This window comes from Hyalella azteca, unplaced genomic scaffold (genome assembly GCF_000764305.2).
Source record: "Hyalella azteca isolate HAZT.00-mixed unplaced genomic scaffold, Hazt_2.0.2 contig5048, whole genome shotgun sequence".
NCBI lineage: Eukaryota > Metazoa > Arthropoda > Malacostraca > Amphipoda > Hyalellidae > Hyalella > Hyalella azteca.
Genome location: NW_025935252.1, coordinates 1 through 50,919, shown reverse-complemented (window position 1 = coordinate 50,919; position 50,919 = coordinate 1). Strand labels below are relative to the sequence as shown.

General features: G+C 39.6%; 2 protein-coding genes and 1 long non-coding RNA gene across 3 annotated transcripts; 2 read left to right on the top strand and 1 right to left on the bottom strand.

Annotated features, from left to right (window-relative positions):
• Positions 1-6,869: 6,869 nt before the first annotated feature.
• LOC125177805 (dentin sialophosphoprotein-like) lies at positions 6,870-18,916 on the bottom strand. Its single transcript, XM_047880240.1, has 7 exons — positions 18,866-18,916; positions 13,329-13,406; positions 11,094-12,485; positions 9,780-9,809; positions 9,457-9,559; positions 7,072-8,376; positions 6,870-6,884 (listed from the first exon to the last, which is right to left on the bottom strand). Exons 3-7 carry the CDS (start codon positions 12,455-12,457, stop codon positions 6,870-6,872), a joined length of 2,817 nt encoding a protein of 938 aa, XP_047736196.1. The 5' UTR covers positions 12,458-12,485; positions 13,329-13,406; positions 18,866-18,916.
• A 15,230-nt stretch (positions 18,917-34,146) lies between these two features.
• On the top strand, positions 34,147-40,223 carry LOC125177804. Its single transcript, XR_007156668.1, has 3 exons — positions 34,147-34,423; positions 37,443-39,115; positions 40,191-40,223. It is a non-coding gene; the product is annotated as an uncharacterized LOC125177804 (long non-coding RNA).
• A 4,672-nt stretch (positions 40,224-44,895) lies between these two features.
• On the top strand, positions 44,896-50,538 carry LOC125177803 (the record flags this gene model as incomplete). Its single annotated transcript, XM_047880238.1, is given in 4 exon segments — positions 44,896-44,923; positions 45,802-45,981; positions 49,902-50,125; positions 50,435-50,538. Coding segments are annotated over 4 exon segments (536 nt in total), but the record flags the coding sequence as incomplete, so codon positions are not given.
• Between the last annotated feature and the right edge of the window lie 381 nt (positions 50,539-50,919).

Here is a 50,919-nt window from a genome sequence, read left to right as displayed (position 1 = left end):
TTATGGAGAATATAAGGAATATAAGTAAGGTTGAGAATATAAGGCGTTGAATAAAACATTCAATGTGATAATTATCACATTGAATGTTTTATTCAACGCCTTATTATAATTAATCGAAACAAACACGTTAACAAAAGCACCGAGAAGCCAAGCCCACTATACGAATAAAAAACTTCCACAATACCAGTAACCATAAAAGCCAGGATTGATTGATTGAACATTGATTTTTAAAGGTAATAAAATACACCAAATGAACTCGACTTAAGGTTTCCATGATAAAAAACACTTCCACAATACCAGTAAACATAGAAGCCAGGATTGATTGATCGAACATGAATTTTTGAAGGGAATAAATACACCAAATGAGCTCGACTTGAAAGGTTCCCGTAAAATTTAGTTCCCTGTCGATATCTCCCTGTTCGTATCATATGAATCGCTATCAGTTTTATGCGAGTCCGTCTTCAACAACTCGCCCCTTATTTTCCAAGCAAGGAGACGAGATCCACCCGGCAACAGTGCAGCTGAAGTGCGACTTACACACGCCTAGCAATTAAGTACATTTACGGTTAATCTTTAGGGTTGATAAGGTAATAATATATACGTCGTACCTTACGGAGTTAGAATCATTACTCATCACTGCACTTGCAAACACTTCATATCACCAGAGAATCAAACACTTCATATTATTTGACAATTGAAAACAGATCAAAATTTCATTTGTCAACAGCATTGTTTGAAAAAACGCGAAACGTAAGAGCTCGCAGGTTCGCTCAAATTGCCACGCCATACAAAGGCAATGAAACGCACGTTGCATTATGGGAGCCACCGCGACTACAGAGCCATATTAGTACAGCAGCAGATAGCAGGTAAATAAGAGGAGTGGCTGAATATGTCTGCTGATGCATGGAGATACACGTACATGATGGATAGACGGTGCGGTACAGAGGTGATGAGTCAGTAATGAGAGTACACAAGAAACTGAAATAATACACTTATAGTCTCTATAGAGCGAGACTATTTATTGAAGAGGCTCAAGTCTATCAGCCAGGTAGTAATTAGCAACATTTACCTTGCTCTTCGTGGAATATTGTTATTATTTTATAACAGCAAAATACTGAAATTCAGTAATCCCTCACATATTGCAAGTGTTACGTTTTAGATATGGCCGCGATAGGTGAAATCCGCGATGGGAATTTATCTACAGATAGTACTTATTCAAGTATTTATGATATAATTGGTAAGTAAGTCTTTATTATTCAAAGTGTTTATAGATTAATCAAATTATAAGTTATAATAAGTCGATGGGTTAAAGTAGGCCAAAATGTTCCCACTGCAGTCATCACCAACACTCAGAGTAATGAGAGAGACTTCGTCCAAATATAGACGGACTTTTTACTTCGCGTGTTTCGTAAGTTAAAATTTTTGATATATTTTTTATCTGCCAAACGACCATCTCAGAACCCCCCAAACCAGAGAAGATACACGAATAATTTTCCTTATTAATATTCCTTTGAAATCAGCGATAAAGCCGCCGTAGTTGAAGCGCGGTATAGCAAGGGATGACTATATAAATTAATAGCTGTGCAATGAAAATGTTATTTCGGATAAGAGTCTTTCCTATAGATTGATGTGAATGAGTATAGTGGTGAAATTAATTTAATAGGGATTAAATGATGAATGAAAGTGAATTTTATGTAAATAGGGTTTAACCATCTCCGTTGTCTTCTGCAGATTGACCAACGATAGAGATTGCTCGTATAGATGGAAAAGCTGTACTAGTCGAAAAAATAATTGTAGCGAAAAATCTGTCAAATCGTCAACGAAAACCCGTCAACCCGTAACATTGCACGAGGCTGTTTGAGGAATGATAAAATAAACAGAAAATTACAAATCGAGTAAATATACATAAAAACTCACTATATTATTCAACGCACAAGTATGAAGGAGTAAAAAAAAGTTCAGAAATCACTGGAACTTTATAGTTTTTCTTCCAACTCTCAAACTGAATGTTCACTATCGGAATTTCACTTTCACTATCGGATTAGGCTCTAAATTATAAATTGAAAGCCGTTATCAATTACAGACCATCTCACTATTAAATGAAAAAACAATAATTAAAGGTCACGTAATCATTTATCCAAACTCTCATCTCTACCTTGTCGGGGGATATGGATCTCTCGATCATACGCATCCTCTACATAAACTATTATCACGATATCAAAACATATCAAAACCAATACAACGACAACAAAATAACAGATGTCGGATTACCTAGATAACTTGAGTCATCGCAGGTAAGCAGGACAGAAAACGTATATCGACAAAAATATGTGCTTGAAAACATTGAAACTCGTAGAACACGTGTTAACCCTGATAACAAGAATTGTATGAAGAATAATTTACCGCTCATACGACGAACGTATAATTTCACCAGAAAGTCACCATATATCACGCAGACGCGACAAGTGTTAAGGATTACCACATCATTTTTGCATGCTAAGAACAAATCGTGACTCAAAATGCAAACAAGCTGCATCCTTGACACGGGCCTTGCAGGGGCTGTGCAAACAGCCGCTCGCACTCCACCAGGAAAATCACGTGTAAACATAGATTAATAGACGTTTATTCCACGAAACTACGTTCAATTGACGTTTATTTCACGAAACAACGTTCAATTGACGTTTTTCACGAAAAACGTTATGTTGACGTTTTTCACGAAATAGCGTTCAATTGATGATTATTTCATTAAATAGCGTTCAATTGACGATTATTTCACGAAACAACGTTCAATTAACGTTTATTTAACAAAACAGTGTTTAATTCAACGTCAGATGTTTGGTAAGGGCTTGCGTACTGCAGTCAGTATACGGCGCAATGTCGCCATATGCTCGATAAAGCTATTCCGAGGTCCTAAGATTGTTCGTCAAAACGAATATCATCAAGTTTTCAGTGAAAATAAAAACGGAAATTTAAATTCCACGTCTTGTATGCCTTAATTAAGTACCAAGAGGAGAAGAGAGGTTCCTACTTTTGACTAGGGTACTTCCTATAAAATCCAAAATGCTTTTGGCTGACGCGTTTGCGGAATCGTTAGGATTTCCGCGTTGCTTGACGAGATCTCGACGAGATTTTACACTCTAACTAACGAAAGATAAAACACACAATGCATCGGAGTTCAACGCAACATATTTGCTCCTCCATACACCAATTAACACACGTTTGAACAATCAGAGGTTATCCCAACCAAGCGTAGTGCGCTCGATCATATTATACGCACGCGTGTCATCAGCTCGATCATATAAGCAAGCGTGTCATCAGCTCGATCATATAAGCAAGCGTGTCATCAGCTCGATCATATATACGCACGCGTGTCATCAGCTCGATCATATAAGCAAGCGTGTCATCAGCTCGATCATATATACGCACACGTGTCATCAGCTCGATAATGCGCACGTTTGTCATCAGCAAAAATGCACCGCGCACTTCAAGTCAACATGTCAATAGATCGGAGATAATTCATGGAAATTTTTTATAAACACAGCATACTCTATGGACAAGACCTCCATTAGAACGAGGTTAATTCTCTTCCTACATGCACGATAGCATCGATAAATTCGTCCATACTCCTGGAATATGACGAGCCATGAGAAGACAATGTGCTTTCTTGAAATGAACTACCAGCATCTGAACAAGTCAATTACTGGAACCAGAATATTAGGAATGCTTTATATTTGTTCAAACAAGACTGAGCGCTATTTATTAATAAAAATATTAAGCGACGTCACTGTTTGAACAAATAATTTTATTAAGCATGTATGAATAAATCTAAATTTTAAATTGTACGAAATATTGACAACTAAATGCTTCGTATACCAATATGGCGATCACGAGTCTCGGGAGCGACAGCGCTGGCCCTGACACAGAGCGATGACTCATCGCCGGGGCAACAGAAGTACATACTTGAACAGCACGTAACTGTACATACGTGCACTGCACGTAACTGTACATACGTGCAGTGAACGTAACTGCGGGGTTATGTACTGCGTGCTGTATGCTCATACTTGCACTGCACGTTAATTAAATGATTAAATAATATTTATTATTATTTTATAATATAATTATATAAACGAAGAATTAAAATGGAGACGATTTTAATTCATCGTATGCGCGACGATTAAAACCAACGATCATGTCTGGTCTGCGATTCAAATTCGTTGCAGCGGAATTTCACAAAATTTACTGCTGGATAAAAAGGGAATTATTATGAAGTTCTGGAATTGACAATTAAATTTTGCTCTAATTTCTGCAATAGCGTTAATTATACAAGTACAACAGCATAACTGACGAATTGTATTGAATAAACATGATTTTGAACATCAAGAGCAGATAGTGGTCAGTCGACGACCCATACATAAAATAGACCAATGAGTTTAAAAATTTTCTAAGTGGAAGTGGCAGAGCGAAATATCAATCGCCCCTACCGTTGAGAAGGCGCGCCCGCATGTACTGAAAAAAATAAAATTCAGTACTCACTGCAGTGAGTGACAGAGAGCGCATTTTCTCGTCGACTTACGTGCCACGCACACGGGGCACGCAAGCACGTGGGGGGAGAGATACGTGCCACGCACACGGGGCACGCAAGCACGTGGGGGGAGAGATACGTGCAACGCACACGGGGCACGCAAGCACGTGGGGGGAGAGATACGTGACACCGCAATTATTTAATAATAATAATAATATTATTTCGTGAGGCCGAATAATAAAGGCCGAATATATACTTGATTTACAGTGAATAGTAGAACGGCAAGCAATAACAGCTGAATAAATAGTCAAAATTTACTTTGATTACGGTGATAAAAGGACGATATCAAAGAGAAATGTGTAGGTCAAGGAGCAATAACACCCTGCTTTTATAATATAATTATTGTATGATAAATACTATCACTGCATAATAAAAGACAAGTTTGTTTGCAATGCATAAGAGAAGCACGGTTCGCCATGGCGCCGCCTCATCTGTCGCTGCACCACAACACCAAAATCAATGCGGCGCGCGCAGCCGCACCAGCAGCGGACGCGCGGCACAACCTCCCACCACCGCAGCCACGCTCACACTGACGCATGCAGACAACAACACAACATGGCTCAGCTGTCGTGGATTCGTGGTGCCAGCGACTATTTTCTTGAAAAACCTTGATTACACATCAGAAAAAATTACAGTTGGATGAAAAAAACCTAGTTTTATCCTAACATGTAATTTCTTGACAATAATTATTGATTGATTTTGCAATCAAAAAACCTAGATCTAGGTTTATAAACCTAGCGCTGACAGCACTGGGTTCCGCTGTCGTGGTGCTTGCTGCACGTACATTGCAGATATTGCACACAAGTTTTTTGTATTGTGTGCCATGAATCATGGAAAACAGAAATAAAGCGCCCAAGAATTATGACTTTAAGCGCCAAAAGTTTTGTACTATTATTGAGAAATCTACAACTATAAATATGACACTTCAATTCAAGTAAAGTAAGCATGGTTAACGGTCTCCGTGGAGTTGGTATAACTCGCTCGTTCAACCTAAAAGGACGACAGCACTGACGAAAAAAAAAAAAAATACGAAAAAAACTGACGAAAAAAAAAATCGACAGATAATACTGTCCCCAATTCTCATTGTAAGCAAAATACACTAAAACGAAAAATTTGTCCAACAGTTCAAAATTCACACCGCATGTAATATACTCAATATCTAAAAAATTTAACCGAAGTCAATTCTATAATTTGAATTTATCTCCAATTCGGCGTATTGTAGATGTTTTCTCGGCAATTTTTCAAGTGAGACAAAGGTCATTATATAATTCATGTGTCTCCGTTAGACTAATTCCATTGGTCTGGCAAGAATTGCACTAAGTTCAACAACTTAACAGCGTCAGAAGTCTGACGATGGACGAAAAGAAAGTCCATCTGACGATGGACTTTCTTCAATAAGAAAGTCAGACAGTGGACGAATTTTCCCTCCAGTGTCAGCGCAGCGACAAATTAGCAGCAGATACTTAAGTGCTAGTTAATAACTTAGCTAGCACCCGCAAAAAATTCCACCGTAAAATTTAAATAAGATGTGTAAAAAAATGTTTCGGAAGAAATGATGCGATAATTTCAAAAACTTACTGTGATGAAATGGAATTATTACTACGAAATACCCTACCAAACGAAAATTTCTATTTACGGCCCTTCATGATTTAAGATTTTAAGTCAAATAGTGACTAATACGAAATAATAATAATAGAGAAAAATGATGATAACAACAATAATATTATCAATAATAATAATTATACGTAAGAATAATTAGGTTATATACGTAATAATAAAGTCATGTTACTTATTCTGAGCAATAACAAGTATTAAAGCAACCTGGCCTTACCGGGATCGTATGGCCGACTTACCGGCGGCCAGATAAGCAGGCTCTCGATGCCAACCAAAGCCAATATCTGCGATAGCGACTATCTTGGTATCTTGGTGCCATATCGCGTCTACTGGCTGCCATATCGCGTCTACTGGCTGCCATACCGCGTCTACTGGCTGCCATATCGCGTCTATTGGCTGCCATATCGCGTCTATCTACTCGCTGCCATGTCTCACTACTCACTGCCATGTCTCACTACTCACTGCCATGTCTCACTACTCGCTGCCATGTCTCACTACTCACTGCCATGCCTCACTACTCGCTGCCATGTCTCACTACTCGCTACCATGTCTCACTACTCGCTGCCATGTCTCACTACTCGCTGCCATGTCTCACTACTCGCTGCCATGTCTCACTACTCGCTGCCATGTCTCACGACCCCACAGTTGATGTAAGGAACTCAGAACGCAAGAGTCAACCTTTAGCCGCCTGTTGAAATTCCGCCAATAATGAGCTCTAATGACACAGCAATAGGTTCGGAAATTCTGTAGCGAATGAATTACACAAAAAGCTATGTTATTAACCGAGTAGGCTAAGTGCAATAAGAAACAAAAATTTACTGCATTAACCGAGTAGGCTAAGTGCAATAAGAAACAAAAATCTACTGTACACTCACCTGTGGGGATGTTGCACCAGCACCAGCTGAGGTACCGGTACTAGTGCCAGTGATAATTGTCTCAACTATTTTATCAGCTGGAACGGCACCAGTACTTATCGCGTCAGTATTGATTTTCAAATTAAAAGCCACTTCGGCAGTAGCGGGAGTAACGGCGGAGCTGGTATTGCCGGTGTTACGGAAACCATCAGAAATTTTGTTACGAAAGCTTTCAACTTTGGCGCTTAAAGAAGCAGCTTCATAATTCAACGGAGCGTCAGTGGAGACTGAGGAATCGGTGTGAATAGAAACGCCTTCAAAATCGCCAGATAAATCCGATACACAATTCAGTAAATCACAACCGTCGCCCATAATGTTCACTTCACCATCATTTGCATTCACAAGACCAACATTGGGATTACAACACACATTTGCGACACTCGGCATCAGGTCCAGTTGATCGTTGAGGCTTTTGGATTTCAAGTAGAGCTTTGATGGAGACTTTCGAGCAAGCGGCAGGCGGATGAAGGAATCAGCGCTAGGGCGTCTATCAAGCATATTAAGGGCTTCGTTGGTTGAAGTCTTGCCTTCACATGTGAAGGATTTGGAGACGGCAAAAGGCGAGGCAGACTTCGTAATCTTCTTGCGTTTTTTCACCAAATGACCAGGAGGCAACAAGCCAGAATTTTGTTCAGATCCGACAAAGTTATGGTATGTTACACCCCCTAATAAGCCTCGCGTTACGCTGGTCTCCTGAATTTCATCGAAATCAGCATTGACTTCATTTGCTCCTCGAACGTATCCAATATTAGATCGCGGTTCATGACCTCTATACCCTCGGCCAAAATCAGAGGTCCTTTCGGTTGCTTCTAAGCCGTTGATGAACCTTGGAGGTTTTCCTTGCGATTCCAAACCACCTCCGAAATTTGACGACGCTTGCAGTCGATGAGCTGCAGAATCCGTTAAGTTTGCATCATAGCCCGGAGCTGGGCAGCGCTCCAACTCAGACGTGATGTCGTAACTAAGAGGATGGAAGATCCGAGAACTTGCACTGCTACCTGGAGAGCGAATGGTAGTACTAGAGTTCTGATTCGACCGCCTGAACAAAGGAGAGGAACTCAATTGGTTTTCGTACTGTGGATCTTTGCGAGCGTATCTTGACGCTAGTGATTGGGAACTCCGAGAGTTGAGAAGTTGCGCCTGCGTTGCGTCATTTTGCTGTTTCTGCCACAAGAGCTCGTTGTGGATTTGTAGGTTGCGTATGTGATGGTTACGCTGTACCGCTGCTCCACTTGTAGGCATTTGAAACTTTTTGGCGTTCTTTTGCTGTGTTTGCAAGTTGTCATTGAAGACGTTATGAAGACGCTTGTCCCGACAAGGTATTGCGTTACTTACACTAACATTACAAGCAGTACTTGTGGTATGAGTATTTAAATTGTTGGGGTATGACACTGGACTATTGATAAGATCTATACACGTGTTACTTAAAGTAGAAGTAATACCATTGGCGGCAAAGGAAGTGGTACTATTGACGATATTTCTAACGACATTTTCGTAGGTAGGAAAGGTTCTTTGGTTGTGGTTTGATGAGATCAGAGAGTTGCGGGCACTGGGATCAGTGCTCCTAATACTGTTGCATAAATTATTCATGAAGATTGAGGTGCTGTGGCCGCCGCTTGAGAAACTGTCTTCATTCAGGGAATCTCGGGCATTGAAACGGCCTGGAATGTTGGAACATTTGGGATTTGGAGGCAAGCGCCCTCCAGAAATGGAATAAAATTCGTCAGCGCGGTAAAGCGCATTGCTGCAGTTCTGTACGTCATAAATATGGCCGTTTATCAAGCAATTTTCACGTGAAGAATCTTCGTTATCGACAGTGTTGTTAGCAGTGCTTGTTTCGCAAAACTCTGGTCCAAAGTTAATATCAGAGAAGTTATCTCGAATTTTTGTGTTATTGACACCAGAATAAACTTGATTGTAGTTGTTGTTGCTTACTTTAGCAGTGTACGGTGCTAAGTTTGTCCCGTCTGTGGCAGAGACAGACGTTAAGGGAAGACTAGCGAGGGTAGACGTGAACCCTCGAGTTGAATTACCATTTGGTGTTAAAGGGCTGCGCAGGATAGTGTTGGTGCGAGTGTAGATAAAAGAATTCTGAGAAGAGAGATCACAATTGGACGAGAAACAGTTTATATTTTTCGCTACACCGGCGTCGGGACCGCGAACATAATCCACGCTTTGAGCGAAAGAAGTATTATTTGTTGGAATAAATTCATTTGAAGTTACATTCGAATAAGCATTTTCCTGTGCTGCAACTCTAGCCTGATGATGCAGGTTGTTTTGTGTGGAACTTAGCATTGAATGATATTGCGGTTCAGAATAACAGGAGTTTGCCAAAGATGAGCAGACGTTCCGGTGAGGAGACTGGGTTGATTTTTGGGGCGTGCGTGCGATGAGGGGCGTGAGGTTAAACCTCCTGCTGGGGGAAGAACCTACGTCGTCGTCATCGCGCCTGATAAACAAAAATATAATTAGATTTACAAATAAAATATTAGATTTACAAAAAAAAATATTATTTGATTTACAAAAAAAAAATATTATTAGATTTACAAAAAAAATATCATTTGGCACTCGGAACACAAGGGCATTTTTTTTAAAGAAAACTAAATGTATTACTCGTTTCAGATGAGACATTCTTTATGATAGTAAATAGATTGTGAAGATTGTTCAACTGGGAAGAACCTACGTTGCCGTCATCGCGCCTGATAAACAAAAATACTATTAGATTTACAAAAAATATTATTAGATTTAAAAATTAATATTATTAGATTTACAAATAAAATCATTTGGGACTCGGAACACAATGACACTTTTTTCAAGAAAAACTAAACGTACGGTATCACAAGTTTTCGATGAGGCGTTCTTTATGATAGTAAATAGATTATGAAGATGGTTCAACGAGCAGATACAACTGTAAATAATTGATTTAAAAAAAAAACTTTCTCAATTGAAAAAAACTAATGAAGGACCAAAAAAATTCAATTATATATATTAAAGCTAGACAAGGAATCAATTCATTTCAGCAAACTTTCCTTCCGAACACAAATAAACAGCAAGATGAAACTAAGTAGTGTTGAGACCAACAACTAGACGCGCACAAATCCAAAACAATCATCATACATGTAAGTAAATTTTTGGCAATCTATGGCTCTCAACTTAAATCCCAGCAATAAAACAGTTAGATGCTTTAATACGTTGCAAAATTCCTAAATAGCAGGCCTAATCCTGCGTTAGATAACTTATCAAAATTATTTAACCCCAATATTACCGAGTAAATAGGTGAGTGGAAATTGGAGTTCTCTAACTCGATTTCATTTTCAAAACTCAACAGAAGATACAAATTAACTTGTATTTCTAAACATAAACTCACCCCCTACAAATTTACTTGTATTTAAACAAATTTACTTGTACATATGAGCTCACTTCACGAATATCAATTTCTACTTCTAACACATGAACTCACACCGTAGAAATTAACTTCTATTTCTAAACATAAACTCAGCTCATAAAAATCAACTTATATTTCTGACAAATTAACTCACCCGGGACAAATTTAATATTATTTCTTATATATGAACTCAACCCGGACAAATTTAATAGAATTTATAGTCTCATAAACTCGCCTCATACAAATTAACTATTATTTCTAAACATAAACTCAGCTCATACAAATCAACTTCAATTTCTAACAAATGAACTCACCACACATAAATTTACATCAATTTCTAACACATAAACTCACCCCGGACAAATTTAACAGTATTTCTAACACATAAACTCACCCCGGACAAATTTAACAGTATTTCTAACACATAAACTCACCCCGGACAAATTTAATAGAATTTCTAACACATAAACTCACCCCGGACAAATTTAATAGAATTTCTAACACATTAACTCACCCCGGACAAATTTAACAGTATTTCTAACAAATAAACTCACCCCGGACAAATTTAATAGTACCGTATTTCTAAACATAAACTCACTGGGATAATTCGAGATCCTCCGGACTGCTGCCAACAAGTAACTCGGGCGACTGAGGGTCGCAGAGTTGCTGGGGATGAAATATGAGGGAAGGTAAGGGAGGGGGTGAGTCTCTTGCCCCTACGACGCTCTTCGCCTGGTCAGAACTCTTCGTACTACACGACCGCGTGAAATTATTAGAGTCGCAAACAACGTTACCAAAGTCTGGTCCCTGCCCATAAGGCTCTGAATGAACACTTCCGAAGCGGCGGGTTCTAGGCACGTTCTTAACAGAAGATCTCCTGGAGTTGTTTAAATCAGAAGCATCATGATTTTGGGCCCCATTGCACGAGGGAGAATTGGGCTGTGCAGGTGCACAACGTTCCTTGGCCACGACAGTCAAGTTGTTCTTAGCACAAGGACTCGCAGAAGCTCGACGGGGGGCGCGCGGACGAGACGACTGCCGTATAAGAGGCGACAATTTGGAAGATAAGTTAGAATTGTTTGATGCCGCTGAATGGTTATTACACTTTGACGCACATGAATTATGAGAGTTCTGTGAATCATTCAAGTTGGTTTGCGTAGAATGAGAGGTTGAAGGAGAATTTAAGGAGGTTGGATAAGCAGGGAGGTGATTATATGTGGAAGCTGCGCCACGGGAGTTCCTCGAATTTGAATCAATTGATGAAAAAGCACCAGCGACGTTTGGTAGAGTTTGAATTTTACTTTCCATTCCATCGCCTCCACTTCGTTTCCCTAAAGGGATTTTGGTTTGCCTAGCTCGTCCTCCCCCAACACATAACTTGTTCGGGGAAGCAGAAGTAGCAAACTGGTCGTTGCTATCACCAGCTGGAACTCTAGGATTGCTTGCAACTGCTGGAGGACATGCAGTACAAACTTCCTCTGATGGTGAGCCGTTACTGGTCTCTGTGTAGTTGCTAGTCTCTGCGCCGTTGCTGGTTTCTGCGCCGTTGCTGGTCTCTGCGACATTGCTGGTCTCTGCATCGTTGCTCTTGACAGGAGAAATGTCGGTACTGTCCATCTGGCGGCAAGGAAGTGGAGGTACTGCAGAGCTGCCGGACAAATGAGCGCGAGATTGGGAGTCCGTGGGGGAGAAACTAGTGGAAGATGACATTACAGAAGCACCGGCAGAGGTAGTGACAGGTGCAATGGTGGAACAGTGAGCTGCAGCAGAAGCACCCGAAAAAGATGCGTCAAAATAGACAGAGGCACCAGTGGAGGGCTTGACGGGAGTGACAGAGGCACCAGAGGAGGGCTTGACAGGAGTGACAGAAGAGGGATTGACAGGATTGACAGAAGCTGTAGAAGGGGTTGTGACAGCGGAACCATGGCTAGAAGGACTTTTCGCTTCAGCAGAAGGCTTCATGATGACATCAGTAGGTCGAGAGCACCACCTGCACAATTAAATAAATATTGAGAATTCGTTTAACAAAGTAGAAATTACTTTGCGGTATACAACACAAATTCTCCAATAAATTAAGAAACGAATTAAGCAGCCATCAAACGTGTAAGTTTAGCGTCAATACAAAGAAGTCTCTACTCACCGCTAAGACTGAACCAAAAGGTCTTCTAATTTGAGTCATATCTTTTTTACAAGCAAGCAAGTAATTGGGCTAAAAGTTTTTTGGAAAACTTCATTTTGATCTCGAACATTGCATGCTACTAGAGGCTTTTGAATGAATGACAAAACGTTTTGATTTGAAACCCATTTGACATTTTCCTATACCGTATACATCTGCCAACACCGTATACATCTGCCTATACATCTGCCTATACCTCCGCCTATACCGTATACATCTGCCAATACATTCATATTTCCTGAATTGCAAGCTACCACCGACCAGTTGATCCGTCTTTTAACTATTACAATCATTTTGTATCGGTCGTCAGCAGACGGGAGAGGATGACTCACTCATTTCTCTGAGTGACGACGCATGGGTACAAGAGTCTCACCTGACGTCAGTGCAGCAGCTCATGACTCACTCATTTCTCTGAGTGACAACGCATGCGCACAAGAGTCTCACCTGACGTCAGTGCAGCAGCTCGTGACTCACTCATTTCTCTCAGTGACGACGCATGCGTACAAGAGTCTCACCTGACGTCAGTGCGGCAGCTCGTGACTCACTCATTTCTCTCAGTGACGACGCATGCGTACAAGAGTCTCACCTGACGTCAGTGCTGCAGCTCGTGACTCACTCATTTCTCTCAGTGACGACGCATGCGCACAAGAGTCTCACCTGACGTCAGTGCAGCAGCTCGTCGTCAGGAGGACGGAGGGCGGAGCTACAGCTTCCTAGCCGCTGCCACATCCTCGTCTGCAAACAAAACTTGCATAAGATGATAGTCTACGAGTGAATAATTCAGTCTGCGCGTGAATAATTCAGCCATGCTTGGACAAGGTACTCAAAAACCAAAATAGATTGGTAATTAAAATAGGAAATATTGCAAAGCAAAACATCAACTCACGACCAAAGAATGATGAAAATGAAACCTTCATCGCCCCCAAAGTAGTTTAGTCATTTGTCTATTGGCGGCAACTCTAGTTGCCAGATCTTGGAAAGTCATAGCAATGACTTCAAGACAATAAATTTAAGCTAGTCAGTCAACCCAATTCCAAATCGTTAGCCCACAGCCAGCCTAACCCCACACAGTCAGCCCGTAGTCAGCCTAACCCCACACAGTCAGCCCGTAGTGACGGAGCCACTTAAGCGTCGTGGCGGCGCAGCTTTAAGACCCGTCGCTGCCCAGTTTACAGACAAAGTTGAGCAAACTCTCCACTCTGCCAGGACGCTTACCGACACTACCTTTAGCTTACACAACTATGATAATTATATGCCAATAATTATCGTTTTACAGGCGATTACCACTTCATATTACGCATTTTGCGTTGATTTAATCGATTAAATGAACAAGATGATTAAATGGATCAATTAACAAGATGATTTAATGGATCAAACGAACATGGCCGACTAACTGGATCCCAAAACAAACCAGTATGTGGGCTACCGACATACTGAGCACCGCCACGCAGAGCGGGTATATAAGAACTTGACAATGATTATTACAGTGGGACAATCTTTGCTTATTCCGGCATTAATGATGACGCATATGACGAAGGCAAATAAAAATGGACTTCGATCTTCAATGACGCCAAAATCATTTATCTGATTTAGGGTAATCGCAAAATTTGATGCATTAGATATTATGCTTACATTTATAAACCCATTAAAACAATTAATGGTAGCACAAAATGAAATACGCAGAGTGTGCAGAACATCACCTGAATGCGTAAATATTCTACCGACAACTTCAACAGTTTGTAATGCAACTTTTAGTCTAAACTTGAAAAATCCAGTTTATAGCAAAATGTACGCATATCTTTTCTACGCAAACTTTAAATTAAATTTAAAAAGCTCACCGATAAACATTTGCAACTACGAAACCAGGCAAGATTCATTGTTTATATCACGAACTAAAGCCTTAAATGGCCTCCGATAAGCCTCCCAACTCTTCAAACGGCGCAGTTTATATACGCTAAGACCCTCATTATAATTTAGTTGGACAATCGATGGGCAGCGGCGGCTAACGTGGCTACGGCACGAAACACGTACGGCAATCATCCGATAACGAAACTGTGAGCGTTTTCTCTTATTTTCGTACTGGTGTTGTTATCGGCGTCTTGATTGATGTCGTTTTTCTAATACTATTCGCCCTGGTTAGTAACGATGCACTCGGTTCGTCCAAAGACTCGAAACAAAACTTCAGCGCTGCTTGCAATGCTTCTATCCTACATAGTGAAAACAACATGGAAACTACGTGAAAGGATTTTAAGTCTTATAGCTGAACATCTTATGTCGACTGTTGGACGTAAATAACTGTTCAAGATAACTAAATATAATTAGATAATAGACCCGGAACTGACTTGGGCCCACTGCCGATAGATGGTATTTTATTTACCGCTTTTCGAATTCGGTTGCCGCGAATAATACATCAAAATAATTTGTATCCAATCTTCAATAAAAATTACGGATTTTTCGTGTGTTAATATTTTGACACTATCTAAAGTACGGTACTACGTATCCGTTGCCAATCCTCACTACCAAATATTCAATATTAATATTTCCTTAGTAGCCAATTCATCACTTCCCTAACACTTTCAAACTAAACCGACGATCATTATTCATGAGTTCGAAAAACTAATTCGTTATAGTTAACTCAGGGTAAATCAAGCACAAAAATGCTAGCTGTGATGAGATTTGATAGTTTNAGATGGCGATTCGGACAGAATAACGATTTGCTAAAGTTAAACTTGATATAATGATGGCTATTCGGACAGAATAACGATTTGCTAAAGTTAAACTCGATATAAAGATGGCGATTCGGACAGAATAACGATTTGCTAAAGTTAAACTTGATATAATGATGGCGAGTAGGACAGAATAATGATGCCTATTCACTTTTCAAGAAGCCATGCGTGCACGAGAAGCTCCAGTACAACACCTCAGCACGCGGGCGTCGCACCTGAACGCTAATCAATAGGCCTGAGGCGTGCACCACAACTTAGGTCTACAGGCCTACGCGTCCTGTATGACCCCGACACTGAGGTCATTTGGTTCCTCCAGCGCCTCAAGAAGTGCTTTACCGAGGGTTTCTTAGCACCTCAAGAAGTGCTTTACTGTCGGCTTCGTATAAGCACCTCCTGAAGAACTTTACAGAGAACGTTCATACTTCTGTAGCTTATGGAGGACATGCAACGCGCCCCTTTGAGAGAATCAATAGCTTTGAACAAAATTCCACGCTTTTACAGAGGACTTCGAACACCGCTAGATGTATTTACCGCATAGGATTTACTTCACTCCTTGACCAATATATTGTACGTAGGATTGTTCAACTCGGGGTATTTTGTGCCCACTTTCCAAACATGGGAAGTAAGATGCTTGTATACCACGTGTGTCGGAGCACCAAAAATGAACGCACTATCATCATATAGAGACCATGACACGTGAATTGAATCCGATTCACAGGCGCAAGCGATCAAAAATGGTGATTGAATGAACATAGTAACACTACAGTTCCTCACAATAAGAATACGAGGAATAATTATAGATCCGGATATTTATATTAATTATTTAAATTAACCGGGCTGTTTAGTCCTCCTGGAGGTGATAATTATGGTTGGATCGCACACCCACCCCCAGAGCGAAGGAATGAAGTAATTAATTAATAAGTTCGCCCACCGTTTACCTTTAATTTTGTTCGGATAAATTTTTCCACGCGGCTAAGATGTTCTTACCGTTGTTGAAAATTGTTTCGTTACTTAATCAGGAACGACTTCGCCTCCCGGGACAATGATGGTACTTTTACCCATATTTTAGATGAGAAATGCGCATCTTAAGACCGATATTAGTACTAGCTGATAGAATAAGTTTGTTTATACACGCGCGATTAAGGACCAGAGAATTAATTGATTTTAATTTTCTAGTTTTTTCAACAAAAGGTCGTTATGCATGAAGTCATATATTATACCAAACAGGAATACACATATTGTTGACCAAAACATGAAGAATTGAGATATAGCGTGGAAATTTTATAGACGTTTAGAATTTAAGGATCATTAGAACCCAATTCTAACAGGAGAGTGGATGACGAACTATTTGCCGCAAACTAGCCGTCGATATTCCAGCGAAGATCTCCAAAAAGTAAATAGGGAAAGAATCCAACAAAGAGCAACTGGCAGTAGCTGGCAACTGCTTACATCAGCTGATCGATCTGCTGAGTCCAGCCGCAGCACAGGGAAACTGAATACCTGAACGCGAAGGAAAGGTCGTGCGAACTGCTAAGTGGAGGTCGGGGAGCTAGCAGACTATTTTGATTAGATAAGAAATGAACAGACAACAGTTAATATGGAACATAAACTGGCAGGTGGACTTTAGTGCATAATCACGCTGGTGCTCATCCATTAGCTGAGTTAGTTCACAGCAAAAAGCTACCTACTTCAACCCAAAACTACGTTAGATAAATGATGATGGAAACATACACTTTAATGCGCACAAAACACATAGCAGCTAACTCATCCAAGCGCGCAGGAACGCGGAAAAGAATTTTGAGAAATTATATTCAAAGTGAGCAGAAAATTCTTATCGCAACTTGCCGCCAAAAAATATTCCAACAACATGACCCTTATCTTCGCATCTCATAGCATGTACACTCCAGAGAAACGTTTCACGAAAGAATGCATTATCTGTCGCCCAGCTCTCACCCACAAAGCTAGAATAATCTTGCAAATCGCAGACTCAACAACAATATGCAGAAATAGGGGGTCATACTATCAAATAGCTCAAGTTTATATACGTAGCGGCCGATTTCTCGTCTGTGATTGGTGAGGTAAAGCTTATTGCCGTTAGTTAGTTAATTGAATGAAAAGTTACGATTTCATAACTATTCGTGATAGAATCGTTCGGCTTTTGCGGTCACGTTTAATTAAGAAGGGCGAACAGCTGGTGCATGAGTGCAGAAAGAATCCCGAGCACGACATAACTGGCCTAATACGAATCGTCGGTCATGGAGCATCAACTCGCTTACGAGCCGTCAAGTTTTTGTGCGCAGGTATAACGTTCTATGAACTCGCGGGCAATGATCCAGAACAACTTTGATATCAAGTTAGCCATCTCACAAATAATTACACATAGGTCATAAGAGTTGAATTTAATCAGTAGCAAATCCCACAGTGCTAGAGGGAGTTTTTTTGAGCCATATTTCCGGGTCTTCTGAGACGGCTGTACAACGCTCCGGGAAATTTCAGCAACGAAAAATGAAACAAAACAAAAAAATCTGAAGAACCGAAACGAGCTATCGACTCAATTCTTACATTTTTCTTCCGTTGGATTATAGTTATCAGCTCTGATTATGAATGCAACACAGAAGCGTTGACCGAATAGCTGGAAAATACCAGAAAAGCAATACACATTCCTCACGATATTCAGTTCAGGTCTCTCGTAAGACTAAATACAAATTGAAGGCACGAATCCGTCCGTTCATAACCATTATATTATACTATCGTGATTATAACTGATATTGAGTTCACATGCACCCCTGCGACTAGACTCAGTTCGCATCCCAGACCAAACTCAGTCTAAATACCTCAATAGAATGTCCACATCCCTCATCCTTCTCAGTACATAACAAATAACAATATCAAGTCCACATGTCTTAGAAGACTCAGTCCACCCCCAGTCCCCCCCAAACAACGTCTCCTGACGCATTTTATCCCCGCATTTTATCCCCCCCTCCCCGCATTTCATCGTATGAGAACCATCAGCAGCCCTTGCAAGACATCGTTCATGGAGGGCAAATGTCGGGACGCAATTTAAGGTCAGCTGCTCGGTTGCGTTAATCCTGCGAGCAACAGCCACCGCTACAGCCAACTGCTACAGTTCTGCGGTCATCATGTATAAATTTCTCTGCCGTATGCTCCTTCTCAGTTCAAAAAACTCTTTTTCATTTTGCTCTCTATAATATATTTTAAAGTTCACACGTTTTCTTCACACTGCTTCTGGAAGACTTCTTCCCACATTATACTTTTTCCGCCTTTCCTGATCATCATCTCAAAAACCTTCCTTTTCGTTTCCTCAAATATCTATTTATTCATTACTCATGCACACAGTCACTATTAATTGTCATAATATCGTCAATATTCTAGACTTTATATACTCACTCATCACATTCTCACTTTTCCTTGAACTTACGATTTACTTACGATGATTAGGGTACTCACCAGGCGATGGTAGATGAGGTTCGTAATGTCATTTGTATCTTCAAATTCTATAATCCACTATAAATATTTATTAATATCTGTAGGGGAGAAAAATGAGATGTCAGTAACAATAAATAAAAAAAATAAAAATAGATTAGGATTAGCACCAGCCTTAAAGAAAAAATTATAAGAAAGTTGCTAAATAATACAAGGGTGAGCACGACTAAAAATTTATCATCTAATCAGATCCATAAAAAATGCAGCTAATAAGTACTGGAATATTTGGTGTGCAGAACACAAGTGTTCCGGTGAGGGTACTTTGCTGAGGCAGGCATGAACATCTAGCGCCTATGATACGAAAATTCAGGACAACTAAACGCAAACCACAAAAGCACTACCACAATATGCACATTATAAATTACAAAACTGTAAACACATACACATATACTCCACAACCTAATACAAAAGACCAGCGATTCTATTTATTCATTACTCATGCACACAGTCACTATTAATTGTCATAATATCGTCAATATTCTAGACTTTATATACTCACTCATCACATTCTCACTCTTGTTTCTCTAGTCGCAAGCTTTTGCCGTGATCAACTGTAGTATGTAAGAGTAAGCTAAATTAGGTTGGAATATGTTATTGTATGTTAGATTGGGTTAGGTTATGTTAGGTAAAGTTAGGTTAAAGGACGATAGGTAAAGATTGGTCATGTAAGGTTATGTCGGATTATGTTGTGTTGTGTTATGATATGTAACGTCATTATACATTATGTTATAATAAGTCAAGTTATGTAATGTATTGTTGTGCGAGTTTGGTGATAAACGAAAGTATTATAAATGAGTTTTGAGAATAAACGGCCGGTGTTTGTTAGACGTGTTATTTTGTTTGTTGAGATTTTGGATGGAAGTAAGTACATAGATAGGAGTGACGGGTGTTGAGAGATATGTGCGCGGGCACGTATTTAGTATATATGTGTATATTGTTATGATATAAATTTGATTGTTGTGTGTGTTTGTTAATAGTATTTAATGTATTGTATGTATGGTTTTATGTATGTAGTGGTTTTATGTTGTTGATTATAAATTATTGGGGCTGTGTGTCGGCTATCTGGTTTCTCTTGTCGCAAGCTTTTGCCGTTATCAACTGTTCATCGACATAATAAAACGTTTATTTATCGTACGAAGTCCGACAAAATCAATGTGGGTATACGCTGAGAATCCCTCAACACTTATTATTCAGGATTATTCAGGATCAAAACAATACTAATTATTCAGGATTATTCAGGATCAAGACAAGGACCGCATTACCAGTGGCCAGAAATAGCTGACGTTCAGTCGGTAGCTATGCGGCACGGATTATCAAGAAGAAAATATAGAAGCATAAGGCAGCAGGCATTAATAAACAAGGTTAGTAAAGCTGAGGCATGCAGGAATCCACCCTGACGCTGGCCACTCAGCGTCATCAAATATATCGATGACTAAGCATTAATTTTACAAAAAATGCACGGTCACAGGGATGGAAATTAACTGAAGAGAAGTAGGGAATGGATACATAAATCTTATCGTATGTTGCAGCACGTTGCCTCAGTGAAAAGCATGAGTCCAGTCGTATTATTTGAACAAAAATAATCACAATCAACTTGCCGTGGAAAGATCTCAGTCTCAAAATTACCGTAAAATCGAGTTGAATTTTATCGATAATTGTATTTTCCCCAAAAAATAGGGGAAAATATATTAAATTTGGTCATAAAACAATCTTTAACACGATTTTAGAGGTAATTTCGTGAGCTTTTTTCCTTGAACTTACGATTTACTTACGATGATTAGGGTACTCACCAGGCGATGGTAGATGAGGTTCGTAATGTCATTTGTATCTTCAAATTCTATAATCCACTATAAATATTTATTAATATCTGCAGGGAAGAAGAATGAGATGTCAGTAACAATAAATAAAAAAACTAACAATAGATTAGGATNCAATTGTCGTCTTCGCAATTGTCTCCACGATTGTCGTCTCCGCGATTGTCGTCTCCGCGATTGTTGTCTCCATGATTGTCCTCTCCGCGATTGTCGTCTCCGCGATTGTCGTCTCAGCGATTGTCGTCTCCGCGATTGTCGTCTCCGCTTTTTTTGTCTCCGCGATTGTCTTCTCAGCGATTGCCACTGCGATTGTACAACGTCGCAAAGAAAACAAGTTGGGACAACAATGAATCCCGCGATGCTCTCCGGTAAAGTTCATCACACGAGTCCATTGAGAAAACAAACATTTTAGCCACATATCTCTGCATAAATTCACTTACACTGAACACAAAACACGACAACGACATCCTCAATGAAAGAACAATCAGGTCCTTTAGATATTAGCACGAGCCACTGGTAGGATTATAACCAATTCCTTTCAAGGGTGTAACGCAACAAAAGGAGGCAGGGAAATTTCACAACCAAATCGAGCTTCATGATTGGGGTAAACATCATTTACCAAAAGAACCGATACCTGAAGCATAAGTTAACTGTATTATAAACAAATATTAGAGCGATAGCATTGAAGACGGTGTAGTTAAGGAACCCTGTCTAGCGACTTGCATGGAGCTCTTCAAAGCTCCGTCAATAAAGAGGCGTGCTGCGCAAGCACTGATAGAGGACGCGACACCTGCGCACCTGCCCCAACGACCGTCAATGACACACTGAGAGGGAAACATCGCAGCAGCGGCATAAATCTACGGGCCGCTGACACCTATAATGGCCAGCATGAGACGAGGGCACCACGCAGTCCACGAAAAAGAAGAAGAGCTGCTATAAAAGGATCGAGGCCAGAAGCAATGAGAAACTAAATAAGAAAAGAAGCGCCGGGAAGAATGAATAAGATCAATTAAGAAGACAGTAAGTTGGTGCTTTAGGGACACAAACATCATTCAATGTAAATGAATGGATTTCAACGCAAATAATTTCGAAATACTTCATTCAATAAAAATTCTCATTCAGATTACGATCGAACCCTGATTACGATCGAATCAGATTACGATCGATGAATGCAACCTAATGCATCACCAGGTATAATCACAAACCAATGATCAAAATAATAGAGTATTTCATACGCAATAACAGCACATTCAAAAAAGGATATATTGTAATTACTAGAAAAGACAAATTACAGAACACATATAATTATGAGAATAGCTCTTCAAGTCGTTGAAAAAACATTAGCAGGGAACATTCCTCTTGTATCTGAAATTACGGACGATTGGTGTTAACATGCTTTAATTTAATGCATGAGATATGGGAAGACTAGGAACAGATTCCCAGGCGTCTCATAGTGCATTTGTTTTGAGCAGGCATCTACAAATTATCAGCAGCCATTTTCCTCATTATTCTGGGGACCTCAGTGTATACAGCAATACATTAAATAACTTCATTATTACATGCAATTTCATTAAAAATAACAGTGCAGCTTCTTATACGGTATAGTAAAATAATGACACATCATAACAGCTCATCAACCGAACTTGGGGCAACATGAGGCCATGTCTCGTTAAAGGCCCATAAAGTTTTTATTATCATGGATACAAGCTCAGCGAGACTAGACCCGCACATAACGATACACCAACTTCGTTTATCTGCCCATAGCTTTCAAAAAATCATAAAAATGAAATTGTAATTTTTAATGAATAATACCTATATGCATATTGTGGAGTCAACTGCTCATGCTACACCTAACAATATTTAAGAGTCGCCCCAGCTTCTGGTAATCCAAATCAGAAGCTGCCTTGTCTGTAAATTTTCACTGGGTCTGAGAATATGTGTATTACAACTTATGTAATACGCATGTGAACAGTTATGGGTAGCATCAGCAAAAGCACAGTCCATACAATAATACTAAAATACACAAAATAATATTAAAATAGATATCAGCAATAATCTACAAGTGAATTTTCATTAAAATGCCGGGTTATTATGATGAAGAGATTATATTGATGAAGAGATTACCTATCATATTTTATGAAGAGATTACCTATCATATTGATGAAGAGATTACCTATCATATTCATGAAGAAATTACCTATGGTACCATATTTATGAAGAGACTACCTATCATATTTATGAAGAGATTACCTTTCATAACAATGAAGAGATTACTCAAGATTACCTATCAAGATAACTATGGCTTCCTCAGCAATGCTAAACATGAATTTTAAGTTTGAATCTATTCATAAAATATTCATCTGTATGAGTCAGAGTTACTATTGAAAGTTGTGCTTACTCATATTAATAAATTATTGTACTAGCAGTAACCTCAAACTGTTCCTGTGGTGGATGTACTATTTCTTGTCTTGGAAACTATTTCTTTTGGAAATGGAAATAGTTTTTCCCAAAACTATTTTTTGTACTTGAGCTTTCTTTGACAAATGGTCTGGAAAAATGGCCGGATTGTGGAAGACTGTATTGAAATAAGTTCCAAATGTCGACTTCCACAAGTTGCTTGTCAATATTTTTGAAATTAGTTCCTTCTCCAAGCATAAGTACATTATTCCTACCCAGATGAGGCTCACTCTTATTTATCAATATAAACCTTTGTACTATATAGAGTATAGAAGTTAGGAATTGTTTACATCCCACACTCAGGATGATGTATGTTTTCGGTGAATTTTCCTGCGCATTTTCACTTTTTTTAAGCCATTGCTGTGCACAGTTGGCGCAATGTAATGACGTATTCACAGATCTACTCCTCCAACTGTAAACTGTTGGCAACTTTAATGTCAAAAGATACTAGACTGGCATTTTATACATGAACTAGATTTAATAACTTCCAAATACTTTAATTTTGAATAAATATAGGTACCTCATACACTAACAATAGGGCAGAACTCTCCATTTGTGGATCACATATTTTTTATATATTGATCCAAACTGATATACTTTGCCCTCATCCAATATATAAATATGTACTTTTTCATCAATTCATTCATTACTAAAAATTTAAAAGCAAAGAATAGTCCACAAAAATTCATATCTTTATAGAAAACATTTCAGAGTCCAGCTCCATCATCAGTTTGTAGAATCTAGAATTTACATAGAAAGTCACAAGTTAGGTACAGTAATACAATTGAAAGCACAGAACACAATTAAAACCTAAATTTACAAGTAATAGGGCACAAAAAACCTATCTATTAACAATTTCATGGGGATAGGAGCTAAGAGCTGAATTTAAAATGGGCCTAAGTTTTCAAATGTATAATGATTCTAAAATATGCAAATCTAAAGTACAGGAGGTGGAAGCTACCACCCTGAAGTCACTGTCAGAAACAGGCACATCACACTGCTCGGCGTAAGTGCGCACAGCCAAATGAGGGGGGCGTGACAGTAATTGTCCAGTCCTACAACTCCTGCCCCTATGCTCAGCGACCCTGGAATAAAGAATGCGTGACGTCATCCCGACGTACGCAGATGCACATCATGCACAACAAAAATGATAAACCAGGGACAATCACATATGAACAGGGAGCATATCTTTATATCTAGAGAAAGAACTGATTTGAAACTGTTTGCCAGAACAATATGAAGTTCGATGTTTGGATTAAAAACCTAGATTATACTTAAAAAAAAACCTAGAATTGAATGAAAAAAACCTAGATTTCTCCTAAAATGTAATTAATTGTATTAATTCCTTGTTGTTCATATATGAATGAGCAGTATGAATATATAGAGATGAAAATTAGTTACAATTTAACATATTTCTAATATTTTTGAACAATGAACAGGCATTTAACATATTACAATTATCATTCCTCCTCATAAATTAAATGACAGCTTTATCAGCATGTCTTACATCCAGTGATCTACTTTCATATCTCCTGTAAATAGCTCCATCGCTCAAGTCTCATAGCAGTTCTCCCTTTCTTGGCAATAATTATTGACCGATTTCTGCTTTCAGTGCACCATTCTGGAAAAAATTAGATTAAGATCAGTTTGTTAATGAAAAACCTAGAAACCTAGCGAAAAGCAAAAAAACTAGATCTAGTTTTTTTTTCCTGCTTAGGAGCGTCACACTGTCCCTGCTGGAGTGCTGGGGCTAAATGCCCAAGGATTTCCTTAAAAACCACCATGGTTGGAATTAGTCTCTCAAGTCACAATATGCCGTATTTATTCACACACAGTGTCATAATTCAGTGATTGTGTAGATTTGAATTCTAAAGGCTTTAAAATAAATATGGCAACAGTTTGTGATGTTTCATCATTGCTGGCACTGTGGCACATAGTGTTGTGTTTAGAGAGTGACATAAACCAATCAGAACTTGAGTTGCGCATACAGTGATCTATTTATAGCTATTTATTTCTAGCTACATCCTTACGATGTCCCAGGTTGCAGAAGGTGGAAGCAGCGTCGCCAATATATGGTTTTTTAAGCCCAAAGCGTCGCCGACCATTTTCAAGATGCGTCACCGGGTAATTTTAAATGAAAAGCCATTTATGCTGAGTAATGAAAAACTATTTGCAAGCCACAAACTTATTTACAAGGTTGCATGCACGTGTTACCCCAATCCCCAACTAACTAATTTTACCATAAAAACAGTCCGATTGTACAGCAAGTGTCAACTGTTTAAGAATAAAGGCTAAAACTAAAAAAGTTGCATAAAACATTTTACTGAATAGAAGTCCTAGAAAAACTGTTTTGTATATCTAGGACTTCTATTCAGTAAAATGTTTTATGCAACTTTTTTAGTTTTAGCCTTTATTCTTAAACTTAGAACTCCTCGAGATATAGTGAAGTGTCAACTGAACATGCGATGATGCAGTCTGACCGCTCTAATAAGACCGCAACTACATTTTGTTTACATTTTTTTGATGGGAACTCAATACTCATCGCAACCAATTTCCGGACAAGCTTTACTGCATCCTGATCCATCCCCAGGGCGCAGAAGATGGAAACAGCATCGCCAATATATGGGTTTTTAAGCCCAAAGCGTTGCCGACCATTTTTAAGATGTTGCTCTAGGATGTTTCTGAGAATGAATATCTGGTCGACAGTTCCTCTTCCCCTCCTGAAGCCTGCTTGTTCCTTCCTGAGCAATGTATCCACTCCACCTTGTATCCTGTTGGTGAGGATCTTGCTGAGCACTTTGCTGGCCAGAGGCAACAATGTAACTCCCCTCCAGTTACCACAGTCCTGAAGGTTCCCTCGTTTTGGGATTTTGCAAATGAGTCCCCTGGTCCACTGTGTCGGCACCGTCTCTTGGTCCCAAATCAAGTCAAATATCCGCTTCAACTCTAAGCTGGTCCGTTCGATATCTGCTTTAAGCATTTCGGCTGAAATTTGGTCTGCCCCAGGGGTACCTCCATTCCTGAGGGTCTTCAGTGCGGCCCTTATTTCCGCCACCTCTGGTGCCTCAACTGAGATATCGAGCTCCTGTCCTTCCTCTCCCACTTCCTCTGGTGGTTCCTCTGGTGCTTCTCTGTTGAGAACTTCCTGAAAATGTTCCTTCCATCTTGCCATTCTGGCCTCTTTGCTCTTCAGCAGCTCCCCGTTCCCACTCTTCACTGCTGCAGTTTGCCTGGTGCTGGTACTCTGTCCTGCCAGCCGCTTCACTATAGCCGCTTCACTCAGTACAGTGTGCCTTTAATTATCTTTCAATAATATATGATTTTTTTTTATACGGAAATTTGGTGAATGAGAAATCTAGAACTTTATTTTAGAAGAAATTTTCTCCAAAGTCATATGGCAGCACTGAACACCGTCTGTTTACATTTCGTATGTATAATTGCCGCAGTTTACGATTACCGTACGTTCCGTATCCGACAATCGGAAGTCAGAAGTAACCCGGACATGTCTTACATTTTATTATTGTCAGTTCGACTTGCGTAGTTGATATAAACTTTGATCTTTGATGACCAACAAAATATAACTTTTTAATAGGGAGACGTCATGTTTATTATACTACAAGTAATGATCTTTATTTAATTAGAGCTGCGATGCCGCGCGTCCATATTTAAACTATTTTAGCTTTCTAAAGTACGGCGCATGGCGCATTTTTTTACCAGCATAGCACGGCGCACCGCGCAGGTCGTTAAAATGACAAAATAAATTCCTGCGCACCTGGCACATCTTCCTGACCATGGCTTACATCCAGTGATCTACTTTCATATCTCCTGTAAATAGCTCCATCACGTAAGTCTCATAGCAGTTCTCCCTTTCTTGGCAATAATTATTGACTGATTTCTGCTTTCAGTGCACCATTCTGAAAAAAATTAGATTAAGATCAGTTTGTTAATGAAAAACCTAGAAACCTAGCAAAAAGCAAAAAAAACTAGATCTAGTTTTTTTTTTGCTTTGGAGCATCACAGTGTCCCTGCTGGAGTGCTGGGGCTAAATGCCTAAGGATTTCCTCAAAAACCACCATGGTTGGAATTAGTCTCTCAAGTCACAATATGCCGCATTTATTCACACACAGTGTCATAATTCAGCGATTGTGTAGATTTGAATTCTAAAGGCTTGAAAATAAATATGGCAACAGTTTGTGATGTTTCATCATTGCTGGCACTGTGGCACATAGGCTAGTGTGGTGTTTAGAGAGTGACATAAACCAATCAAAACTTGAGTTGTGCATACAGTGATCTATTTATAGCTATTTATTTCTTGCTACATCCTTACAGTGTCAGAATATGGTCTGTTTAGTGTTTACTGTCCCTATCTAATTTTTAACAAAAGTGCACAATTGGGCAAGTTTCCAAATGCATTAAAAAAATTTCATGCTGGAGCTGCGAGATTTCAAAAACAAGTGGGAAAATTCCAATCCTACGAGTGCTAGATATATCTTGATTTGATACCTAATCATTTTAGAATAAAATAATTAAATAGGTAGGCTAGGCCTAGGGTAAACGCGGTATATTCCGACATCGTAGGTAATTCCGTCACCTCTCCAGCTTTTCCTTTATATTAAGCTTTGTTTTAGTTCCATGCGTTTGTTGCTGTCTCTTATACACATCTAGATGTGTATAAGAGACAGGAGGTAGACGCACTCAAGAATTTTCCTGATGATCAAGATATTGTNAGTTTTAGCCTTTATTCTTAAACTTAGAACTCCTCGAGATATAGTGAAGTGTCAACTGAACATGCGATGATGCAGTCTGACCGCTCTAATAAGACCGCAACTACATTTTGTTTACATTTTTTTGATGGGAACTCAATACTCATCGCAACCAATTTCCGGACAAGCTTTACTGCATCCTGATCCATCCCCAGGGCGCAGAAGATGGAAACAGCATCGCCAATATATGGGTTTTTAAGCCCAAAGCGTTGCCGACCATTTTTAAGATGCGTCGCCGGGTAATTTTTAATGAAAAGCCATTTACGGATTTTACGCTGAGTAATGACGAACTATTTACAAGCCACAAACTTATATACAAGGTTGCATGAGCGATTGCACATGTTACCCCAAATAACTAATTTTACCCTAAACACAGTCTGATTGTACAGCAAGTGTCAACTGAACATGTAATAAAGCAGTCTGACCGCTCTAATGTGACCGAAACTACGCAATCAAAAAATGTTGTTTACATTTTTTTGCGGGAACTCATCGCAAAAACTTGAAAGTAATGGGTATTTTTGGATCAAGCTAAAGTTAGTTAGTAAAGGACACTGCAAGAAAAATTTTATAGTATACATTGTACAATATATGAAACATTAATTCTCAAATTGGCCAGTTAAAATTTTATACATTTTCATATTATATTGCGCTTGACATAAGTTTCGGCATACTTCACCATGCGCTGCGGACAGCAAACAGCCTTGTCCGGAATTATCGTTTTCTTCGTTCAAATGAAAACGAAGATGTTCATTGAGTTTCATGTGACTTTTAACTGATCAACAGATACTTCCCACAATTGCAAAACTTTGCATGCATAAAGGTACACGCGGCAACTGGGAGTTAGACTGCGTAAATCGTGCGAGTTTCCCACGCTTTCCAATTGGATATAGATAATAATTTACAACAAGAAACAGTATAATTTAGTAGCTACAAGAAACAGTAACAGTCACGTCAATCGTGATGAACAACGCACTACATAGATGCAAGCTTGTATTTTACTGGCTTCATGCAACGCTCAGTACGCTTCTTCTTCATCTTCTACACAGGATATCCACGCTGTGTGGACGTAAAGCCACAAGACAACCGCAAGGATGACCGTTGGATCTAAGAGCGTGTGTAATTTTGGACCTCTTGGCGTGGACAGCAGACCACTTAGTTTATAAAAGGTCAGTGAACGTAATGGCGATACGGCACGTATCGTCATATAAGTTGATAATATAGCTCACGAATGAAGGCGAAATTCAAAAAATTTCGAGAGCTAAACATCATCGGTCATAATGAATACGTGTACCAAGTTTCAACGAACTACGTACGTTTAGTACTTTGAGAGATATGCCTTGTTCACTAAATTTGGGGAGACCGGACGCGAGTCCGGCCGTAAAATTGTCATTTATCATAAACGCTGTTATGCTTACTTATAAGATCCAAGTACACTGTATATTTTCGATCATATTTCGTGAGAAATTCTCCTGCAAAGCAGTTTATGTTCGTTTTGTTTAATCTCCGTCATCAAAAAGTGATCTTCGGATTTTCACATTAGCTGTATAGTAAATACAGCTTGATAACAGGTACAATATTATACAATATAATTACAGCTTGAAAATGAACGTCCTGCTGAAACCTTGTGACGAGCTTTTGATTCGAGATATAAGCAAGAAGCATTAGTCAGCGCATTATCCAACATCGACACTGTTTCGTTGCTTTCATTTGCGTTTTCATTGAAACTACAATAATACAAAATTTAAAAGCAAATAAAATTCCTCAACAGTTATTTGATTAGCAAGTAGTAAAATCTAATCCTCAACAGCCAGTAAATGAAATCCTCAACAGCAAGTATAATTCCTCTCTAAATAAAACGTTTCAGCGTCCAGCTCCATCGTCCAGCTCCATCTAAAATGCAGATAAATGCAAGTTAATACAATAATTAAAATTCCTGTAATTGTACTACTTGTGATTTTATCTGCATTTTAGAATCTTCGAACTGACAATGGAGCTGGACTCTGAAACGTTTTCTTTAGAGAGACTATGAACCTCTGTGGAATTTTCTTTGCTTTTAAATTTCTTTTTAATTCGCGATTCAAGCAAACGAGTGCCATTACGACCATACGACCATAAAAATGGTGATGGTGATTAAAGAACATTACAATTTCCCAGATCAACACTCACATTAAGTGATCATTGAAATTACTATAGAGGCGAATTCAATGATCAATAAGCAACCATCTTCATAGTCATTAATATCCATTAATTCTACTTATTATATACGATCAAGCGACATTGTTCGCTTACGAAAAAGTTCTTATAGATGAGAGAAAATTTTCAATGTGAGTAGTTAAAGAACAATTATTTTGTAAAACTAATGACCCAATTTTAAATTCGATTCTGTGGTTGTCAGCTATCGAGCCCAAGCACGGAACCTATAGATTATCATTACTTGCTCATTAAGTAAAATTTATGCGGTAATAGACTATTAGTGTGGTGTTTAATATAATTTTACAAATCATGAAAGGGTCATAAGGATTCCTTGAAATGTATTGCGTTGAGTAATTCTTGCATGAAAAAAGGCTTAATTTCTTTATCCACGTTTTATCGGTCGATAATTTCTTTATCCATGTTTTATCGGTCGATTTTTATAATATATCGGTCGATATAATTTGGAGTTTATTGAATGGTCAATAGCGGACACTTATTTGTTTCGGCTTCCAGCTGCGGCGCACAATCTGAAAAAAATCACAGTAGTTTGGTAGTAGGATAACATTATTTCGATCATTTTCAATTTATTCATTGTTCTGGCAAATTGCGTTCAAGCACGGAACCTATAGATTATCACTTTTTGCTCATTAAGTAAAATTTGTGCGGTAATAGACTATTAGTGTGGTGTTTAATATAATTTTACAAATCATGAAAGGGTCATATGTATTCCTTGAAATGTATTGCGTTGAGTAATTCTTGCATGAAAAAAGGCTTAATTTCTTTATCCACGTTTTATCGGTCGATAATTTCTTTATCCATGTTTTATCGGTCGATTTTTATAATATATCGGTCGATATAATTTGGAGTTTATTGAATGGTCAATAGCGGACACTTATTTGTTTCGGCTTCCAGCTGCGACGCACAATCTGAAAAAAATTACAGTAGTTTGGTAGTAAGATAGCATTATTTCGATCATTTTCAATTTATTCATTGTTCTGGCAAATTGCGTCTGAATTTAATATTTAATTAAATTTAATTTGAATTTAATTAAATATTAAATTAATTACTTAATTTAATATTTAATCAATTTCATATTTAGTATCTGCATTCAAAAATTACCAGCTTCGCACACTTGAATCTAAAAACCATCGGCAAATGTCAGTCACGAACTTAGACCAATAGTATATCAAGCGTTTGACTTTTTCAAAGTTTCTGAGAGTGAAACTCTTGCTGAATGTTGTCATGGGATTTGACGCTTGGTGACGTCACAAAGAGTGCGCGTGACGTCAATCAAGTTAGAGAGAGAGAGCAGAGAGACGTGTGACAAACGTGATCATTGATTCAAAGGGGAAAACAATCTGAAAACACTTGTGTGAATTTACGCTTTTTAAGCGTTAGTCTTTTCTTTAACAAACCGCACTTAATTAATGAGATCGATATTACGCAAGAAATACAGGCAATGGTCAATTTCTTAAGTAGTTTGTTTGGTCAAATTCATCATGTATAAATCTTTCACGAGGTAATTGATGCCCAAATGTGAGAGTTATTATATCCACAATTGTTCGAAATGGGCTTCATTATCTACTTGAGCCAATATTGTAAAAATGTTTTTCTGTGGGCCAAGGAATCGTTCATGGATGATACACTAAAAAAAAGAATGGGTTATACAGTGACACTTCTGCAAGTTGCACTAATGCCCTCTTTTGCCAGAGGCAAACTGAGTCAGGGTGACCCACAAAAGGCAAAAGTGTATCGCTATTTGGAACGAGTCTCGCTTATTTCTCTGACTGGTCGACAGTTGCATTGAGATGCTTCAGATGATGTTACGGCGTTGAACGATTACCGTCGAACTTACGATTTACATGGGTCTTGGAAAATCAATCTTATAATCTTATATGTTTAATCTTAGAGCTTTATAATTTAACGACCACAACCACAAGAAAGTCTTACAAAACCCGTGTAATGGACGTTACTTAAAAAAAAAGTAAAAAAAAAGACAGCTTCATTCAGACTGTTCGGCGGTTGGGCGATAGATCTGCGCCTTGTTTGTAATAAGTACCTATTAATTACCAATTAAGTTTGATTTTCGGCGACGAGGTTTGCAGAATTACCTCCGGCGTTGCTTTGATAGAAAAGTATTGCTATCAATGTTGCCGAACTCCAGGGGTTTCCTGGAGTTAGAAATCGGAGACAAATTCATCAAACGTCACAGTTCAGCTGAGACGTTACGATGGGCATGTACAAACCGTATCTAAAAGATGAAAGATTCCACGGAGCGTGAAGTGACTGGTTTGCTCATGCGCTTTTCGCTCTATTGATCCTAGTCTCTCTTCATCTCACCCCATACCCAGCCTGCCCCTGCCAACAGCCCCCTGCCTCGCTCTTGTTTCTAGCTCCCTCTTAATCCACACTACACCCTCCCTCATCTACACTAACTCTTCCTCGTCTACACTACACCCACCATTATCAGCAAAACTCCTCCCAAATACTGACTATACCTCCACCCTATCCACACTACACACTACCTTATCTACACTCCATTCTACCATTTCTACACTGCACTCTCCTATTTCTGCACTACATCCTCCACACTTCACCCTATATTCACTACACTGTTTAACACACTACCCTATATTCACTACCTCCACTTCACCATTTCCACACAATACCCTGCAATTTCCACCTTACACCCTCCACAATTCACCCAATATTCACTATACACTACCTTATCTACACTCCACTGCACCATTTCTGCTCTACACCCTCCACACTTCACCCAATATTCACTACACACTACCTTATCTACACTCCACTCTTACATTTCTACACTACACCCTCATAAAAACTGTCTGGCTTCAGAGGCGTCAGTTCGATTCCATCTCTGGGCCCTATAGGACAAATTGGTTGCGGGAGCAAATGTTTCCAATATGCCTTTGGGCTCCGGAAACAGAAACAAATGGCAATTTAAAAAACATATTCGACTTTGAATGAGAAGAAGCTCATCTCATTGTGGTTGGTTGGACCACAGACATTTCAGGTAGCTTGAGCAGCGCCAAAGGAGGGACAGAAAGAGGCCTTTAATAATGAATTCACGAACACGTCAATGCAGGTTCAACAAACTTTGCAGATCCTCGCAACGCAGACACGAAAAGAAAAAAAATGCTGTCGCTCCCAGGCAAGGACATCACTCTACAGTGGAGTGAAGAATTTGTCCTGAAATTTCTCTCTATGACTTCGGAATATTTAATCATTAAGAAAGTAATGTTCTAATGACTCGGCTTCCATACCATGGCGAAGTGCACTGCATACCTGAGAGGGTAAATTTGACGTGCTCCTGCGAGACTACCATCTTGCGTGACCCGCTGCACCAGCTGTTCTTGGCCAGACAGACGAGCGCAACCATGGACGAGCGTGCGTCAAATGGCGGTGGCGTGCCACTGTGCTAGTTGAGTTTCCACTTCGTTGGAGTGGAACTACATTAAAAAAATTCTGTACTTGCATGAAAATAATGTATGTTCATGTTTGGAAATTCAAGAGAATCCCGGTTAGCGCTTTTATTTCATTAAGTACGCGATAGGGAAATCAGGTAATAGAAATGAATATTCGTGCGGTTCTGTCATCTGCGAATTGATTTAATAGAGATGAAAGTAGCACTGGAGCTTGTCTTAGAATCTATCCAGGTATTCGTGGTCGAACCGTTTGCATCATACTAACATAGGTAAATACTTTTTGTTTACCACCATTGAATTCCCGGTCTAACAGAATTCGAAATAAATCTTTAAGACGGACTGTTTTATCTCTGTTCCCCAGACTTCTCTCATTTTCTAAACAAAACAATCTGTTCTTACACGCACAGGCGACAAGAGTGCCGGCACCAATAAACGACAAGTGAGTGAAGTGACGTCAGAGAAAAGGGTGGGTGAGGCTGTGGGGTGCGAAAAGAGAAGCCAGGCTGCCAGCGAGTGCGAGCTGCCTGCCAAGCCTGTGCTGACTGCTGACGCTAGATGGCCATTAGACGCTGTGGGTGGTGGATGTGTGCAGGTCGAGCTCGTGTCTGAGGTTGTGCCTCAACCGTCGTACTCTTATTGTGAACGAGGTGATCGTGATTCGTGAAGTAGAAGAAAAATTACTCAAAGACCAATGATCATGTTGCCTCAGTGTTTAATTATACCGTGATTACTTTTGTTTCATTTTGTTACTGATGTTGTGTACACAGATGCCGACAACAAATCATAAAGCATAGTTGCTGTTGAAGTGTACCTTCGCTCGACATGTCGCAAAGTACAAGTTTAAAGGTAACCAACTAAAATCTATGCCTTCCAACCCAAGTTGAGTAGATACATTTTCGATCGCTAAAATATCCTGGTAAGTAAATACTTGGGTATTAGTTGACTTTTATTGATGAAATAAACGATTGGTATCAATGTCTCTTAATCATTTTGGAAAGAAGTTTCCTCTTAGGCTAGTACAAATATTTTCATGATTCGGTCGCCGACACGCGTGTTGAGAGACTTGCTTCCGGTGTTGTGGCTTGCTTATTTGCTCACGATTTAACGTTTACGCATATTACAATGTTGCTTTATGCTTGGGTCTTTAGTCATTGAGAATTGAGATTCAACTTCATCCAGTGTCGTGACTCGTGACTTAGTCGTGACTCGTGAGCATGTTTTAATGAGCAATTCACAAAAAGAAAATACGCGGAATGAGGTCTTAATTCCGCTAAGATTTTAACTATCCAAAACTATAGAAGCTACCTAGGTACTAACCCAAACATCAATCATAGGCTTCTAACTGCCTTACCAAATATACTCAAATGTCCTCGTCGTCACCGAACGCTTGTGAATGAATCCGTTCATTCGTTTGTATGTGTTCGCATTCGGAATCGGACCGATTACTGGATTTAGGATAGAATGAAGTAAGGTATGTTAACTTCTACTTAATAACCATGTTTCAAGTTTCTCGGGTCCCTTTTCTTTCTACTCATATAATTCTTATTCATTAATAATAATAATAATTAATGGAAATTTCTTATCCTTATCCTGCTAATGGTGCCTCACGTAGTGCTATCTGTTAATAATCATAAATAAAATGGTATTAATATTGCTTTTAATATTATTATTTATTTTGATAGGTACTTGACTAACTAGTGTAAGCAGTAAGATCAACGCGGTTAATTTCTATCACCGTCCCGCAAAGTTTGGCAAGGCGAAAATGTCATAATATCCTTATGGTACCTAACTCAAAGCCCTGTTCAGGAGTTAGCTGCGAATAAAGCCTGCGATAATGGCTGTGATGTCTACCTGACAACAGCTTTTTATTCTAATAATTGACTCGGTGTCAAATGTAGATTTGTGACTTTTTTCATCTTGCTAGTGAGTAGTGAGCACGGTTTCTCGCTGAATTCAAATTAACGAGGTTCGATGTTTATCCGGCTGGTCATTTGTCGAGCTCGGAAGGGTATATATAAGTATAATTTAGTATACATATTCAGCAGGGTCAAATTACAAGAGTTAGGATTTACATATATTTGTTTGCAATAACTTATTCAACTCTAAAATATACCTTAATTCGTTAATATTCAAACTTGTTCAATGGCTTGAGAAACCTGAGTATTGGTCTCCCGTTGATTCCACGAGTTCGGGATCGCTACAGATATTGAACCTAACTAAGTTAGTCTTCTATCTATCAAGAGAAATCAATGTAGTGCCCTTTGAAACGCTTATAGCCTTATACGAAAAACCCTAAAGGGCTGAAGAGGTCTTGGTTGTCGTTGGCTGGAGCCGTGTGGCTGTCGTAATAAATTTTTCCCTACTAACTCTTACGATTTCTAAGAATATTATTAAAATCGATATAATTAGGCAGGAAAATTTTCACGATCTATTTTGTACCTCAAATGATGTTAGCAAGCTTGCCAGCGTTGGTGCCATACATATTTAAGCATAATTTAAAATAGCCCACTGCCTACGTGTGTGTGTTTTTTTATTTTATTTTTTACTTATTTTTGGAGACTATTGAGAGATTTCTTATAGTGCTGCTGTGAATTCAAGTTGAGAAAGATTAGTTATAATACTGTATGTATCATAAGTATTATGATTTTTTATAAGTTCTGAGCAATTAGCTTTAAAAAGCACCCCAAGCGGAAGAAGCTAGACTAACACTATACGAGAGACAGAATTTTGACATCACTACCACCCGGAAACATTTTAAATACCATCCAGAGATTGTTTGAACACTTCAAACGCATGCAGTTCGAAAATCCGGGTTAGTTGATATATATGCAACAATTTCTCTAAACTCGCTTCAATTGGCTCTAAATATGAACGTTGAGCGACTTTAATTGGTTATCAATGTAAAAATAATGTAGGAAAATTTCCAGCTAAATCTTTATCGTTTTTTTTTTTGCATTATCGTCAGCACAATTTATTTCTGACGGATTACTCATTTCCAAAGTTCCTATACATTAAGCCTGCTGTTTTTTTTTTAATTTTTTTTTATCATTGAAAGCAAGAAATTTGAAGCCTTGTATCTCAAGGAAGTAACAAACTCATTCTATATATTGTAGACAAATTGTGGATATCATTTAATAGCTTTTAGCATCTATGTTCTGCTATCTTATGTATATTCTACGGTGTATGAACGCATAGTCTCAAGTAGCCTATACGTACATTACCCAAGTGTAAGTCTAATTTTTAACTTTAGTGGTATCGGTGCCAACGACTTAGCTAAACTATGCCCCCCGGCTGGTAAGTACCGCCTGACGCGATAATAAGTCTTCATTTGACAACTTGGGGTATGTGGGTGCCAAGTTTACTGTTGAGAATGCCCTGGGCACGCGACGGATGCACCATTTGCTGCCAAATTCTTCGTTTATTAGAGCAAATATTCTTGATTCTGACGCCATAGGATCTATTTTTGTGCCAAAGTACTCTTATGTTCATGTCGCCAACCCTTCGCTCTACAAGTTAACTACTTCCTTTCTTAGTTCATTATTAATATGCAAATTCAACTTGATACTTGAATACAAAGAGTTTCTTATTTTGTAAAAATATACTTGGTTCATCGTTTGTACGATGTAACCCCAAGTGCACAACTAGTAAGAGCAAGAGACACAAGATTTTCTGCATATAACTTGCTCGATGTTAGTACTTCGAATAAATGCCTGTTTATTTTCAATTAATTCGTCTCATTATTTGTCCAAACTTAATAATCATAAATTCAAAATTATCCCCGTTCTTACGCATTTAACTATCAACTGCATACATTCAGTTGTTAAATGGGGAAAAATACAACATTTTATAAGTATTTGTATTACAGGATCGCTACTCGACGTGCAGTTCGTTGCGCAGGCCTCTTTGAAGTTCGGATCTCCCCCCCCTCCCCCTCCCTCCCATCGTGGCCGTTCTACTCAGGATGACTTGAAAGTTCACGGACTATAAAGCAAATCTCCTGTAACTTCATTTACTGCGAAGCTCTGACTAAAATTTCTGACAAAAAAGTGTCGAATGAAGTTATTTTCTGAACCAGTGTGACATTGAATGGAAATTATATTTGAATATGTGTTCAAATATGTGTTAAGCGTTTAAATATTATGCGTTTGAAAATGAAGCCTGTTGATGAGCGCTACGTTTGTTGCGGATTTGTAGGCTATTGTTTGTTATCAATTTGAATTTTAATTTTAGATCGAATTATTCACGAACATTAGGATGGACTGACTGGTTCAAAGAAAATCTTCAAGATTGCTTCACTGCCTCTTGGATGTGACAGGTAGCATCGACGAGCAATGACTGCGTCAGAATCGTTAAATACCTCGCGAAAGTGTTTGGATATGGCGGTATATTTTAGTAAATAATATGATTTTAATACAGCCTGAGAAATGTAACTGTCCAAATAGATGACAGAGCGAAAGATTAGATAGTTTTTCTAAAAAATTAAGGCTTGTTGCCGGAAAACCATTACACAGAATCGACTAAAGACATACGCCAAGTGTAGGAGTCAGTAGGACTGTTGAGAAATGCCATGGGACGGTATTGTTTGTTATGTGTTTAGCGTTAAGTGAGATTAGGGACAGCAAATTGTGGTAAACTGCTAAAAACTGCTCACAGTTTCTCTAATGAAATTTTCGTGTTAGTTCGATTTCTGTAGTTGCGAGCCTCAGTATTGAGATCAGTATTACGATGTGGAATGACAAGAAGGTATAAATCTTCAGTGAATTAAGATTCACGTAGGCGTGAAGATATATGTCAACCGGAAATAATGCATGAAATAAAATTCTCTTTGAAATTCATGTTCCACTGCCAACGACCTTCCACGCGAGCCCGTGCACAAAACCTGTTGGTGCCGTGAGACGTGCGCGGCATCGTACGTGTACAGGTTCCTGTCCCGTTTGGTGTGGTCACAATCATTAACGTATAGGTAAATCCACTTCTTACGATCATGATTCTAAGAGCATCCTTGCTTGCCACGTGATCTGAATTGTGAAAAAAACATTCCTGCATGATGTTTAATTATGATCGTTGGTGTTCTACATGCTTCCATGAATACCCTATGGTGCTTTCATGTTGATCCACTTTTTTTTTGTTGAGACAGCGTGTGAGTTTAAATACCCATCATAATGCTTCTGAAACTGCAACTTATAAATACTATTGTGAATACTGTACGTACTAATGTGTGAACTCTGCTCTGACGCTGCAACGCTCCATAATAATCATAGTAAATTATAACCTCAAACATTACCTATGATCGGGAGGATGACCTTCTGCCTACAAATACATTAAGCGTGTTATACAACAGCTTTTTTGGGTCCCCATGACGATGATAAGTTACTTGATTGCTGCCCCGAGCTGGTGGCTCTGCATTGTTACCTGACGACTTCGTCTGGAGACTCCGACTCCTTGACTGGACTCCTGCAGAAGGAAGAGCTCGAGTATGGGGAGCAGCTGCTCATCGTCCCAGTCCGTCAAAGATGACACCTCAGTCAGGAGCGAAGAGTGAGTACACTTGATGAGTTGCGAAACATTCAAATACGTTTCGTGTTTTCGATGGATAAAGTTGGCGGTGACTTCGTAAAGTGCAATTTTGACAAAGATGACACCTCAGTCAGGAGCGAAGAGTGAGTACACTTGATGAGTTGCGAAACATTCAAGTACGAAATTACATTTTTGTGTTTTCGATGGATAAAGTTGGCGGTGACTTCTTTCAGTGCAATTTTAGATGTTGAAAAATTTTTTTTAGAGTAAATGAGTAATTCAAATGAGTAAGAAGCCAAGTTTCAAGGAAGCCTCACTTCCAGAAGCCAAATTAATACCCACCGGAAGCATTTTGAGTGTCAAATAATCGGGTTACTGACAGGCTAATTTTTTTGTTAGGTTTATAATGTGGCTTCCATTATTAACCAAACGAGATCAAAAAATATATCAGACGCCAAGCTCGGGTGATCTTCATTGAGCGGAAGCCCTAGGGACTTGATAGGTTTTCCACAATTTTTAGCGACGCACCTATCGTGCGTTCGGTTTAAAAAATAAATCTAATCATTTCTTAAGTAGACAAAATCCAGCCGTTTCATTTGCATCTAACCGTCATGAATTTCATGTTTCTTCATGTAAAGATTTATCTCTAAAAGCATTCGTGCACCATACCATTCATGTGCCACATGTAAGCCCAGCATAACTGATACGTCGATTTACATTCATAAGGGAATATGCTACTATTTTCATTAGCATGTTAGGTTTTTAATTGCTTCATTGGTGCCGCGGATGTGAAGTTAACTAAGTTAACTGCAACCTGGCATCAAGTTATCGGAAGCGTGCTTTCTTGTATGATTGCTATAATTAACTTAAATATGTTTTACCGGTTAACTTCAACACCAATGACAGTTTTAGAAACACTCCATTGCCTGTTTATAACTGCGAGCAATTTAGTTTTCATTTTCTAATCAAAAGATGTAATCAATCAAATGATCCGACAATTTTCCTGTATAATCTGTTTTTCTTTAACTACCATAATTTCATAATATAAAGTACATAGTTTTAAGATGAATTGACGGATTTTTTTTCCATTTTCCAGCTTGGCGATGGACGCAGCGTGAGTATGACTTGTTCCGTTGCGAACGGTCGCGGTGGCTGTACGTTAAGACATTCGATTGCTCTGAGTGTACCGACACCTACTCGTACAAGCGTAGCGTGTGCCGACAAGCGATCCCGAGACTTTCATTACTTCCATTAACATGATAACTATTTTAAAACTAGCATACTAGATGACCATTATTCCTTTAGTCCCGAATGTCGATTATCTCACTAGTCCTCGTTGAGCATAAGTCCGCTACCTACTCCTGTGACTAGTAGTCCACTAGACCTAGTAGGCTAGTAGGTACCTCTTTGTCCACTAGTCCCAGTTGACCATTAGTTTCCACATTAGTGTCATTAGATTATTCATTAGCACCCTTACTTCCCACATTAGTAGAATTAGTTTTTCCCCCATTAGTAGAATTAGTTTTCCCCCATTAGTAGAATTAGTTTTCCCCCATTAGTAGAATTAGTTTTCCCCCATTAGTAGAATTAGTTTTCCCCCATGAGTAGAATTAGTTTTCCCCATTAGTAGAATTAGTTTTCCCCCATTAGTAGAATTAGTTTTCCCCCATTAGTAGAATTAGTTTTTCCCCATTAGTAGAATTAGTTTTTCCCCATTAGCTCAATTAGTTTTTCCCCCTTTAGTAGAATTCGTTTTTCCCCCATTAGTAGAATTCGTTTTTCCCCCATTAGTAGAATTCGTTTTTCCCCCCATTAGTAGAATTAGTTTTTCCCCCATTAGTAGAATTAGTTTTTCCCCATTTGCTCAATTAGTTTTACCCCCATTAGTAGAATGCATCCTTGAGTGACTGTCGCATCCTTGGCTGACTGTAGCATCCTTGACTGACTGTAGCATCCTTGGCTGACTGTTGCATCCTTGACTGACTGTAGCATCCTTGGCTGACTGTAGCATCCTTGGCTGACTGTCGAATCCTTGACTGACAGTTGCATCCTTGACTTACTGTAGCATCCTTGACTGACTGTCGCGTCCTTGACTGACTATCGCATCCTTGACTGACTATCGCATCCTTGACTGACTATCGCATCCTTGACTGACAGTTGCATCCTTGACTGACAGTTGCATCCTTGACTTACTGTAGCATTCTTGACTGACTGTTGCATCCTTGACTGACTGTTGCATCCTTGGCTGACTGTCGATCCTTGACTGACTGTTGCATCCTTGACTGACTCGCATCCTTGACTGGTTGTCGCATCCTTGACTGACTGTCGTATCCTTGACTGACTGTAGCATCCTTGGCTGACTGTCGCATCCTTGACTGACTGTCGCATCCTTGGCTGACTGTTGCATCCTTGACTGACTGTCGCATCCTTGACTGACTGTCGTATCCTTGACTGACTGTAGCATCCTTGACTGACTGTAGCATCCTTGACTTACTGTTGCATCATTTACTGACTGTCGCATCATTGACTGACTGTCGCATTCTTGACTGATTGTCGCATCCTTGACTGACTGTTGCATCCTTGACTGACTGTCGCATCCTTGACTGACTGTCGCATCCCTGACTGACTGTAGCATCCTTGACTGACTGTCGCATCCTTGACTGACTGTCGCATCCTTGACTGACTGTCGCATCCTTGACTGACTATCGCATCCTTGACTGACTGTCGCATCCTTGGCTGACTGTAGCATCCTTGACTGACTGTCGCATCCTTGACTGACTGTCGCATCCTTGACTGACTGTCNCAAAAATTGACTTCTCCCTCCACTCATCCAAGAAGCAAGACCTTCCACCCACAGCTTGGCAAGCTTGCTTTGCGGACCTCCTCCTCAAGTACCCATCCCACTCACCAGTCTACTGTGATGGCTCAAAGACCACCAATCAAACAGCAGCCGGTGTTTGGTCACAAACATTCTCTCTAATGGCAAGACTAAACAGAGAAAATTCCATCTTCACAGCTGAACTTACTGCCATCTACTATGCTTTGATGTACCTGAAAGATAAGGAGGGATCCTATCTTCTGGCCTCGGATTCTCTCAGCTCTCTGAGAGCACTGCAGCTGTCTCTTATACACATCTAGATGTGTATAAGAGACAGGTGCAGGTAGTGGTGATGGTGAGTGCAGGCTGTGGTGATGGTGAGTGCAGGTAGTGGTGATTGTGTGTGATGATGGTGAGTGCAGGCAGTGGGGATTGTGTGTGATGATGTTAAGTCATGAATTGACTTGAAGTAATATTTACACAAATACTTGGGAATACTTACCGCGTAGTATTATAATACTAGGCACTTATAAGTATTTAATATATTCCTTTTATATTCGTTGCACTGCTTCAATCACATGGGAGACTCGACTATTGCTCCCAGAGCAATAGACCTAGAGACTTAAGAATAACTATTGCATAGCAAAATAACACTATATATGCAATCTTGCATAGCATAATAACTATGCAATCTTGCATAGCATAATAACTATGCAATATTGCATAGCATAATAACTATGCTATATTGCATAGCATAATAATAAGTTGCACTGCTTCATTCACAAGCGCCTTTGGACTAAATATTCCTGCTAGTACACCGCTCAGACGTACCGTAGCTCATTATCATGTTGCTGCAAATGCCGTCATCATACCTGCCCTGAATCAACAAGTGCTTCACTTCATCCATTCACAAAGTTTACACTCGCATTCCTGCAGTCCTTTTAAAGCGTGTTTAATTATAACCGCTCGTGACGAACATGATATTCTTCATTTTCTGGCCTCCGCTGACATTTTAGGCTCCATTTTTATTTGTTAAATCAGGGTCTTTTGTAAGGATAGACCTCAGTGTCCTTTTTGTCGCGCCGCGGGACGGTTATACGTTCCTTCGTGTCTTCTCTGTCCCTGACCGATCATCATTGTGTTTTGTGTTTAATTCACCGAATATAAAGTAAAAATTATCTAGTAGTGATAAGCTGTGTGATGGTTTGATTTTGCTCGCAATTTATTTAGCAAATTCAGAATACATCACGATGACGAGTTGAACTGAATCTATAATCGAGTCAGCCGTAAGGCAGAATCTATAATCGTGTCATAACCGAGCGTCGCTCCGTTCTAACTGCAAGAATTATAGCTTCCCTCGCCAATTTTCGGGAGATCCTAACGGACTTTTCTTCGCTACGTTTCTTCACTTTTGACTCCAAACTTCATTAATTTTCTTACTGTGTTAGTGTGTTTGTGTTCTAGATTTATCGAACTGACGATGGAGCTGGTCTCCGAAACATTTTCAATAGAGAAATGCTGAATTTTTGTGGAGTTTTCTTCGCTTTTAAATTTCTAGTGAATCGGCGATTCAAGCAATCTAGTGACATTTTCACTACGTATCTTTAATTTTCCTTAAGCAATCATTATTCTAATGAACATTTTCCTATCGTATATTGCCGGCGCAAAGTAATGTTGCACGAAAATTGCCGATGCTGGTCTCTTAACTGCGCCGTCCTGCGTAATTAACTAAACCTAATTGAATTTAAACTCAACTTAGTTCCTGGAACCACTTGTTGTCAAGTTTATTTAGTAAAAAATTTCTGTCATGTAAAATCCACGGAATATATGTCTAAAATTTCATTAATTTCAACTAGGTTTGAATTTCTTCATTCGTTTGAAATAAATTTCGTCGGTGCGGTTCAATGGAGATGATCAAATTATAGCTAGAACCTCGAAATGATATCTTTTAATATCTTAAATTTTTGCATTCCAATACCTACTTCTCTTTGCACTTTCACTTTTAAAAATGTAAATTGTTAATAACAATTGTTCACTTTAGACACTTTGTTGAAGAGATCGTTAGAAATACGCTTTACTGTTAATCGAGGTCTCCGAAGTGTCTAGGTCTTAATTTACAAAAAGAGATCAAATTTCACTGCCCCTCAAGTCAAAAATTGGTGATTTTTCGAGCTCGACCTGCCTTAGATATGTTTTAATTTGAACCTATTTTCGATAAGTGCGCTACGAACAGGAAAATGTCAAAGCGTGGCATGTTTCAAGGCGATTTTTTTACTAATAAATGACTGATTATTACATAAAATCTAACAAAAGTATAATATATTTCATTGATATCATAAAATTGACACGTACGGTTTTGAACAACAACTAATTTGTCGCAGTGATTGTTCAGTAATCGTGAGGATACAGGCACTATGAAAAGAGCTTCTAGATTACCGTCCCTAGACGACCTAGACCTAGACCGATACCTAGGCTTCTTGCGTCGTCGGCAGCGCACGCGATCTGCGCGACGAAGCCTCGGACCTGCGCTACAGAACACGTCACTACTCATGGTGCAGGTCGCCAGCGTCTTAGTTCAGTGGTGCAGGTCGCCAGCGCCTTAGGTCAGTGGTGCAGGCAGCGTCTTAGGTCAGTGGTGCAGGTCGCCAGCGCCTTAGGTCAGTGGTGCAGGTCGCCAGCGCCTTAGGTCAGTGGTGCAGGCAGCGCCTTAGGTCAGTGGTGCAGGTCTGTCTCTTATACACATCTAGATGTGTATAAGAGACAGCCTCAGCACTGTTGCTGCTCAGCACTGTTCCTGCTCAGCACTGTTCCTGCTCAGAAGCTGTTCCTGCTCAGCACTGTTCCTGCCAAGAAGCTGTTCCTGCTCAGCACTGTTCCTGCCCAGAACTGCTCCTGCTCAGCACTGTTCCTGCCCATAACTGCTCCTGCTCAGCACTGTTCCTGCCCATAACTGCTCCTGCTCAGCACTGTTCCTGCTCTACGGATGTCTTCTCACATCCACGCAGCTGCCGGTCAGTCACGCGGTGCATGGCGGCTCAGCGGCCGCGCGGATGAAGTTATAGACGCGCTTGCTTTCCCTTGGAAATAAAGTGACGGTAGACGAGCGTCGCGCCATTGAAGCTTTCATGTCTTTTTTTATTTGCAGAAATAATGTTCTTTGTTTAACGAAGGGAAATTTAATTACCAAGAACTAGCGCTGTANCTGTCGCAGCCTTGGTTGACTGTCGCAGCCTTGGTTGACTGTCGCAGCCTTGGTTGACTGTCGCAGCCTTGGTTGACTGTCGTATCCTTGACTGACTGTCGTATCCCTGTCTCTTATACACATCTAGATGTGTATAAGAGACCATAATAAGTGTAACTATAATATAATGACATGTTATGTACTGAGCGAGTATTTCATCGAACTAGTTATTAACTTATTATAATAATGACTTGTAACCATAATAAGTGTTATAAACGGTTTGTGTGAAATTGTCTTTTAAACTACGGTATGTTATTGCCATATGTTAATTCTCTCATAGACAATTCTTGGTCAATTCTCTTATGGTCTTGCCCCAAGGTGACCACTTATTCAGATAAATAAATTAGTTAGACTGTCTAAATAGCTATGCAATTTTAGCGCTTGTGTTGGGTTCTTCGACCCACTTTGGCCTGGGATAGGCCGTATCAATGCTAATTGGAAAAAAATGTGTAACTTTTTAGACAATTAGACCCCACCATTTTTCTGACCCCACTTGTGTGTCACTATTTAGACAATTTGACCCCACCATTTTTGTGACCCCGCCTGTGTGTCACTATTTAGACAATATTACCCCACCATTTTTCTGACCCCGCCCGTGTGTCACTATTTGGATCATTTGACCCATGCTGACCCGTGCGTGTACCACAGAGGCGTGGGCGGAGGTGTCGTGTCTGGGACCACATGTGGTCCCCAAGCTGCGGGTCATGGCCCTGGCCCAGGGCTGGCACCTCAACGTCGTCTATGGGCCCGTCGCCGACGCCCGCGATGACGCGACGTTTTGCGTTACTGCTCGTGACGTCACAGACGTCGCTGAGGCTGTTCTTGCGGGTGAATTGCAACGTATTTTTGTGATAAAAAAATTTTATTGGTAAAAATTTTTCAAATTTTTGATGAAAATCATTCAAATTTTAGTTTTGATTAAAAATTTTCAAATTTTTGATGAAAATTTTTTACTTTTTTCCCAACTTTTTTTCAATTTTTCAAATTTCTGCAAATTTGATAAAAATTTAAAAATTTTCTTGATGCTTCATGGGTGCCGAACTTTTTCTACCATTAAATTGATCCTTGCTTTGTACGGTAGCTTGTACGTAGTCAAAGCATCATCGTAATAAGCAAATGTACTTTTTCGATAGAAATTACAGTACGTGGCTGTAGAGAATCTCTCGCTTTCTTGTAGCCAGAAGTATCTTTTAAATGAGCGCCAGTTAAGTTGATGAAACTCAGTATAAATCCAGCGTCTGACCTTATCATTTGCCGCTACTTATCATCCCGTTGCAGGTCACATTCGTTCTTTTGGTAGCTTATCATTAGCTGACACTGCTGTATTATTCATAGACCATTTTTTGTGTAGGTATACTTATTAAAAGCTGAGACTACTGTAGTATTCATAGACCATTTATTGTGTGTGACTTTTGTTACATCATGTCACGTCATGAATAATATGATTTTATTCGTCACCCCTGGCACTTGAGTGTTATTTTACGCTTAGCCGCAACTACATTGTAAAAACAGACGTCCGTTGATTAGGTTGATCTAAGCTCGCAATCAATTTCCTCTGTTTCTTATAATTGAATAAATTAATTGTGTATTTACGTACATTATTAAAATTTTATTACATTCGACAACCCATAGAACAACTTAAGACACTAATTCTTTATTTCTCCACAATATTCAAGCTTCGTATCATCCATCACTCATTCATGTCTCAAACCCTAGTGTTACCTCCTGCACAAATAATATCGCGATCATATTATTAAAGCTTCGTTTTACGTAACGCTCGGAAGAAGCTTCATCTTGAATAAAATAAATTTATTCATTAGGGGTATCTTATGCTCTGAAAATGTGGATGTCTGTTTAATGATTGCTTCAAACTCCCCACTTATTTCCTGTATTCCATGACAATTTCACTCTCAGTGAGTAAATTAAAAAGTAGGGTTATTTATCAGTCCTTATGGGGTAAAGGAGTATAAGAAACATAGCATAACAAAACAATGTTGTATTGTTCACGAAAGGAGCAATGGATATTAGGTAAAGATTCTCACTTGCTAAGCCTGCAATCGACATAAAAGCTTAATCTTGCATGTTGAGAAGTTAAAAAAAGTTTATGGAAGCCTTCCTTTAATGCCTTGGTTTCCAAGAATCAACCAAGACGATGTACTCGCTCAGCACCAAATGAAAAACAAAAAACTACGAATCCCAAACCCAAATTAACCATTGCCCATTGCTCAGAATTATGAGTGAGGCAAATTTTTCGAATACTTACACACTTTCTGCACGTAGCACTGATACGTTCTTTAGCCGCACCAAAGTAGGTCAGGATGACCCATTTCTGCCCAGATACGTCCTTTAGCCGCACCAAAGTAGGTCAGGATGACCCATTTCTGCACAGATATGTCCTTTTGCTGCACCAAAGTAGGTCAGGATGACCCATTTCTGCACAGATTTGTACTTTTGCCGCACCAAAGTAGGTCAGGATAAAGCATTTCGGAACAGATACGTCCTTTTGCCGCACCAATGTAGATCAGGATGACCCATTTCTGCACAGATACGTCCTTTTGCCGCACCAAAGTAGGTCAGGATGACCCATTTCTGTGAATGCTCCTGCAGGAATGTCGATGTCGGGTCCCGCGGCGTCGCAGGTTGTCCCTCAAAGCCGCGGCAAGGACTCAGGTCCTCCACCGACAGACCTGCCGTTGCTGTCGAGCTTCCCTCTGGCGGTGAGAAGGCTGCTGGAGGGCGGCGCCCTTGAGGAGACGAGTCCTGCCGAGGGCGCCACGGATGAGCGCAGCAGAAGGGAGCGCGAGCGCGGGCGCTGTGTCACCTTATATGTGTGCGCGACGCGCGGTCAGTGTTTTAATGAACAAATTATTAATTAATTTTAGGTATAATAATGACATGTAACTATAATAACTTATGTACTGAGCGAGTATTTCATTGAACAAATTAGGAATTCAGTATTATAATGAAATGTAACTATCATAAGTGTAACTATAATATAACGACATGTTATGTACTGAGTAAGTATTTCATCGAACAGATTAGGAATTTATTACAATAATGACGTGTAACTATCATAAGTGTTATGTACCGAGCGAGTATTTAATCGAACTAGTTATTAACTTATTATAATAATGACGTGTAACTATAATGAGTTTTATATACTGAACGAGTATTTTATTGAACAAATTAGGAATTTATTATAATAATGACATGTAGGTAACCATAATAAGTGTTATAAACGGTTTGTGTGGAATTGTCTTTTAAACAATATTAAATCTCTCATAGACAAGCCCTCAGTTGACCACGTATTCAGAGAAATTAATGAGACTGTCTAAATAGCTTTGCAATTTTAGCCCTTGTGTTGGGTTCTTCGAACCCACTTTGGCACGTGGTAGGCCGTATCAATGCTACTTGGAGAAAGTAGGTCTCTTTTTAGACAATTTGACCCCGCCATTTTCGTGACCCCGTCGGCGTGTCACTATTTCGACAATATGACCCCGCCATTTTTGTAACCCCACTATTGGGGTCCCAAAAATGGTCATTTGTCCCATATTGTTCCACTGTCACTATTTGGACAATTTGACCCTACCATTTTTGTGACCCCACCTGTGTGTCACTATTTAGACCATTTGACCCCACCATTTTTCTGACCCCGCTTGTGTGTCACTATTTGGACCATTTGACCCATGCTGACCCGTACGTGTCCCACAGAGGCGTGGACGGAGGTGTCGTGTCTGGGGCCACACGTGGTCCCCCAGCTGCGGGCCACGGCCCTGGCCCAGGGCTGGCACCTCAACGTCGTCTATGGACCCGTCGCCGACGCCGGCGATGACGCGACGTTTTGCGTTACTGCTCGTGACGTCACGGACGTCGCTGAGACTGTTCTTGCAGGTAAATTACAACGTATTTTCGTGATGAAAAATTTTCCTAGTGAAAATTTTTCAAATTTTTTATGAAAATTTTCTTCCCAACTTTTTTTCAATTTTTGTCCAAATTTCAAATTTGATGAAAATTTTCACATTTTTCTGGATGCTTCATGGGTGTCAAATTTTTTTCTAGCAGCAAAGTGATCCATACTTTGTACGGTAATAAGCAAATCATCGTAATAAGCAAATGTACTTTTTCGATAGAAATTAGTCAAATTACAGTACGTGGCTGTAGAGAATCTCTCGTTTTCTTGTAGCCAGACCCAGAAGTATCTTTTAAATGAACGCCAGTTAAGTTAATGAAACTCAGTTTAAATCCAGCGTCTGACCTGCGGCCATACTTTCAAAAAAAGTTAAGAGATCGTAAGTTCATCAGCCAATCATTGACGGCCTTTCAAGCAAAATCCACCAATCATAAACAAGAAAACAGTGCGTAAGTACTTACGTTCACTTAGCGAGTTTTTAAAGTATGGCTCCTTATCATTTGCTGCTACTTATCATTCCGTCGTTGCTCACATTCGTTATTTTGGTAGGTTATCATAAGCTGACACTGCTGTATTATTCATAGACCATTTTTTGTGTAGGTATACTTATTAAAAGCTGAGACTACTGTAGTATTCATAGACCATTTATTGTGTCAGTTTATTATGTTTATTATAGTTAGCTATTATGTTTATTATAGGTAGCTGTTATGTTTATTACCGGTGTAGTTAGCTATTTTCTTTATTAAAGGTAGCTGACACTACCCGGCTACCATATCATAGTTACTTATCATTATCTGTCGTATCATTCCTTACCAACCATCATACCCATAACCTTCAGGCGTGTGCCGCACCAGCGTCGTGATACCACTAGTGTTATGGCACGGACAGCTGGACAGTCCAGTCCTGCCGTCCAGCATCACTAGGACCTGTCATGCCCAGTTGCTGGACCACCTTGTCAGTGACCAGCACAAAGACCTGCTGGACAAGTGGTACCGACCTGACCATCCTGATGGCGATGACTTCTTCCTGGTACCTGCAGCGATCAACTACCCTGACATGCACGTGAGTGTTTATTAGTATACGAGTCTCTCGTATACGAGTCTCTCGTATACGAGTCTCACGTGTACAAGTCTCACGTGTACGAGTCTCATGTATACGAGTCTCACGTATACGAGTCTCGCGTATACGAGTCTCACATATACGAGTCTCGCGTATACGAGTCTCACGTATACGTATAATTATCAGTAAGATGTATAATCTGAACTATAACATTTGTCGATGCTTGAGTATAGAATTTAAAAAGGCTGCATTAACCGAAAATATGTGACGAAATTGTTGTTGGAATATATTTAACATATTTAAATTTTCCAGAGCGCTGACGCTGGAGAGCGTGACGCAGCTCGACGTCAGCTCGCTGATGACAGTCAAACGCTGATCACGGCGCTGACTGAGCACTGTCAGCAGCTGGTGCTGCCCACGCCCCTAGAGCTGGTCAGTCTACTGCTGGATCTACTGATATCATGTCCTTGACTAGCATTCTTGACTGACTGTTGCATTTTGACTGACTGTCGTATCCTTGACTGACTGTCGCAGCCTTGGCTGACTGTCGCATCCTTGACTGACTGTCGCATCTTTGACCGACTGTCGTATCCTTGACTGACTGTCGCAGCCTTGGCTGACTGTCGCAGCCTTGGTTGACTGTCGCAGCCTTGGTTGACTGTCGCAGCCTTGGTTGACTGTCGCAGCCTTGGTTGACTGTCACAGCCTTGGTTGACTGTCGCAGCCTTGGTTGACTGTCGCAGCCTTGGTTGACTGTCGCAGCCTTGGTTGACTGTCGTATCCTTGACTGACTGTCG

Excerpts from the sequence above, each read along its gene's own strand:
- LOC125177805 (XM_047880240.1), bottom strand. The coding sequence starts at position 12,457 with ATGAAGCCTTCTGCTGAAGCGAAAAGTCCTTCTAGCCATGGTTCCGCT. Across the intron at positions 9,810-11,093 it reads GAGGATCTCGAATTATCCCA|GCGCGATGACGGCAACGTAG; the intron begins GTGAGTTTATGT and ends TTTGTTTATCAG. Across the intron at positions 8,377-9,456 it reads CCCAGTCTCCTCACCGGAAC|CAAAAGAACGCCAAAAAGTT; the intron begins GTCTGCTCATCT and ends TTGCAAACACAG.